At 37.2% G+C, this 72,089-nt stretch overlaps 2 protein-coding genes and 1 non-coding gene across 7 annotated transcripts; 2 read left to right on the top strand and 1 right to left on the bottom strand.

The window, feature by feature from the left end:
- Window positions 1–4,431: 4,431 nt before the first annotated feature.
- On the top strand, window positions 4,432–10,619 carry LOC132029535 (polyadenylate-binding protein-interacting protein 7). Of its 4 annotated transcripts, none has more exons than XM_059418787.1 (7): window positions 4,432–4,584; window positions 4,709–4,757; window positions 5,801–6,707; window positions 7,414–7,864; window positions 7,960–8,030; window positions 9,313–9,437; window positions 9,946–10,619. In XM_059418787.1, the coding sequence occupies exons 3-7, from the start codon at window positions 5,928–5,930 to the stop codon at window positions 10,244–10,246; spliced, it is 1,728 nt and encodes a 575-aa protein (XP_059274770.1). In that variant the 5' UTR covers window positions 4,432–4,584; window positions 4,709–4,757; window positions 5,801–5,927; the 3' UTR covers window positions 10,247–10,619. The 4 variants fall into 4 exon arrangements, with proteins under 4 accessions (XP_059274770.1, XP_059274772.1, XP_059274773.1 ...); XM_059418789.1 differs by having other exon boundaries at window positions 4,436–4,597; XM_059418790.1 differs by having other exon boundaries at window positions 4,438–4,594.
- Window positions 10,620–42,260: 31,641 nt separating this feature from the next.
- Window positions 42,261–42,376, bottom strand: LOC132032212 (U5 spliceosomal RNA). Its single transcript, XR_009408363.1, has one exon. It is a non-coding gene; the product is annotated as a U5 spliceosomal RNA (small nuclear RNA).
- An 8,047-nt stretch (window positions 42,377–50,423) lies between these two features.
- On the top strand, window positions 50,424–53,742 carry LOC132029533 (uncharacterized). Of its 2 annotated transcripts, none has more exons than XM_059418785.1 (2): window positions 50,424–52,014; window positions 53,051–53,742. In XM_059418785.1, exon 1 carries the CDS (start codon window positions 50,703–50,705, stop codon window positions 51,951–51,953), a length of 1,251 nt encoding a protein of 416 aa, XP_059274768.1. In that variant the 5' UTR covers window positions 50,424–50,702; the 3' UTR covers window positions 51,954–52,014; window positions 53,051–53,742. The 2 variants fall into 2 exon arrangements, with proteins under 2 accessions (XP_059274768.1, XP_059274769.1); XM_059418786.1 differs by lacking the exon at window positions 53,051–53,742 and adding an exon at window positions 52,268–52,756.
- The last annotated feature ends 18,347 nt before the right edge of the window (window positions 53,743–72,089 follow it).

Genomic DNA, 72,089 nt, shown 5'->3' with positions numbered 1-72,089 from the left:
AATTTTTTGTTTCACCTGTATTTTTAATTATCTTTTTAAATATGGGATATAGTCAAAATGTTTACACTGATGAAAATTATTTTATTTCGGATGTGGAATGTACAGAATGCAAAGCACGAGCATATTGATTGACATCTCATAATACAATGCTGAAAATTTGTCCTTCTAATGCCTCCTTGGTTCGGGACGAAGCCAACCTGATATATACAATAGGCAAATGAAAGATTGTCATTTTGTAGTGCATGGGAACGTATCACGATCCATTTTCTGAACGAATCATGATAACCACTCGGGTGTCTGTTCTACTCTAATTCTAGTTGTCATGCAACATTTTCATAAGAGAGATAAATTTTTACATCTAAAAACTTGAAATTCGATTAAAGTTTGAAAACTGAAATCATTGTTCAGTAATATCTGAAAATACTAAAATACATTGCAAGCAAAGCGGGTCCACACTCGACTCTAACTCTATCTGTGTATGAAGCCTGTGCGTAACTGAAAAAAGGACCAATTACATACGACAAAGACTTCCCGACTAATTCTGCAAATAACTAAATTAAAAATGTATGGTGTCCCAACTGAATGCAAAATTGGAGCTCACCAACTAGACTGTTGGTAATCATTTGTGAGACTTGGCTCTGCATTGACCGATAGCAACATAGGTTCTTACAAAGAGAACGTGAGTACGGCTTCCTTGTCACTCATGCGAAGTATCATTAATCCGTCAGCAGTTAAGGGTCAAACAAGATTTTAATAAAATCATGACTGCATCATAGTATTCTGAGACATCTTTAAATTACAAGCATTTAAACAAAGTTTTAAAACATATGCAAGAAGAGAAGACTGGTTGTAACGCGACGCCGCAAATGCGGACAGTCGATCGCAAATGCAAAAGGTGGCCCACATTCGCGATGTCACAAATGCTATGCCATGGTCACAAAAATGTTTTCGGCCTAGCCCAAAGAGTACTGCAATTGCGATGTTTAATTTTTTCCACAATTGTGACGACACCTGATATAAAATGAAGAGTAATGAAAATTAGAGTAGAAATATTTCTATTTTGGGAAAGAAGGAGCTCAGTTTTAGCCAATCAGTAGAGGAATTTCAACCTATACCATCAAGGTAATGATTCCATGACATGCTAGGATGATTATGCTTGAATTTGGTATGATTGAATCATTAAATCTTGAGTTTTGAATGCTTAATTGGGGGGTTTTTGACTTAAATTCCAAATTGGCTAATTTTGCGATTTGACTTAGTAATTGAAGTCAAAATCGGGTTTTGATTATAGTATTGGACTCCATAACCTATGAGTAACGTGTCCATGCAATCAATTTAAAATTTGGACTGTCGACCGAGGAGCATGTTTGAGTTGATCAAGACTTGACTTTGACCCCGAGGTGTCCTATAATTATGGAATTAGTTTTCCTAAACTATTTTGGACATGTTATTTATGTATTTGAATAGATTAATCCTATATTGATCCTATTGGAGGTCGTTTGAGGAGATTTCAGCATTTCAAGAGAGGTTTGCAAGACTTTAAATTCTTGAATATTTGCTTTGCAACGTCATGATTTAGAAATTGCATTATTTAACTTTCAAACACCTAGTGAGTTGTGGGGCGAACACGTTCATATATACTAATTTGTGACAATATGCCGGAATTTGAGCTATTTCTTCTATGAAATCATACTGATTGCTTGTAAAGCTTGACATGATAAACTTTGTGATATTCCAGCATGATTATATTTGATTTGCTAAATTGAGGATGAAATGCTAGATGCATTCATTAGGAGGCATGTTATGGCACATACTATCTTTTTACATGTTGAAATACATAACATATCTTTGTGTTTATTAATTAAGATTAACTATTACACTGTTTATTTGATGTGCTATGATCTATGAGTTGACATGGTACTAATGACTTATTGGTTGTGGGCAGTACCAAGTTCATCCATAGTTCGGGTAGCCAATACTGTGAACGGTCTGATATTATGCACAGTTGGTTGGGCTAGCAATGGTATGAGGTTGACTATGTATGGATTGGTGAAACACATAATTCAAAGCAGCAAAAGGTGCACCATATGGATGGTCTGATAGAACGCATAGGTGTCATCGTGTTCTTATTTTGAGTTGAATATGTATATTTGTTGTAATTCATTTATATATGCTATTGTACATATTATATGTATTGTATTTCAAGAATGACATACATATTATTTTGGAGAGTTGCTACATAGGGTAATAATGGTGGGGCAAGTCGCTGATCTTGTTGGGCTTTATACTTACTTTTAATGTTAGTTTTTGTTTTGTACATATTCTAATTTTAGTACAACAATGGGTCTTCTCTGACTTGGTTCGAGGCAATTGTTGATTTCAGTTGAAGTGAGCCAACCGCTTTTGATCGTGGTGAAGACTATTAACTTTTCCCTATTTGCGAGGGTGTACCCCACAATTGTACTGAACTATTCTTAGATGCTCTGTGATACTATTATGAGGTTTGACAATGTATTTTTCAGGCTAATGTTACTTCTTTTGAAGTTTGTTATCATTAGCTTTTAGGGATGGTAATTTAACTTAAAAACATGTGAGAAGCTCACCTTGAGTGATGGAAAATCCTTAGCGGAATTGGAGTTGAAAGAAAAAGTTTTTGCTCTTAGTAGGCGTTTGGCCATGAAAACCAAATATTTTTCACTTTATTTGGAATTTTGAAGTTGGAGTTGAAGATGGAGTTGTGTTTGGTTATAGTTTTTACAAAGAATATTTGGTTATTTGAATGTACTGAAAGTGAAAAAAGTGAAAACAATATTTTTGGTGTTTTTCAAATTCCAAATCTAACTTCAAGTTGTATTTGAAAAATCCTTAGCCAAATTGAAGTTGAGAGAAAAAGTCTTTGCTCTTAAAATTGGAACTAGTTTTTCTCTCCCTGACTCGTCTATTTGTACTATACCTAACCCTCACAACCATGGTTGGTGCAATGCAGTGACCATCATGCCTAGTCTTGTTCATTGCCTAGGTGGGCGGAATGTAGCCAAATGGTGCCTCAAATCAAGTCTCACTTCCCATAGCTTTGTTAGGCGCGTCGCCCTGGTAGTGCACGAAAAAATGCTTTCAATTCCAGGCATGCGCGCCTCCTATCGTGCAGGACCTTACAATTTTTCTTCTACGTTGTACTCTTTTGACGTTTCTACATGTTTTTTTTTTTGTCAAAGGAAAATTTTTCATTAACCAAAGTGGAGTTTTGTACACAACCTGCTCTTTTGGACTATAGAGACAAGATCTCAAGATAATCTGTTACACATTTCAGTATCACTAGCTAACAAGTTAACTCTAATATGCTAGCTAGCAAGGAAAACTGTTAACTTCTTCTGACATTTTGCTTCATTTGGGTTGCTTTTGGCCTGCAATATGAAGTTGCAGTACTATCTCTCTTGTTCTATCCTCTTTGCCTCTGTGAAGCTCTTTGAAATTTTCTAAGGTTTCTCTCCATCCAAATATGATACACTGCTGTTGTAAGGAGAAATCCTAGAATGTGCCATTTAGTATTCCTGCCGGTTACCCTTTTTGCCATCCATTGAATTTCATTCTCCCAAGGTTCTATTTGTCTAGTGATTTCCAGCCAGTTCACTAGTCTTTTTCAGATGAAGTCTGAATAGGAGCACTCAAGACGTTTCTCCATGTTAGCTATCCTTACCTTTTGTATTTAAAATTCTCGTTAAGCCTCACTTAATGTCTACAATTTACAGGATTTAAAGAAAACAAGTGATCCATTTTTTTTTTTTGTGATTATTTCTTTAATTCGGCTACTTTCATGTAACAAAAATAATTTTGTTCACCATAATTGATAAAATTGAGTAATTGTCCGTTAATTATAAGTGGAAGATTTTTATTATTCCCATATCAATTGGCTCACAGAATAGTGATAGTGAGAATAAAAAGAGTGGGCGGCGTGGAGGCAGGTACTCAAGGGGCGTGGGTGAGTTGATATTGAGTGGCGCAGGACTGAGGTTTCACTTGCCCTTTTATTATGTGGTCACAAAGAAGAGGATTTCCTAAAGGCCAAACACCAAACAAAAGGGAAAAAACAAAAGAAATTGTCAGGCAGGGAAAAGGAAAAAAAATTGGAAAAAAAAAAAGAAAAAGAAAAAGCAAAGCTAGAATCAGTAGAGCAGTAGTGTAGCAGATAGATCAACATTCTGATGGATCTCTAGATATACTTTTCTCCGATCCAATTTATACGACGCACTCTTTTCTTTTTAGTCTATATCAGAAAAAAAATCTTACTTTTTTATATTTTAAAATAAATTAACATTAAAATTTCTCAATAATTAAAACTTATTTTGATTCACAAATATCAAAATTATATTCACTTTCTTAAATTCGGTACCTAATCACTAAAATGAGACAAAGGGAGTATATAGATAGAAAAAACACGATAAGAAAAAAATAAAATCAAAACCCTCTTCATATCTCTCTCTCTCTCCTCTTTATCTCTCTATACTATCTGAGCTAAGACATCGAACAACAAAATTTCAAGGCAAAGAAGAAGAAGAACAAATTCTCATATATCTTTTTTCCTTTGTATTTTTCCGTGGTGTACTCTTTTTTCCTCTTATTTTTTTTTTGTTTTATTATATTTGCCTTATTTTTTTATTTTATCACTGTTATAGTTGAATCTGAAACATTATCATCAACATATCTGCAGCTAATGGATCTATTCGATTATATTTCGTCTATAATCGAGCTTCGTAAAGGTGTATACATATATCTCAGATCTTATAATTTGTTACGCTGTTATTGGTTGATTTGATGTTTTGTTTCTGCGTGTTGTGCTCAATTTCAGTTTTTTTGTAGAGATTTATTGAGATCTGTGGATATTATTGGTCTCGGAGCAGTATGATGATTGTTTTTAGTTTAATTTTGTTTATTCAGTATATATATGATTTTAAGGTAATATATTGCCCTGATTTGGTAAGCTGAGGTTTAGAAAATTCACTTTTGCTTTGTGATTAGGATTTAGTACTCTTAAGTGAGTTTTAATAAAAAATATGATTAGTTTATTGAAATAATCTGATGAAAAAATTAAGGTCTATTGAACTTTAGGAGTCCTTGTTATTTGGTTTAAGCATGGAGATATGTGAATTCAATTGACATGAAGCGCTTCTAATTCGACTTTTTTGTGGTTGACTTAACTACCTTATAGATGAATGAGAACACACGCAAAAAAAAGAAAAAAAATCCAAAATTTGAACTGAAAGTGTCTAATTGGAAAAAATTATTAGGAGTTTAGGTGTTCAATTGGAACAGGGCTTAGTTTGAGTGTTTTCAAGTTAAGGGGCTGGTTATGTATTAAGCCTCTACCAAATTTGCATCTTTTATGCTTGTAGATGCTGTGAGCAGAATTACTTAGTATTGGAATGAAATGGATATGACATAGAATTGGGTGGATAAGGGAATTCATACAACTGACTCGACGATCACGGGGTTGTTGATTGAAGTAACTTAATATATACTGAACTCAAAATTTAGATGAACCTACGCACGATCATGCAATGAGTTAGTACTATCAGATCACCTAAAGCTATTTGTTCATACTTGTGTTTGTTCCTAATATGAGTAATATCTGATTTTGTTTGAAGTGATAAGGTGACATTGACATAATCACTTTTCTCGGCTTTTGAACTATGAAAAGGGTCATAGGTCTTGTATGATTATTTTTTATCTTGACTTTTGGACTTAAATATGTTGATAGCAGAGTTGAGTTTTTAAGTAAGCTTTTCATTTTCTTCTTTGGCAGGGTTTGGGTGACATTGACAACGTAGTTGCATCCCCTTATAATTAGAAGTTTAATAACGCATTAGAGACCCTTTTTTCTTAACCAACTAGAAACAAGAAGAAAGAAAAAAATATAACGAAGAAAAAGAATGAGCTTATCAGGAAAGGGGACTCCTACCAGTGACAAAAAGCTAACCTTAGCAAAAGCAACTAGCTTGAATCCGAATGCTGCAGAATTTGTACCCTTTGCACTCAGATCACCCTCAGGTAGCACTAGCAGCCCAGATGCATCAAAGTTTGCTAACTCCACTACAACTCTGGGAAAATGTGTACTAGATAGATCGGAATCATCTGCTTCAAATAACTCAGATGATGAAGCCCACCAGTATTGGCGTCACCAGCTCCCAGATGATATTACACCGGACTTCAATGTCACGGGAGAAGATGATTCTCATGTAATCAGCGGTCTTCCGTTTTCTAGATTATCAATAACTGATGTCAATGAAGCTTCAGTATTCCCTGCCTCAACTGGCAGTGGCTTTATGTTGAAGGACCAGCAGGAGTTATTATCTCCTAATCGCATTAATAAGACTAGCTTTGTTGAAAAGTCAGGTTATCCTATTACATCTTTTGGCAACGATGCATCCCCAACTAGTTTTCATCTGCCTACTAAACCCTGGGACAAGCCATCTCTGAACAACGACCAGCCTTTTGCCAATATTAGGGAGGGGCCTCATTATAATGGGAATACCGGAAACAGCTTCTTTGCAGACATGATGAATGAACAACCATTTTTTGAAGCGGATGTATACCCTCTTGAATTTTTGGCCTCTCAATTTCCTGGTTTTGCTGCTGAAAGTCTTGCAGAGGTGTACTATGCCAACGGAGGTGACTTGAATCTGACAATTGAAATGCTTACGCAGCTTGAGGTGTGGTTCATTTTCTTAATCTTTATGGATACAGTAGCATAGAATTGTATTAAGTCAAAAAAGGCAATTGTTTCCTAATCTTCAAGACTTGATCTATTACCTTAAAGTTACTGCAGGTCTATTAATCAGTATGGGCTGAGATTAGGTTGTCTATTTGACTTACTTTTCGATCATTTTTTTAAATCTTTTGAGTGTATCCAATTTTTGGAAAATATTATATAGTGATTATAATATCTGAGCACTGTGTCTTGATTAAATTAAGGAATCCAGATTTTCTCCACATGTGGTATTTAAATTTTCATGGTTATTATTGTCTAGAAATTAAAAAATGTGGTAAGTTTAGTCAATCAGCTACTTATAAAAAAAAAAAAGTTTAATCAATTAGCTTCCGTCATTGAGCCTGAGTGTTCTATTAGTCTATGTCATTTATGTGTTTTTTAGATTGTCTTGAGTCCAAAGAAAATAATTGTTCTGAGGGTTATACAAAGTAGTTGGATGTTCAGTCAAATTAATTGCACTGAACAGAATATTGGTAATGGACACAATATAGGGAATGATAAAGCTTCTTGTCATCTCTCTGATAGTTTTGAAGATTGATTTTCCATTTCTTGAGATAGGTAACATTTTGAAGGTTGATTTTCCATTGAAGACTCTGTTCTTTTGGAACCTTCAATTACGTACTAATGGCTCAACATACTTTTTACAGCTTCAAGTTGATGGTGGGTTGAATCAAAATATGAATTCGAAAGCCTTGTCTGCTCCAAATCTTAGTGCTCTGGATTTCCCTGCTCTCTCTGTGGTAGATAATCAAAACAACAGCCTAAAGTACTCTGGCGGTGACGTTCAACAAAATATCAATCCCTATAGGTCTTCTGAAAAAGAGAGCACCCTTCTGTTTAGATCTGGCTCTGCCATCCCTTCTCGAGGTGCTACAGATTTTGCATCTGCTGTCAGGAAGATGGCATCTCAGGATTCGAGCATATGGAAGTATGATAGGACTGGAGTAGCTGATGCTAGTGTTGGATCAAGTAGAAATTCTCCTGTCTTGGCTAGCTCTTACAATGGTGGGCAGAGTAGGGGAGTTTATGGTGATAGGTTGCAGAGCCGAGGTTCCACACGTGCAGCTCCTGTCTGGCTTGAAACTGGAGAAGCAGTTGGTAATTTTTTCCTGAAGCAGCCAATATATTTGAATGTTCATTGAGGAAAATAATTTTTTGCCTGTCTATGTACTTTGACTTTGTTGAGATTGCAGCGAATATATATTCTGAAATGCGGGAAGAGGCTCGTGATCATGCACGCTTACGTAATGCATACTTTGAACAGGTATGTGGTATACATGATGATTGCAAAGGTGGATACAACATGCGTAAATGTGAACTCACTTCAATGTTCATGTGTACGATTATGTGAAGCCACAAGGGCATAGTACTTTAGACCTTTCCTCCTGCCAACCCGAAAGAGAGTGAAGAAAGAATGCCATGAAGGCGTGATAGATACATGTGTAATTTACTTGTAAAGGAAAGTTAACATGGAATTCTGACCAAGTCACCAAGAACTAGTGATATTCCTTGGAAAAGTTTATTGTAGGTGCTTGAGTGTTGATGTGAAGTCAGAAGTGATAACTTCTTCCTTTTTTTTAATGATATCAGAGAAGCATCCCCTGTGGGCTTCTGGCTCTAGGTTGTGCACAGCTTCAAAACTACAGAGTATGGGCCCACTCCTCTACCCTCCTTCCAGCTTAAATGCCTGGCTTCATGGCAGGATCAAACCCGAGATGAGTCACATCACATGTTGCGTCCTTACCACTGAACCAAAGCCCTGGGGCTTTTAATATACTAGTGATTGTGTGCATTGTGCCCTTTTGTTAATTCAATCTTGACCTGGGAAAAGGAATTGAAGAGTCCATAGCTTAGAATTCCTTTTAATTCTGATCTCACTGGACATTCAAATGTCGTATTGATCTTATGCCTTGCATATTCTTCCACCTATGATGTGTTGACTTCTATATGATTTATTTTAAGATTAAAATAGTGCATCTAGGTTGATTAACTTGCTTTTCTTTTGTAGAAAGAAAACCTATTTAGTATCATTAGATATAAGATTTTGTCAAGATTGTTTCTATCAATGTTTTGTGCCTGTATCCATTGGCACTCTACTTTTAGCTAATTTCTGTTGTGAGATAAAAAGCGCTTTGAATGCTGGATATAATTAAGTGTGAAATTTTGAGCTTAGATAAACAAATAGTATGGCCTTCCTTAGTACCACTATGAAGCAAAAAAGGTTGTACAGGAAGAGATACAGTAGTTTAAAATCTGTTTAAAAGAAATTATGAAAACCTTTTATTAAGCGCATTAGCAATAATGCTACTACGGCTGTACAAATCGCTAAGGCCATCTCATTATAGGGTTATCATAATGTGTTGGCTGTTGCAGTTGTGCAATGTTCGATTTTTGGCTTCACTACATCATGAATTCTTTTGTTCCTTTTTTCTTTTTGGGATTGAAAATCATTGTGGCAGGAATTTTCTCCAATATGATCATGTAAACTTGGTTCTCTTATGCTACACCACCAGATACTTAATCTATGTAAATGTGTCTGTGAGTAGGCTCGTCAGGCATACCTGATTGGTAACAAGGCTTTGGCCAAAGAACTGAGTGTCAAAGGACAGCTGCACAACATGCAGATGAAGGCAGCTCATGGGAAGGCTCAAGAATCTATATATCGCCTAAGGTCTGTTTCTATCTTCCACGTCAATGATCTAGCACCCTAAACTCTTTATATCAACGTTTTTATATGGTGGTGATATACTTTAACAAGATTTTCCAACTCCAGAATTCTTTATCATCACAATCTTACCACACATAGCAACTTTCCAATTCTTCTGCTCTATATTTAAATAATCTTCCTATTGATTTCCAGTATTATTCATGCATGTGCTGCTTAGGCAGCTTTTACAATAGTCAGGTGCTGTGATTTTCTGCTTCGTCATTGTGCAATGTTGCGAAATGGCATAGAGAGGATGCCAATGCTGACATTCATGCTAATTGAGTTTTTTGGTGACAAAACATAACCTCTTCAGCTGATGAAGTTTTGTGTATCAGTGACCTCCTCCTCGCCCCCCCCCCCCCCCCTCTTCTCTCCAGTCACCACCACAAAAAAATTAATATCTCCCTCAACAAAGAATTTTTAATATAGAGAATATTTAGGTGAGTCTTAATGTGCTTAAAATTCTTTGCAGGAATCCAGCCAGTCCAGAGATGCAGGGAAATGGGAGAGGACAAGAGAGAATCATTGACCTGCATGGGCTTCATGTTACTGAAGCTATTCATGTCCTTAAGCGTGAGCTGTCTGTGTTGAGGAATGCTGCGAGATCAGCAGACCAGCGAATACAGGTTTACATTTGTGTTGGAACAGGACACCATACAAAGGGTTCGCGCACTCCTGCTAGGCTTCCCATTTCTGTCCAGCGTTACCTGCTAGAGGAGGGCCTTGACTACTCTGAGCCACAACCGGGGCTTCTCCGAGTTGTGGTATACTGAGTTGTGAAGGTATAGGATTTTTTGACACAGCATTACCTAGAAAATCCATCAGATGAGGGGAAAAAAAAAGAAAAAGAAAATTGTTGTACCTGTAAATGGGAGGAACGGAAGATTAGCGCAAATTCTGGAGAGGGAAACTGAAAATGTGAACCAAAAAAAAAAAAGTGGAAGAAAATTGTATCATTAAGGTTTAGCTGTTTGATAGGGGATACCTTTTTGTAGCTTGTGGGGACTGGCATCGGCGCCCTTCCATTTTGTAATTTTTGTAACTTTGGTTCTTTCTCACATTCCTTTTTTTTTTTTTGGTTTTTTTCTTGATTAGCCGATGTAACTGATAGAATTCTTTCACATGAAAGCTCAAATTCACCAAGTGTTTTCGAGGCTGTTGTAGAACATTTTCCACAAATGCTTATTGTTGCAGGGACGTCGGCGCACAACGTCCTTTCTTTTTTTCGCTTTACATGTGTTTTTCGTGGAAATCTAGATAAAGCTATAGCCCATTGGCCAATTTTTTTTTTGTTTTTGTTTTTGTTTTTGTTTTTTTTTGTTTGTAATTTGCCCCCGTTATAACATCATAATTATAAGTCAAGTAAATTGTAACTGTATGGTTAGATTTAGATGGTGAAAACCACAAATTAGGATAGTTATAATAGAGGGATATCCATCTAATTCCGCTCGTATGCAGACGCTGTCAGATCACTCAACAAGATAAAGTCGATTCTAAGCGAAGTTCGCTTCAGCATTTCATTAGCCATGAATCCCAGAGTTAATAGCTTCCTTGGTAGTGCGTTTGATGCTTGTGATTGCTCTCATTTGGTTATAATTTAAGAAAAAATACACATGTATTTTTATTAGAAAAATGACCTAATAATACTACGTAAGACTATATTATAAAACATAAGGATACTTTTTCTTATTTATAAAATATACCAACAAAATTATAAAGTATAACAGATTTGGGCAGATTTGGGCTTAATGGGATACCCATGATTTTAGGATAATTACCAATCAACTTCTTTTCTTTTCAAAAAGATCTCTCTCTCTCTCCCTCTAAAACTGTTGATAGACACCATTTTCAGACCTAAAATTCATATTCTCTCCTAGTATGATATGATTTCAGATTTTATACAATTTATATGTATTTTATCATTATCAAAATATACATACAACTTTTATACATATTTCATACATAAAAATTATAACAAATTTATACAGTTATACATACTGCAGACAAAAATTTATATATATTTATTTCTACTGTATGAACTTTGTATGGAATCTAGTTTGTATCAATTACAGATTTATTATACATACTTTCTCATAATTTATACATACTTTGATAAGATTTTATATTTATATGTACTTTATCATAATCAAAATATACACACAACTTTCATACATAAAAATTATAACGAAATTATACAGGTATACATATTGCATACAAAATTTATACATATTCGTTTTCTGGTGTATGAACTTTGTATGGAATCTAATTTGTATCAATTACAAAAATTATAACGAACTTTGTATGAAATCTTATTCATACCGAGAAATTGATTGTGTATTAATTTTAAATGAGAGAATTACCGATTAGAATGGACTTTTCGAGCAAAAGTTGGAGAAAATTAGGGAATAATATCTCTTTACTTTGAATGGGGAAAGAAAAGTGGATAAAATAAGGGATCAAAAGTTGGAGAAAATTAGGGAACAATATCTCTTAATTTTGAATGGAGCGAGAAAAGTGAATAAAATAAGGGAAGCAGTTTCCTTACGTTATTTATTGTGTTTTATTTGCTTCTTTTTACTTTAACTGATTCATATAGATTTTGTAAGAAATCTATTGGTATATTTTATAAACTGAAAAGTATCGTCATGTTCTGTAAATACACCCTCTCACTATAAACATATACGTTTTTTGCCCTCTTTATTAAACTAATTAAAGCATGACTTTTATTTCACATAAACTTTTGTCATTCCTTTCCCGTTTGGTTAACTAGTAAGAGTAGAGTTGTACGAAGAAACTGAAAAACCGCACCAAATTCACAATTCGACTCAAATTGAGAAAAAAAACTCGACTAGTAGTTTGGTTTGATTTGATTTGAAAAAAAAAACCCGATCATAATTGGTTTGGTTTGGTTTGGTTTTAACTAAAAGAAAGCCAAACCGAACCAAGCCAATCCGACATTACATAATATAATTTTTTAAAATATTTTATACATAAAAATATTTATTTATAATGCGATTTATAAATATTTCTTAAACTAGTTCCTGAAAGCCCGGGGTCAAGGTAAAGAGTAATCATAAAAGTTTTAATTAGGAAAAAAATAATTTGTGTTGTGTTCTCTTCTGGCACAACTTCTTTTGCTTCTTAATTATATATTGTTAATTATTTAAGTTGGTCGCACAATTTGATAACTTATTGAAAGAATTGTTTATGAGGAAGCAAGCATGGCAAGAAATAAGTATTTAAGAGGCACAAATAACTTAATGTTTTGTAAACTAACAAAATTTGAAGCATGTAAGACAATTTCAAACTAACTATAATTGTAAACTGAAAAGACATTTTAGCATTTTATGAATTTGTTAACATATAATTTTTTTGTTTAAGATAAAAATAGATGTTTTGGTATATATTAATTAGTCGCTTGTAATCTCATCGGCTTATGCTAGTAAACTATGATGATTAAAGCCTAGATGTAAATACATCTATACACACTATATTTACTCTTTCATTGAGAGATTTAGCGAACTTTACTATAAATAAAGATAAACTTAAATAAAAATTGACTCTTAACTTATTTTAGTAGATGCTAATTCTAATTAAATCATAAAAAATATATTAAAATATCGAAATTAAATGTCTTTCATAATTTAAACTTTCTTTTACTTTCAAAAAAAGGCATGCGAGGAAATGGTATTACTTTTTTTTCGGTTTTTAGTGTTAGTGGAATATTATTGTGTAAAATTCACATCATAATAACCTTCAGCTATCAATCTCAATAAGTTAGGATCGATTAAATTTAAATAATTTAATCATGTCTCAATGCGACGACGTAATAATTTATAAAATTGTGTTAAAATATCATACATAAATTTATATTTTCAAAATACAAATTAAAGATCATTAATAAACAAGACCATGGGAAATTTAATAGTAATTTTAAAATTTACCAGGTGAAAATACCATCCAGTACTTTTTCAACAGTAAATGAGTTCCTGAAATTTTTTGTATGTTCTTATCTTTGTTACAATTGTTTTTGCTAGATATAACATCATCATTTTAGACAACTTCTGGAGCGTTTTAAAGGATCTCAATTTTATTATATTTATCCAGGTGAATGTGGAAATCTAAGTAATAAATAAATAAAGTAGAGGTAAAAATATGGGATAGAAATAGTACATATCCACCCGCAAAAGGTTAATTTGAAGGACCATGTATTACCAAAATAGGTTTGGAAATGTCTTGATTTATTGAAACGCACTTTGGCATATGATGTAATAAATATCATTTACAAGGGCAAAATTGAAAGTGCAAACCATTTGGTTAGCAAGCTTCCCAACAAGGAAGTTGAGAACTAACTAAGGACCACAAAACCCATTATATTGTTGTCACAGCCCAACTGGAGGACTATGACGGACACCCAGAAGCTGACCTCACTAGATGCCACTAAACGTACATGACATACCTGTTCATGCTCATGCTCGTGGGCCACCTGAGGGCGCTCACAACATGATTTGCTGACTGATAGATGTCATAAACTAGAGGGTCACCGCCCTCAAAAGATATATATATATATATATATATATATAAATATATTTATACATGCATCACTAAGGCGAATCGGGGTACAAGCCGACAAGGCTGCAGACAAAACTATGTAACCAAATATGTGCGAGCGGGCCTGTTGTCGACCGAATATAAGCGTTTATGAGCCTCTGCGACATGCGGACATCGTGGACGGGACGGGGCCCCTGCCCTACCCGTAAACATCAAACATATACCGGTCTAGACGGCGGACTCGGCGTGAGAGGAGTGCTCCATTGTCGAAATTTGAAGAAGTAGCCTAAGGATGCAATCTGTCTTCGTGGCTATCTGAACCTGCGGGCATGAAACGCGGCCCCCCGAACAATAGGGGAGTCAGTACGGATAATGTACTGAGTATGTAAGGCAGAAGAGTAACATACACATAGGAGTCATGAAGAAAATCGAGAATCATAAACTAAAGGCGAACGCGAGAATACATACGCGCGACTATACGAACATGTACGTATGAATGCATACGTATGTCTTACTATCGAACATATACGTATATCTCTGCTTACTAAAAATGCCTCGAGGGCGTATGATATGCAATGCATAGGTCATAGTGACGAACGTTCGCTCGATCCACTATCCCATATAGGCCCCTTCGGGCATCATAATCATCATATAGGCCCTTTCGGGCATCATAATCATCATCACTGTGCACCAGCTGATCAGGTGGTAATGCGTATATAACGCTTCGCCCTTTTTCCCATACCCCATACATATATATATATATATATATATATATATATATATATATATATATATATATATATATATATACGCGTATATAACGCGTATATAACGCAGTCACGGGTCAATATGCATGTATGCAAATGAATGTAATGCATAAACATAAACTAACCTTATCATGATACAATAAATAGGACCCGTGAACAGAAGGAATAATCATAATAGAGGGTACGGGATCATCAATAACTGAGATGCTCCTAATACTTCTAAGAGTAGAGTAATATGGAGACTCGATTACTCGTTGTTCGCTCGTATCATAGGATCATGCCAAAATGAAAGAAAGGGAAAGCCTTAACATACCTGTTCAACCCCCAATTATTTACTCTTATTCGTCCGAGCTCGCAAGTCTACATTTAAGAGGATTCACACAATCGTTAGACTCATCGTTATACGCTTGTCTTAGTCCTTCAAATAAATCCATTTATAATCTGCCAAAATTCGGGCAACACCTCTCCTGTTTATATGCCTAGCCCGAAATCACAACACCAACAAAACAACAACTACAACAGCACCAACATCAACAACATCATCATCAATACCAAAATATTCCATAAAACATCCCACGCGATGTTTGTCCAATTTCTCAACCAACAACTTTATTGTGCAACCATTTCATCACTCTATCTTCGTAACTAACCAAAAGTAATATTAATAAGGAGAGATTCATACCTTATTTTTGTTAAAACAGCGATATCTTCAATATCCACCTTGAATCCACTGCAGAACCATACTAGAATCACATCCATGCGTTTATCCGAGCTTCGATTAATACTCCGTCGCTTGAAAATTGCTTACTTTGTGATTCCCTCTCTCTCTCTCTTCAATTTCTGGAAATTTCTAGCAAAATATGATGAAAAAAAGGGGGTTATTACCCTTTATATAGGGTCAAATTCGGGTCGGGTTCACTGTAACATTTTACTGTAGCAGGTCGGTACTGTAGCACGCGTTTCTGCTCTGTCAGCTGAATTTGTAACGTTCATAATTCTCTACTACGATGTCCTATCGACGAGCAGTTTGTTGCGTTGGAAACTAGACTCGACGAACTTCATTTTAGGATTTTGTTTCACTTCAAAACACTTCATATGCTAAGAGATATTTGTCTCTCAAGTTGGACCAAAATTTTCACACGAAACTTTACCCATCCTTTCTCCAAAGTCGTACTACTCCATTTCTTCCAATCATTTCCTTATAAAACCTTCCGGTATACCTTGTATACACCTTTCACTCATTAAATGTAGTTGATAATGCTTGCTTATATTTCAAAGTGGTTTTAGAGCCCGTTTGGATTGGCTTATAAGTTGGCTTATAAGCTGTTTTCAGCTTTTTTGAGTGTTTGGTGTCAGAAATTTAAAATCATTTTGTGCTTAAAATAAGCTCAAAAATAATTGGACCCATTTAACTTAGTTTATCTAAAGCGCTTATAAGCTAAAAACGACTTATAAGCCAAAAAAAATAAGTTGGACTACCCCAACTTATTTTTTTCGGCTTATAAGTAAACGACTTTAAGCTATAAGCCAATCCAAACGGGCTCTTACTTAACCGTAACTCAACGTACTTATGTTTCAAATTTGATAAGTGCTTCTTCGAAGATACGGGGTGTAACAATTGTCACTTATTAGATATAGTAATATTTCATAGTTTTTGTCTTTTAACTTATTATTCTAAGCTTGGACTTATTATTTCGAATAGTCCAATAAGTTTTCATTGGCCCATATATGATAGATGTTAGTAACTCATGGAACAAAGTCCAAACCAAACTCAAATTAATACTAATGCTGACAAAAGAAATTCAATTCTAAGGAACGACAATAATGTTTGATATCTATTCCTTAGTTTCACACTGGTTTAGACTGTAAAAATACATAACTTAATTATATTTTTTTCTTTGTCACATAACTTATACTTATTGGCCGTACTTGTTTTAGCATGAATTTATATATCATGGTCATTTTCATAATGACTTATTAATTAGCAATACTTAATTTATGCTATTTCATTATCTTTTTCGTTGATAATTTATTGCAATGTCATTACTCATCTCACATTTTGTGTTATTTTCTTCAGAAACACTTTAATTATATCGTTGTATCTTACTATAACTAAAGAAATATTTGAAGTAGATTATATATTTTATATGAAGACTTTTCCAGAAAAAAACCTGAAAAATCCGAGAAAATTGAAAAATTCAAGAAAACCCGAGATTGAAAAGCTCGACTTTTGTTGGTTTTGTTTGGTTTATAAATTTTAAAACCGATACAATTGATTTAGTTTGGTATTTAAAAAATGTAAACCAATCCGATCCATATACACCACTAAGTAAGAGTATATATTTTCAGTTCAATTTATCGCTTAATCATCCATGATAAACTAAAACAACTTTGATACAAATATCACGTGCGAGCAATGCTTCAATCACTGACCTCAACAATCGAGTCGGTCAGCACCGGTCAAATCAAAAGCTTATTTGAGCATTTGAGAATTAGCTTCTGAAATCCGCTTCATTCGCACTTTACAATAGAGGTCCGGAATGAACCGTCCGGAAAGGTTCAGAGTGTCAGCATAGATGATAACTTAAAGAATGATCAGAATTCGAGACAACAAATTTCATTTAATCCTACTTAATGCACACGATCTCATTCATAATATCAAAGGACGAACTAGATTTGAATTAATTATGTTGTTTGTGACCTTATTCTAATTTGATCGGTGGACCTAATAAACAAATTTTAGGCTAAAAATTATTGTCCTGGTTAAGATCTTTTCTCTTTATTTTTTTGGTTTGGCTATTCTAGTATTATAATATTCACTTATTTCTAAAAAATTTAAAGGAAAATTTTGACACAGTTATCATATTATACTAAATGTGGGAAGACTCTAAGTCAAAAGTTAATTACGCAAATGCCCATAAAAAGTTGATGTCCATCCAAAAAAAAGCTTTACGTTAAATACTAATCTCAATTGTATTGAATTGAGTAAATGGAGAGATTATTTCATCTGCCAAATAGTTAATGCAGGCTTTATGTGTGCAATTTTACTGAATACATGGGGAGGATGTTTACTCTGCCAGTAGTTAATGCAAGTTCAATGTGTGCATGCACGTTTTGTTTTAAAGCTCAGCCCCTTTATACATCCGTTTTGGTCCTTTGAGATCACATTGCTAATGACATTTATGTATAGACTTTACATTTATGTATAGACTTTTCAACATTTTTACTGCAATTTATAGAAGCCCACAACTTTTGTAGCAAAATCTAAAACCAGCTCTCAATTGCTTATGTCATCGTTGGTGCATGAGACTTTTCAAAATTTGGGTGGATTCTTGAGGGAATACATAGAGAGGACCCAGTTGGTTTGGAATCTTGTGGATTGTGAAAGGAAACAAATTAAGGTAAAAGAAGGAGAATTTCAAAGTCTCGGAGAGGATTTGAATTGAAGCTTTTGATTATTGGATTTTACGGGTTTGTTTGATTTATAGGGCTCTCAGCCTTCCTAACTCATCACGTCCAATTTTTTTGGTCGCCTTTGATCCTCTGATTTATTCATTATCCTTTAATATTGAACAATTCCTACCTTATTATTACTTTTTTAGTTTCATTTTATTTTCTTTGGTTGGTTACGTTACACGTAAAGGTTTGTGTCCTTAAGATTTGTACTATGCAGCTAAAGTAAATAAAATACTATTTTATTTTAGTTTGATAAGGTGCTAAATTTTGAAAGAAAGAGTGAATTAACTTGGAAATAAATAGGAGTGCACAGATTTTTTTATGCTACTTTGTACAATTGTCAGCCGCACAATAACTTGTGCAAGGATGCCAACGTTTTGTATACTTTAGTTTCTCTATTAAAAAAACTCAGAATAAATATTGCTAAAATTCAGTTTAATAAGAGGCAGTATTAAGAGTCCGCAACTTAAATGACTCAAAGAGTGGTCGGAGGAACCAAAATACCCATTAAAAAAAAAGTTACATAACTAACAATAGGACCAAACTGTAAATTTACAATTAAGTCCTATTGCGCACTAAATTAGTGTGCAGTGGGTCTTTAATAAAACGGCTCACCATCTTCCCCACCCCGACGGTTCCCCCACCATTTAAAAAAAAAAAACGATCATCAACCAAAAACAGTGGTCCCCACCTTTTAAAAACATCGTTTTCGTGTTATTTTTTAACCCGAAAGTCAATATCTTGGTATATTCAAGGCAAGGAACAAGTTTCAAAGCTTGTATTTCGGAATAAAGCGGCGCAGAACATTATTTCAAAAAGTAAAAAACAACCTTCAATCTAGGTATTTTACTATGAATTTTCTATTACATTGTTAAATATATTATTATCCTAAGCATGATTAATGTGGGTTTCGAAAAAAAAAATGAATTAATTCAAAAAAAAAAAATAGCGCAATAGGGGCTGTCCAGTGCGCGATCAGCACCTTTTTAATTTTTTTTGTTAATTATTTATTAATTGTTTGATTATTATCCTAAGCATGATTAATGTGGGTTTAAAAAAAATGAATTACGCCAAAAAAAATTGCGCGATAGGGGTACATCAAGTGCGCGATCGGCGCCCCCCCCCCCCCCCCCCTTTTTTTTTTGGTTAATTGTTTGATCAGCTAATTGTTAATTATTTGTTAATGATACGTTAATATTTAATTATTTGTTAATGATTTTTTAATTGTTTGATTATAGGAAAAATATACTAATCTCCTAATAATTTATTTATTTGTAAAATTGTTTAATCCATGTTAATTATTAATGTGCTAATTAGTTATCCAATTTTATGTGTTAATCTAATTTTATTATGTGTTAATCTAATTTTATTTGCTAATTAGTTATCTAATTTTATGTGCTAATTAGTGGTCGAATTAATTATCAATTGTTAATTAGAAATAGTTAAACCTTAATATCCTTAATATTATATTTGTTAGTTATTTGTAGTTAATCCTTAGTTTAGGATTGAACCTCCTTAGTTTAAGATTAAAAATAGCATTAATATAATATTAGTTAGTTAATTGTAGTTAGTATAATAATTAATTAACAATTATTAATTCGCAAATTTAGATAGTTAATATAATTTCCCGTTAAAGGATTAATTAGTTAGTATAATTGAAAATCCTTAGTTTAGGATTGAACATCCTTAGTATGATTTTTCGATAAAATATTACATAATTAATATTGCATGTTAATGATTAATTAAAAATGCGCAAAACAGATACGACACCTCCATGGATCCCGACCCCCTTCATCCGGGGCCATTCGAGCCAGAGGTACTTCATCTACAGCAGCATCATAGGTCCCAGCTAGTATGGGATGCGGATGTAGCTGCCAGCCGCTTGTTTCGTCCCCGGTTGATGGAACAAGCATGGGATATTTTAGACGCTCGACCCCCACATCGTCGCGTCTTAGATATACTATATCAGGGCAGTATTTACCGTTGTGTCGCTGCTGGTCAGGTACAGCATGATAAGGCTCTTGTGACGGCCATGATTGAGCATGACGACCAGAGACCCATACATTTCATCTCTGCACTGGTGAGGCCACCATCATCCTTCAGGATGTGGAGGTCATTTACGGTCTACAGGTAGATGGACGCGCGTTGTATATTGAGGAGCCTCAACAGATGCCGTCGTATCGGGAGAAGTTGACTAGGCTCACTGGTTTCGTGCTTCAGGAGGGTGATAAATGGGGACAGACTCGGGTTTCGATGCATTCCCTCGGTACTCACTTGCGCCTCGTAGACCTCGAGCATCCGATTACAGAGGACACACCTTAGGCGGATATTGACCGACGTGCTCATTTGTACCTTCTCATCATATTTTGGGGCATCCTATTCCTGAACACATCGGGTTCCTATGTGAGCTTGAGGTATCTGCAGCATCTGGGCGAGTTGGGAAGTTACAGTTGGGGCGCTGCTGTTCTGGCTTACATGCATCGAGGATTCTGTCGAGCATCTATGGGCTCGAGGATTGATGTCGCAGCATTTTGGCTGATCCTCAAGGTAATATATTTAAGTATGTGTAATTTTATTCTAACTATAGCTTTTTAAAGCGACGACTAATAATTTTTTTTTTTAATGATTCTTTCAGATAAGGGTCTGGACTAGGATAAGACCTTTTCAGCCCATAACTGCTCACCCCTTGACTATATTGTTGAGGGGGTGCCTTACGCGCGGAGATGGACGAGAGGCATAATCCGAGATGTAGATACACACCACAGTATTCTCTCGTTCAGGGATTAGCTAGATCGTATGAGGGCGGACACGGTAAGTTTTTTTTTGATTTAACATTAGTATGTTATTTTATTTTTACTATTTTAGTCTTTTATTGTTAACTAATTCAATTCTTTTTACAGGCTTTTATATGGACGTCGTATGATTAGATTTTGGATCAGCTGCCGGCGTTTTGTAGGGCTGGTATTGTTACACCTCGAAAATTCCCCGTTAACGTACCATGAATAGACGCACGAGGGGCGAGACGTATACGAGGTTTGGACAAGTAAGAAATAGTATCTGATGGTCCTAATTAAGATTTCCAAAGACATTCGAGTAAAGGAAAAAAAGTTGTTAAGGAAAGCAAGTTATAAGTTGAGTGTATTGGATAAGAATTCCAAGTATTGAGTTAGCAACGTATAAATGATGCCCTAAGGAAGAGTTATAACATCCCTTAGATTGGTATTGAAGTGATAAACAAGTGTTAAGAAGGTTCCATAAGGATCGGAGATCAAACGAGTCGACGAAACAATTCTCGGAAAACTAGGTAAACCTACGGCCAGACATACTGGCCGTATAAAATGTATGGAACGTATGTCCAACCATAGATTCAGCCCAGTAGAGCATACTTCACTGGACCAGATCTACGGCCCGTAGAAAACATACGGACCGTATGTTGGTCCGTATAATCTGGTCGGGCCTGAACACAATTAATATAAGGGACCTCTCCTCATTTCATTTTCATTTCATCTTTCACCTCCACACTTCAAGAAACCTCTAGAACATTTCCATACACCTCAATCATAAGAAAACCATAGAAATCAAAGATCAACGACAAGAATTGAGGAGAATCAAGTGTATGAAACCCATTAAAAGTCATCCAAATCAAGAAATCCCAAGAGAGATGAAGTAGGGTTTTGGGTGAAAAGGTGTATTACCATTCAAGGCTTATTCCTTCATCATCTAAGGTGAGTTTCATGATCTTTACATGTTGTTTGAAGTATTTATAAGTTGAAATGCTCGGATTGTAGAAGAGTATAGGAAATGGGTCATAAATGTGTGAATAATGCCATTAGTGAGTAGTAGTTGGATTGAATCATGAAAATGGATGTGTTGATGTTATAAATGCGTTAAATATGATATTTAGAACATGAAATGAGTATTGTATGAGAAAGAACGTGATAATGGACTTTGGTCATGTTTATGGAGAATTGTAGTGAAATTATAAATTGTGGGCGATGTAATTAGATGGTGCCTATTGTTTACGATATTGTGAGTGTTGTTATGAATGTTGGGAGTTGATATGGAATATGGAGGAAAGTAGTATAGACAAAGGAAATGCTGCCCAATTTTCTATAGCCTTAATAAGTACGTTTTCATGATGGTTAACTAATGACGACACGAATTCCCTTGAAGGTGTAAACGAGTGTAGTAAAGGAGAACGAGCAAGCGATAGAATAGTTAAGCGACAAAGGTATGTGAGGCTAGTCCTTTCTTTCTAAGGCATGAGTCCTATGGCATGAATTTCCTCTTTCATTATGAATGTTCCATCTTCAAGAAGACTATGAGTCATTGTTCATGAATAGCCATACGAAATAAGAGATATGCTATGATCATGATAACGATAATGATAAGCACAAGTCTAGAGATGCTATAGCCTATGATATGATGTTCCAATTAAGCTAATGAAGCTATCCGTAGCCCATTGATGTTGATCATTATTTACACTCACCTTATGCTTGTTCCTTCAAGGTGAGGCAGAATACTTACGAATGTTCCATAATGAAGTCGGGGGTCCACGACCTTACGTCACCCCGATAGAGTATGATTGTCTATGAGTCTCTATGCATGTACTATGATGAGTTATGATAAGTATATTATGATAAGCATATTATGATGAGCACATGAGGAGATTACACCGCGCCTATTTGTCCGGGCAGTCACCGCCAAGGCGGGCAGCTATACACTATGGCCAGATGGCATGGGCAGACACCGCTAGTGGGCGACATGATATGATACCCCGAACGCGGGAGGCCTGGACGCAGGCTAAGGCTATTGCTGATGTTATTTATTATTACACCGCACCTATATGGTCGGGCAACTTATATATTTATGCATATATGATATGATGATGAGTATGAAAGTAAGTCAGCATATATTACTTCATTTAAGATTCAGTCAATCACAGATTGCTCCTCATTGATGCCTCCTTATTTCATTGATGTCTTATTATTGTTTATGCCTTACATACTCGGTATAATATTCGACCGACGTCCTTTTCTTCGGGACGCTGTGTTCATGCCCACAGGTAGACAGGGAGGTGATCCGGACTCATAGGAGCTAGCGGCTGATTTGAGAGCACTCCATTTTCCGGAGGTGCCGTTGATTATTCTTTTGGTACATATATATATATATATATATATATATATATATATATATATATATATATATATATATATCCATGATTGGGCACGACGGGGTCCTGTCCCGTCCATATGTCTAGTACTCCAGTAGAGGCTCGTAGATACGCAGTGTGGGTAGTATGGTCCCATAGTCTTTATGTATATGCATGTACATGTATTTATATTATCAATAGCCGAAGGGCTTATGTTTATGAAAGTAAATATGTTTCAAATGTTGATGAATTCTTATGATTATGAGCACATGTTATGAGTGCGAGCAGATAAGCAGTAGAATGAGTGGTGTTCGGTGGTTAGCCCCGGATACACGTCATGGCCCGTGGCTCGGGTCGTGACAGAAGTGGTATCAGAGCAGTTCAGTCCTAGGAAGTGTCTACGAGCCGTGTCTAGTAGAGTCTTGTTTATGGTGTGTTGCGCGCCACGCTAATAAACAAGAGGCTACAGGGCATTTAAGAAAAATGACCATCCTTCTTCTTATGAGATGGTGCGATAGAGCCGTGTATAAGCTTTTATCCTCCCTAATAGTATGTTGTGATTTCAGAAATGCCGCCAAAGGGAAAAGCTAAAGCCGCCCGGATGGCGGGGCAAGAGTACGACGAAAAGGCGGGCGCGAAAAGAGAGTCGCCTATGAATGTAGATGAGGATGAATCACATAATGAGTCTCCATTTAATGCCTCCACTACTCACTTTATTACGGAAGAGCAAGAAGGGCTTCGGCTCCGGCTCACTATGCCTCCAGTTCCTCCACCGGCTACTTCGGGTCAACAAGTGACCGAGGCCATTCATTTATTGACACAGTTAGTTGCCGCTCAGGCACAATGGAAAAATGTGGGCCCAAGTGATCGTTCATCTAGTACTAGAGCCCGTGACTTTATAGGTTTGAATCCTCCGGAATTCTTTGGGTCAAAGCCGGATGAAGACCCGCAAGGCTTTATTGATGAGATGCTAAGAACATTGCGGATTATTCATGCTTCCGAGACTGAATCAGTGGAGTTAGCATCATATAGACTCCGGGATGTGGCGATTTTGTGGTAAAATAATTGGATAGCATCAAGGCAAGAGAATGCGCCTCCTCCCGTGTGGCAAGAATTCGTAGATGCTTTCATTCGCCACTACTTACCACCCGAGGCCCGCCGAGCTAGAGCAGACAGATTTTTAAATTTGAAGCAAGGAAACATGAGCGCCCGAGAGTATAGCCTTCAATTTAATTCTTTGGCTAGATATGCTCCTACAATGGTGGCCGACATGGGTGATAGGGTGCATAGATTTGTGAGTGGCTTAGGGCCACATTTATTCAAAGATTGTTTGACAGCTTCATTGCAAGATGGGATGGATATTTCCCGCATTCAAGCCCATGCCCAAAATCTTGAAGGACAACAACCTCCGCAAAGGGGTGATCGTGATGTTGATAGAGGGCAAAGCAAAAGGGCTAGATCTATGGGCACAGGCAGTGATTATAGAGGGGGATCAAGGCAGTCATATTCAAGGCACTCAGGCCAGTCAGTGACGAGTTCACCTCCCCGATTTACAGGCAGAAGATTTGATCGCTCTTTCCATTCAGGACAGGGCCAGAGTTCGAGGGCCCCAGGTTCACAGTTTGGGGGAGATTATAGTCAGAGGAGACCTTCAGTGCCGCGGTGCAGTCAGTGTGGTAGATTGCATTCTGGACAGTGCCGCCAGGGTTTAGACGCTTGTTACGCTTGTGGTCAGGTAGGGCATATGATGAGAGATTGCCCGTCGATGAGCGGCAGAGTTGGGGTCCAGCCTACAGGATCAGCAGCTGGTTCTTCTTCGCACGCCCGACAGGTGCGTACTCCCCCAGATTCCAGCAGGTCGAGGTAGAGGCCGAGGGGGATCATCTACTTCAGGTGCCACTCAGCCCCGCTTGTTTGCTTTAGCCGGACGACAGGATCTCGAGTCCTCCCCAGATGTGGTTACAGGTACATTGATTGTGTTTTCTCATGACATGTATGCATTGATAGATCCGGGTTCCCCGTTATCATATATTACTCCATATGTTTCAAATCGTATTGGGGTGAAACCCGAGCCAATTAGACCTTTTGAGGTGTCTACTCCGGTTGGTGATCCCGTGATAGCTAAACAAGTGTATAAAGATTGTATAATTGTGATATGTGATTTCCAAACCAAAGCTGATTTAGTTGAGCTGGAAATGCTAGACTTTGATGTTATTATGGGTATGGATTGGTTGGCCTCATGTTATGCTAATGTTGATTGCCGATTGAAATTAGTTCGATTCCAATTCCCGGGAGAGCCCGTGCTTGAATGGAAAGGTAATACGGCAACTCCAAGGGGTAGGTTTATTTCCTACCTTAAGGCAAGAAAGATGATAGCCACGGGCTATATTTATCATCTAGTCCGAGTTCATGATACGGAAGCAAAGTCACTAACATTCCAATCTGTTTCGGTAATGAATGAGTTGCCGGATGTATTTCCAAATGAACTTCCAGGCCTTCCTCCAGAAAGGGAGATTGACTTCGCCATTGATGTGTTGCAGGATACCGAGCCTATTTCTATTCCTCTCTACCGAATGGCTCCGGCAGAATTGAAAGAGCTAAAGGCCCAGTTGAAAGATTTGCTTGAAAAGGGGTTCATTAGACCCAGCTCATTACCGTGGGGAGCGCCAGTTTTATTTGTGAAAAAGAAAGATGGCTCCCTACAAATGTGTATTGATTATAGACAGCTGAATAAGGTGACGATAAAGAATAGATATCCTCTTCCAAGAATTGATGATTTATTTGATCAACTACAAGGTGCTAAGTGGTTTTCCAAGATAGATTTGAGATCGGGTTGTTATACCCTATTTTAACTGGGTTAAATTAAGGTACAACGTATTGGAGATTCCTATTTGTTTTATTTCAAGGAGTCGCCACCTAATTGATTTTAAGGTAAAACTAACCTCCGTTAATAGTCTGCTTAACCAGTGATTCTAGATAAGGGCTCTAATTATCCTAGAGGGAAGGGGTTAGGCATCCTCTAGGATCCGTAACTACGGTTATCCGGCAAAACTTAGGTTAATTAATTAAGGCTAAATATAGCGTTTAAATTTTAAGAAAATAACTTACAAATATCACTAAAGTTCGAAGGAAAAATAATATTAGCTAAAATAAAACTTAAAGAAAATAATAATTCATGGAAAGAACTTTCAAGGCTAACTAGACTTATAAAATTTATTAAGATTTTAAAGAATGTAATGATCTTGTAATATTTCATAAGTAATGCTAAGGTTTTTAAAAAAATGCTACTTGAAGTAAAGCTTATACCCAAATATAATAATCTTGCATAAAAGAAAATTTCAAATGCCATTTAAAATAAAACTTATAAATATTGCTAAAGTTTTGAATCATAATGTCATTTAGACCGAAGTTCACAAAACACGGTGGCTTACATATAAATAGAAACCTTTTTAGAGGAAAGCTTAACGAGTTTAAAGATTTGGAATAAAAATTATATTATGAATATAGTAATATAGAAAATCTAGGCTTATTAAATAAGATGCAAAAAGGTAATGAGTTTTCTTCCTCTAACTCTATTAACCGTATTCGGCTAAAATACATATAGTTTGATAAGTCTTGAAGAAATTATTTATAAAAAGTTCTTGAACTTATATTTGTGTATTAGTGATGTTTTGAAATAAAGATAATAAGAATATGATTCCTTTAAATCGAAAATATGAATTTATGCTATTGATTGTTCTAGAAGTAAATATTATGAATACTATAAATAACTTAAATATAAAAGAAGAAAATGAATCTTATGGGATTAATGGTGAGTTTCTTTCTTAAATTTGCTACCCATTATAATAAAGCTAAACCCACTAATTTACTAAAATTCATTTTAAGCTAAGGAAAACAAACAAACAAAGAGTTAGTTGCACAAAATAAATGAAGAGTAAAAAATATAAATGGGCTTTTTAAAGAAAGGCTGCTGCAATTTGTTGGCTACTGGGCTTCGGCCCAGAACTGCTCTTTTTTTTTTTTTTTTTTTTTAATATAGGCTGCGGATGGCTGCTGCTATTGGGCTTAGCCCAGAAATCCTTTTCTTTCGCCACGGATGGGTTGACACGGGAATGACTCGATAATATTACGTTGGGCTTTTAGCCCAACCTCGAATGCGAAAGAGGAACGAGTCCCTCGGACTCGTACGCGAGGTTCATGCAAAGAAATGAAGAAAGAGATTAGTATACGGTCAACGAATTATATTAAACATGTAAATTATAAACTCAAACAAGCCTCTCAGAAACATTTGAGTAGGATACTCATTCAACATCAACGAGTAAAAAAAACGATGTGCTTCACGATAGCAATCAAGTTTAACGTCTAACAGATTCACCAATATTAAGTAAGTTGCAAAAATAGTTGAAGTTGGTCAATTTATAAAGCTGCAATGGAGCAGCAGCTCCTATTAGAAACACCCCAAAGGAGGAATAAATACTGAGGGTCCTGAAACATGTTTACTTGCCTAAAATGAAAGACTAGAAAATTTTGAGAATAGGAATGTGCAACCTTTACAGATCAGAAGCAACGTGCAGTCTTGGTGTTTTTAGGTTATTATAAAATCGATCAATTTCCAGTAGTCACAAAAAAATGGCACTTATCAAGGGGAAATAAATTTAAAATAACCTGAACAAACTGGCCTCAAGTTGAATATATCCTTGAGAGCATTTTAAGATGCAACAAACCAGAAAAATGCCGCAACATTAAGTAATAACAGGTAGTAACAGATTCTGATTTTACTATTATTCTGAAAAAACTCACAAATATGAAGTGAATTAGCCTGATTAACACCTTGGAAAACAAATAAACTAAAACATGAGCTTTACTAATTCTTTGAATACAGACAGGTAGGAGTTATATAAATCTAGTTTCATGGCTAACAAATGAAGAATGTTCCGATGCTAGTTATCACAACAAGATCATTTAGTTTCTTTGAGGATTTGTTAAATTTACACAACACTAATGGACTGCCGAAGATTACGAAATAAGATGACTATCTTTCTAAGTAGCTAACTGGTTTGAGATCATTTAAGAGTGAGCAACAGACCTTACATCAAAGGTAACATGCAAGGTGAATGATATTCAGACAGTAGGAAACTTAACACAAAGCTAACAAGGGGCAAACTTAATTCATATACTTTGAACTAAATAAGTACATGGCAACCCCCTAACATGATGCTAGTATAGATCCATAATAAAACAAATTCTTACCATCTCCCTTTATAATACATCAGATCCAAACAAAGGACGTGCAACCTTATGTTAACCTTTAGTAAGCTTATTATCCATTTAAACGAACCTTTATCCCAAGTTAACTATGTGTAAAGCAACTAACGCAATAATACATATGACTATCACATATCTGGATCACATGAATCCTAAAGCTTGAATCTCACCAAACCAACGATACTATCTAAACAACGATGAAATCAGAACCAAGACATGCTAGGGATTGCCCTAAAATTATTAGATGCTAAACTACCAGCTAAACTATGCAAAGGAACTTGGACAGAACTTAAAACCTACCAAGTAATATATGTGAGCATGCTTGAAAACTACTAAGCACAACTGAATAAAGATAGCAGTTACCACATAATATAAGCTGAACCAGCGATTTACATGGCTATCTTCTAACACGTAGGACAAACTAATGCATGAACGAATCTAACAGGTGTGATTCTTGAACTCACTGTATGATTAATTGATTCGACACTACACGAACTAAGGTTAGATTCGACTAAATGAACACCAACACAGATCTTGGCTAACAGACAAATACAAAGTAGACTAAGCACGTAAAATACTGAAAATAAATAAAATGTGGAGAGTTCACTGACCTTCTTCGGGTGCAGCGAAGCGGGATTCGAGCCTCCGATATACCCTCGAACACTACCAACTCCGAGTTTTAGATTCGAACCAATATCCAGGGATAAAAGGAACGGAAATGATTCAGTATTTTGAGTCGATATCAAAAGACGATTATGACTGCTAAAAGAACTAATATTTTCTAAGGGGGGGATTTCTGGTCAGCTAATTCCCCCTTCCAATGACCCAAGAAGAGACTATTTATAGGAATCAACTAGGGTTTTGCTGGGTTTTAAAATTTGGGCGGGATTCAAGTTGACCACAAAACGTTGGGTTCTGTTTTGTTCAGAATACCCAGAAGAAGAAAACAACGCCCATTAAACCCCCTTCGTACCCGAAAGTAAAAAAGCTGATCAACAAACAATTTGGTTCATGAACCGACAAAAACCCATTAAAGATTTCAGATGCGAACAGAATCGGAAGAAGAAGCAAACAAACTTTGACCCCTTTTTCATGGTTGAATCCAGACAGGGGGTGTACAGGGCATTAATTACCTTTTCTTGTAATAACCATACACGGCCTGATAAAGGTGAAAGACTACTGCGACTTTGCTATCTTGGTCGAGGAACGTGGAGGAGCGTGAGGGAAGAGAGAAAAGGGGAAAGAGAGAGAAAGAGGAAAGGGAGAGAGAGAGGTGGAGGGAGGCGAATGAAGAAGGGATGAAACCCTACTGGTTTCATTTTTGTTATGGGACGGGTCGGGTCGCAGATGAACAGTGGGCCGGGTCGTTTGGGTAAGTTTAGGGGTAATGGGCTGAAAGGTAACGGATTAAAGTGTGGGCTGGTGAATTAAAATGTGGGCTGGTCGGGTAGGGTGTTGGGTTGATGAATTAAAATATGGGCTAATATAGAGAAATAGCTTGGCTCCTAAATTTAAATAAAAGACCCATTTTAACTAATTATATGCTAACATGTGTTGAAATATTATCTGATATAAAAATAAAATTATATGACGTCGTAATAGCCGTGCACTATTTTGAAAGTCAACAGTAAATAAAATGCTGCTATTTAGTTGTGCGGAAGTAAATGCAGTGCGTGTGCATAAGATGGTAAAAAATCTTTGAAATGATAAAAATGCAGATTATCATAATACTGGTGGTAATAATAATAATAGTAATAATAATAATAGTGATAATAGTAACGGTAATAAGATAGTAGATAATAACAGTAATGACTACAACCAGACAATAAAATGCCAGTATTAGTAAAAGTCAATAATTATAGTAAAAGTATAAATAATAATTTCTTAAATTTCCAAAATTACTATAAATGTAAATAAATATTTAGGGAAGGCGGGACAAAATCGGGTGTCAACACGGGTTATCATCAAGTGAGAGTTAGGGAAGAAGATATTCCTAAGACAGCCTTCAGAATGAGATATGGCCATTATGAATTTCGAGTAATGTCGTTTGGGCTAACTAATGCTCCAGCAATGTTTATGAATTTAATGAATAATATATTCAGGCCCCTCTTGGATCTATTTGTAATAGTATTCATTGATGATATTCGGTGTACTCTCGCGAATCGAACATGCGGATCATTCACGTATTGTTCTTGGAATTCTTCGAACTCGGGAGTTGTATGCAAAATTTTCAAAGTGCGAGTTTTGGCTAAATTCGCGACATTCTTGGGCCATGTTATTTCGGATGATGGCATTCGAGTTGACACTCGAAAATTGAAGCTGTGAAGACTTGACCAAGGCCTACGACGCCTATAGAAGTTCGTAGTTTTCTGGGATTGGCAGGTTATTACAGAAGATTCGTAGAGGGATTTTTATCTATTTCAGCCCCATTGATGAAGCTAACCTAGAAGTCAGTAAAATTTCAGTGGAATGATGCTTGTGAGCGTAGCCTCCAAGAGTTGAAGGACAGATTAACCTCAGCTCCAGTTTTAACACTTCCAGAAGGGCCGGATGGCTATGTTGTGTATTGCGATGCTTCCGGTGTTGACCTAGGATGTGTATTGATGCAGCACGGTAAAATCATTGCTTATGCTTCGAGACAGCTGCAGAAACATGAAAAGAATTACCCAACTCATGATCTTGAATTAGCCGCAGTTATTCATGCATTAAAGATGTGGAGACATTACTTGTATGGCGTACATGTTGATATCTATACAGATCACAAGAGTCTTCAGTACATTTTTGTTATATCCCGTATTTTGTACATTGAGATATTCCGAGCTAACCGCGATAAGTTAAGGACAAGACTATTTCGGGATACGAGGTAGAGACTTTTAATCTCCGATTTTGTTTTAAGGCACAAGTTGCTTATAATTTTATTGGTATGGAATATTAAGGAAGATTAGGGGTTAAAAGTTAATTAAGGAAAGTTAAATATTTCATGAAAAAGGCCACAAGTGGCCGTGTGTTATGGTGTGGGGTACCACCCATGGCTTGGCTAATTTTGATTGCCTTAAGCCATGAGTGGGGGAAAGTGTCCACCTTGTAGAGGCTATGTATTTATATATATAGATGAGTCATGACAAGGCAAGACATATTCATCATTTTCACACTTAAGAAACTTGGAGAAACTTGGAGAAAAAGATGGAGATATTCGGCCATGGCTAGCCGAATATGGTGCCTTGAATATTGATAAAAAAATAATTTTCTTCTAGCATTTCAACCAATTGGAAGGTCCTTATTAACGTGGAGTAGTTGTTGGAGCAACCAAACCATTCGTTTTTGCAAGTTACAACCCTAGCCAAGTTGAGGAGTTAAGTGAAAAAGGTAAGGTTTAATCTTCTTTTACATGTGTTATGGATGGTTTGAACGTGTTGTAGTGTGTAGAAATGAATGAAATTCATGGAACCATGTATGTTGATGTTAAGCCGTGTATGAAATTTTGTTTTGTGTAGAAGGAATAAACTAAATTTATTTAGTATTTTTGGTTGTTGTTGTTGTGGATTCTATGATGAAAATGAAGGTTTAATGGTTTAAGTTGAAGTTGTAATCATTGTGGGCTGTTGTAGAAGCTAATGTGATTTTAATATAGATTCTTGTATTTATGAGAATGAAGTTGTTAACGTGTGGATTGTTGGTATAGTTCATGAATTTGGAAGAGAGGAATGTGTTATTATTATTCTTATTGAGTTTGGAGGTTTCGGGTGGTGTTATATGTTGGTTGGGCCGTTTTGAATATTGTGCGGATTGTTCGAAGTGTTCTTGAGACTTGTTTGAATGATCTCGGGATAGTACTTGAACGTGTGAGCATTGATGTTGGCTTGATTGTATGTGGTTGAATTGAATGTAAATGAAACGCTGCCAAATTATGTAGAAAAGAGTTACTAACGTTAGAATACATTTTGAATTAATTGTTGATGTTGTTAATATGGTTGTTGGTATTGTTGTTGATGATTTGACCGAGTTGAATTCTCGGGGTTTGTTGAATTTATAAAGGAAATGCTGCCCGAATTTCTGTAAATAAAGTGCTAGCTTGGGATTGAATTCCTAAGTACCTATAACTAATGTTTAGTATCTAATGACGTTGTTGTAGATCTTGGGGAGTCCGAGACTTAAGTTCGGATTAGCTTAGGAAGCGGACGAGGTATGTAAAGCCTATCCTTTCTTTCTTTTGGCATGGCTTAGGTGTAAGTAAGGTATGATACGAGCCTTGGGGTAACTCTATTCATAAGATCCGAGCATGTCTACGATTCTTATTCACTTCTTGATGTTAGCACTCCTAATATAGTCGAGCTATGGCCCTTGTGTTTTTTGTATGATTGGATGGTAAATGTTGCGTAAAGAGTTTTTGTTCCTAAAGGATTCTATATTGAATAAGGTCCCTAACTTTCATAGACGGGCTCGGATCGCTTCGATACATTCGTAGAGGGTCCTAAAGCGAATAATGTCCGTAACTTTCATAAGCGGGCTCGGATTGGTTTGATACATGTCCATGGTCCCCGAGACTTTCCTTTGTATAGTTCTAACGACATTTTGAAAGAACTTAACATGACTATCATCTTAACCCTCGAGTGTTGATTACTTACTTATCTATTGAGTCTCAAAGGATGATTTATATACATATGACTATTTACCATTCTGTGTGTGCATTCTGTTTTGCATCTTTCTCCGAGTCCCTCACTAGAGGGCCGGGTTCTGTATATCTATATATGGCGTTATGATGTGTTCTGGCGTTATGATGTGTTCTGGCGTTATGATGTGTTCTGGAGTATGATGTGTTCTGGAGTATGATGTGTTACGGAGTTATGATGTGTTCTGGAGTATGATGTGTTATGGCGCCAATGACGGGGTGGCGACCATGTTCACCGAGTCCTATAATGGGCCGGATATATATATGTATGTATATATGTGATATTAATATGCATGTTTGTATTTCAATGGTAAGCATTTTGATATTCTGGATATTGTACGCATTTTCGGTGTTTCTTACTTTGGTCATAACCCCGTTTTTTGTATCTCATGCTTTATATACTCAGTACATATTCCGTACTGACCCCCTTTCTTCGGGGGCTGCGTTTCATGCCCACAGGTACAGACGCTCGATTTGGTGATCCGCTAGCTTAGGATATCCGTTGCTATCTTGGAGCGCTCCTTGTTCCGGAGCCCATATTTTGGTACAGACTCTTTCGTTGTATATATGTACGTCGATTCAGGGGTACGGCGGGGCCCTGTCCCGTCATATGATACCATTGTTACTCTTAGAGGTCTGTAGACATATGTGTGGGTTGTGAACAGTTACTGTTTAGTTATGTCTGTGTGATTTACGTTTTGGGCGGTCCCATTCGCCGTGGCAGCCTTATCGGCTTGCGTATGTATATATATTTTGGGATGTTGTGTTTTATGACAGCCTTGCCGGCTTCTGTGCGGTATATATGTTTATATGCGACAGTTTGAGACGACGTCTGACCTTTGTATATGTATAAGTTATTTGTATGCTGATTCTGGTTAATGGGTGTGTACGAGTGTCCAGCTCGGGCACTAGTCACGGCCTACGGGGTTGGGTCGTGACAATTTTCAAACAGAAGGAGTTAAATCTGCGGCAACGGCGGTGGTTAGAACTATTAAAGGATTATGATGTGAATATCTTATACCACCCCGGAAAGGCAAATGTAGTAGCGGATGCGCTTAGTGCCGATCAATGGGTAGCTTATGTGAAGTACCCGGAAAAGAAGGAAATGATTCATGAACTCCATCAATTAGCAAATCTTGGAGTACGTATAATTGATTCGAGACGATGCCAGAGTTAGTGTTAACGATCCACAATTTCATCCTTGGACACAGAAATAAAAGAGCGCCAATACGAGGATCCCAAATTGAAGTATTATAAAGGTGTGCAGTTCCCAAAAGAAAAGTCGCCATTTGAAGTCTTAGTAGATGGGGTTCTCAGATACCGAGGCAGACTATGTGTTCCAAACGTTGCAGAATTGCATCGTCGAATTCTAAAAGAAGCTCATTATTCTCGGTATTCTATACATCCAGGAGCGACGAAAATGTATCATGATCTTAAATTGATGTATTGGTGGGATGGCATGAAAAGAGATATAGCAGAATTTGTAGCCCAATGTCCAAATTGCCAGCAAGTAAAGGTAGAACATCAAAAGCCAGGAGGATTGTTTCAAACAATGGAAATTCCTACGTGGAAATGGGAAGTGATTAACATGGATTTTATTGTGGGAACCGCCCGTTCCGAGGCAAGTATGATTCCATATGGGTGATTGTGGATAGATTGACGAAAGCAGCTCATTTTCTTCCAGTCAGAACCACATACTCAACAGAAGATTATGCGAGGTTGTATATTAAGGAAATTGTGAGACTTCATGGTGTTCCAAAATCTATCATTACGGACGGAGGAGCACGGTTTGCGACTAAGTTCGGAAATCCTTTCAAGAAGGTCTAGGTACTCAAGTAAGGCTCGGACGGCATTTCATCCGCGGACGGACAAGCCGGCGTCTTATACAGACCTTGGAGGATATACTACGAGCATGTGTACTAGATTTTAGTGGTAGTTGGGATGACCACTTACCCCTAATCGAATTTACCTATAATAATAGCTACCACTCCAGTATTCAAATGGCTCCGTATGAAGCTTTGTATGGAAGAAAGTGCAGATCTCCAATTGGATGGTTTGATGTCGGAGAAGTGCAATTAATAGGCCCCGAGTTAATTCAACAAGCCGTAGAAAAAGTCAAGATGATCCGAGGCCGATTATTGACAGCCCAAAGTCACCAAAAATCTTATGCGGACAACCGCCGGCGAGATTTAGAATTTCAAGTCGATGATTGGGTGTTTTTAAAAGTATCACCAATGAAAGGGGTAATGAGATTTGGTAAGAAAGGGAAGTTGAGTCCTCGATATATTGGACCTTACAAAATCATCCGCAAAGTGGGTCAAGTAGCTTATGAATTAGACTTGCCTTCAGAGCTTGAATTAGTTCATCCAAAGATTCCATGTCTCAATGCTCCGCAAATGTGTTGGGGATCCCACAAAGATTGTGCCAGTAGATGATGCTCAGATCACAGAAAAGCTAGCCTATGAAGAAGTGCCTATTGCCATATTAGACCGGCAAGTACGAAGGCTACGGAATAAGGAAATAGCTTCAGTTAAAGTCTTATGGCGAAATAACAATCGGGAAGAGATGACTTGGGAAGCCGAAGAGAAGATAAGATCCACATATCCACATTTGTTTCAGCCCCCAGAAGAGATCTATGATGAGACGTCGAAATGATAAGGTATGTATACTTTTCTTTTGTGCATATGGGTCGTGTGTGGCCAGTTTATATTGCTATTGTGTTGTGGCCCTGTGAGGCAATGATATTATGGGTTGTTGTGACAGGATGGTAGTGCCATATTATAGGGGAAACTCTGGCGAAATTTTTCTAGAATCCCCGACGACTTAACATTCGAGGATGAATGTTCCAAAAGGAAGGAAGAATGTTACACCTCGAAAATTCCCCGTTAGCGTACCATAAATAGACGCACAAGGGGCGAGACGTATACGAGGTTTGGACAAGTAAGAAATAGTATCTGATGGTCCTAATTAAGATTTCCAAAGACATTCGAGTAAAGGAAAGAAAGTTGTTAAGGAAAGCAAGTTATAAGTTGAGTGTATCGGATAAGAATTCCGAGTATTGAGTTAGCAACGTATAAATGATTCCCTAAGGAAGAGTTATAACATCCCTTATATTGGTATTGAAGTGATAAACAAGTGTTAAGAAGATTCCATAAGGATCGGAGATCAAACGAGTCGACGAAACAATTTCTCGGAGCCCAGGAAACCTACGGCCGGACATGCGGTCGTATAAAATGTATGGACCGTATGTCCAACCGTAGATTCAGCCCAGTAGAGCATACTTCCTTTGGACCAGATCTACGGCCCGTAGAAAACATACGGACCGTATGTTGGTCCGTATAATCTGGTCGGGCCTGAACACAATTAATATAAGGGACCTCTCCTCATTTCATTTTCATTTCATCTTTCACCTCCACACTTCAAGAAACCTCTAGAACATTTCCATACACCTCAATCATAAGAAAACCATAGAAATCAAAGATCAACGACAAGAATTGAGGAGAATCAAGTGTATGAAACCCATTAAAAGTCATCCAAATCAAGAAATCCCAAGAGAGATGAAGTAAGGTTTTGGGTGAAAAGGTGTATTACCATTCAAGGCTTATTCCTTCATCATCTAAGGTGAGTTTTATGATCTTTTACATGTTGTTTGAAGTATTTATAAGTTGAAATGCTCGGATTGTAGAAGAGTATAGGAAATGGGTCATAAATGTGTGAATAATGCCATTAGTGAGTAGTAGTTGGATTGAATCATGAAAATGGATGTGTTGATGTTATAAATGCGTTATAAATAATATTTAGAACATGAAATGAGTATTGTATGAGAAAGAACGTGATAATGGACTTTGGTCATGTTTATGGAGAATTGTAGTGAAATTATAAATTGTGGGCGATGTAATTAGATGGTGCCTATTGTTTACGATATTGTGAGTGTTGTTATGAATGTTGGGAGTTGATATGGAATATGGAGGAAAGTAGTATAGACAAAGGAAATGCTGCCCAATTTTCTATAGCCTTAATAAGTACGTTTTCATGATGGTTAACTAATGACGACACGAATTCTTGGAAGGTGTAAACGAGTGTAGTAAAGGAGAACGAGCAAGCGATAGAATAGTTAAGCGACAAAGGTATGTGAGGCTAGTCCTTTCTTTCTAAGGCATGATTCCTATGGCATGAATTTCCTCTTTCATTATTAATGTTCCATCTTCAAGAAGACTATGAGTCATTGTTCATGAATAGCCATACGAAATAAGAGATATGCTATGATCATGATAACGACAATGATAACAACAAGTCTAGAGATGCCATAGCCTATGATATGATGTTCCAATTAAGCTAATGAAGCTATCCGTAGCCCATTGATGTTGATCATTATTTACACTCACCTTATGCTTGTTCCTTCAAGGTGAGGCAGAATACTTACGAATGTTACATAATGAAGTCGGGGGTCCACGACCTTACGTCATCCCGATAGAGTATGATTGTCTATGAGTCTCTATGCATGTACTATGATGAGTTATGATAAGTATATTATGATAAGCATATTATGATGAGCACATGAGGAGATTACACCACGCCTATTTGGCCGGCCGGTCACCGCCAAGCGGAGCGACTATACACCATGGCCGGATGGCAGGGCGGGACACCACTAGTGGGCGGCATGAGATGATACCCGGACGCGGGAGGCACGGACGCAAAGCTAATGCTATTGCTAATGTTATTGATTATCACACCGCACCTATATGGTCGGGCAGCTTATATATTTATGCATATATGATATGATGATGAGTATGAAAGTAAGTCAGCATGTATTACTTCATTTATGATTCAGTCAATCACAGATTGCTCCTCATTGATGCCTCCTTATTTCATTGATGTCTTATTATTGTTTATGCCTTACATACTCAGTACAATATTCGTACTGACGTCCTTGTCTTCGGACGCTGTGTTCATGCCCACAGGTAGACAGGAAGGTGATCCAGACTCATAGGAGCTAGCGGCTGATTTGAGAGCATTCCATTTTTCGGAGGTGCCGTTGATTATTCTTTTGGTACATATATATATATATATATATATCCATGATTGGGCACGACGGGGTCCTATCCCGTCCATATGTCTAGTACTCCAGTAGAGGCTCGTAGATACGCAGTGTGGGTAGTATGGTCCCATAGTCTTTATTTATATGCATGTACATGTATTTATATTATCAATAGCCGAAGGGCTTATGTTTATAAAAGTAAATATGTTTCAAATGTTGATGAATTCTTATGATTATGAGCACATGTTATGAGTGCGAGCAGATAAGCAGTAGAATGAGCGGTGTTCGGTGGTTAGCCCCGGATACCCGTCATGGTCCGTGGCTCGGGTCGTGATAGGTATGCACACGTGGAAGTCGCAATGTCCGTTAATACATATGGATATCGTTGAGGATCACGCGTCCGACCGGGTCTTATGACAGTTCGGCCATGTACAGAATATACCTGAGGCGGTTACTTGGGAGCACAACCATTATTCATGGGACGAGCGTGTGACAGTCACTGATGCATGGCAGGCCTTTATGCAGCTCCAGGTACAACGTTGGGATCAGAGGATGGGGACACTAGCATTGGTCGGACATGCGACTCCAGTCCAGGGGTACATGGAGTGGTACATGCGGATCACTCGCAGCTTGATTGGCAACCCTACAAGGCCTCGTACAGATGGCCGAGGATATGCAATACTCGCAAGACAATATGAGGCGTTGGTAAGTTTTATTAGTCTTAAACTTAATTAATCGTCTTATGTATTACGTTACAAATTCATTCAATCACTAATATTTGCAAACAAATGCAGCTACAGACCGTACAGTGGATGCGTTGGGAGAGCTTGGACCATATGGAGGCCCCCGAGACAGTGAGATATGCAGCGCAGATGGTTCAGCTAGCGAGGGTGGTATGCTACAGGCACAGGAGCTCGGACGTCTCGACGAGCGTGTTCCAGAGGTCCCGCATCAGGCAGTGGGTGGTCGTAGTCGTGGTCATGCCGGAGGTGGTGGTGGTAGAGAGAGTGGTGGCTGAGAGAGTAGGGGCAGACAGGCTGGTGGCCGAGGTGGTAGGGACAGAGGGGCTGGTCACAGTGGGGGTGGGGCCAAAGGGGCTGGTGGTCTAGTAGACGAGCCTGACGAGCATGCTCAAGTTCCAGATCCATCCAGCAACCTCCGTCGACTTCAGAGATCCCGTCTACTTCTTACCGACTGTTGACTTCAGAGCATTCGTCGACTTCAGGGAGACCGTCGACACCTCTATATACGCCAGATTTACTTTCAGATCACATGTTCTGGCCATCGTTTGCACGCACCGCCAGTTCGTCATCCACAAGGTGAGCGGCCAGTTCGTGATCTACGTAGGTGGCACAGAGCTGGACTTCGACTCCTTATTCGAGGAATTCTACATGTTTGAACAAATTAAAACACTTCTACTAATTATTATATAATTTTTCATTTCTTAGGTTCTAGCTCCAGCTCCGGCACCATCCACATCTCCGGCTCCGGGGCCCGCTCAGGAGACCGCTGAAGAGCCAGCTCAGGAGCCCTCTCACCAGCAATCTCAGGAGCCCGTCGACACACATGGTTGATTTTTTATAATAAAATAATGTATTAATTAATTGTTTATATATTATTCCATGTTTAATTTAGAATAAATCTAAACTAAATTGTTTATATGTTGTTTCAGGTTCATTCTTCTACGCCCGTGGACCCGTCTCCTGCTGAGATTGAGTCATCTCCTGAAGCTCACATTTCGGCCGCCATCGTCTCCCATAGGAAGCATATTTTGAACAAGCCCCCAAGGAAGGGAACGCAGGATGATCATGCCATAGAACATGTACAGATTAAGAGGAAGAAGGGGGATGTAGATGATGGAAAGGGTGGTGGGGTTCGCCTTAGGCCTAGGGTTATTCTAAAGGCTCCCACATGTGGGACCTAGGGGGATGGAGATTGTGTATTTGTAAATAAAATATACATTTAATGTTAATATTATATATATTTTTTGGTATTATTTTCTTAATGATAATTAGTTATCTTAGTTTTTATTGTCGTTTAATAATAACTCATGCGTCGTCCTAAATTAATCAAAAGCCTATAAAATAAAACACTTGAACCTAAAGATAAAAAGTTTTCAAACAAAGAAAACTTACTTCGGGGGAACTTTACAACCCCTCAAAACGACGATCCAAATGTATAGGTATACTTGATGTGTTGAGCCTACATTATTGTTAAGATATCAAGTTCTATATAAAATATTGATATTTCGGCGTTTTGAAACATGCCTAATCTTTGGTCAAAGTACGAAAAAAACGTGAATTTCAAAACTTTTGGCCAATGAATAAAGGGTTGGGGCCGTTTTATTAAAGACCTATTGCGCACTAATTTAGTGCGCAATAGGACTTAACTGTAAATTTACAGTTTGGTCCTATTGCACACTAAATTAGTGCGCAAATGTTAGTTATGTAACTTTTTTTTTAATGGGTTATTTTGTTACCTCCGGCCACTTTTTGGGTCATTTAAGTTGCGGGCTCGTAGTATTAACAATATGTAATAATGTTTACTTTTGTATAGTTTTATGTCTAATTTATATCTCAATAAATGATTTTATATTATATGCATAAATTTATAACTATAAAATAATAACTACCGGTTTGGTTCGATTTTTCGATTTATGACTAGCAGCCATGAGACTTATCAGTAAAACATTAAGACGTTGAAAAAGACATGTCTTTTTTTTTTGTTCAAATGATAACTTTTATTTATAATTTAAGGTGGAACATACATCATAGAAACATTTTCACTATTAGTGATAGTGTAGTACTCAAGTTACCCAAAGTTGTTGCTAAACTATTACATATAGAGCTAAAAACTAACTTAGTGGTGGTGGCTGCACCATTTTTGTCATCTTAATACACATACCTGGAAATGAAGTAGAGCATAAGAGCTTTTAGTTGTTGTTACAAACATACATATTAATTAAACATAAAGACTACCTAAAATTAAAATGAAAATATATGAAATAAAAAAAACTTTGTGTAATGATGGCAGTACTTCAATTTTGCCCTCAATTCTCCCATTTTATTAAAAAAACTTTGTGTAAAGATCCCAAACTTCAGATGTTTTTCTATCATTATTCCCAATGCTAGGGTCTCGACTACAAGGAGTTGTTCTTTTTTGCTTTTTAGAGGGATTATCCACGAAAGAAGTATTAAAGCATTACCATGTGTTTGAGTTACCGCAAATGCTGATGTTATAAAAGTATCTTCTATAGGAACCTCCAAATCTACAACCTCTGTCCTTTTCATATGAAAAATATTTGAAGTTTAGAACCCTTTCAAACAAGAAGAAAGAAAGGTATAAATTCAAAAAAGAAGAAGAAACAACTTAAAATCAAATGGCTGACAAAGAAAGGCTAAAAATTTAAATTAAAGACATTAGACTCTAACGTGAACTTCTGTTAGTAGGTTTACACTTAACCCTTAAAGAGTTAAAAGGCTTAAAGATATGAGCTCGGATATATTTTTAAAAATATGGGCCTTAAATAATCATGTGAAATAAGTAGACCAAAAATTAAATTAATGATTAAAAGATATAAAATATTTATTATTATTTATGAAAAACTAATATTATATATATAAATAATTATAAAATTTATGTATATAATTTATCGGTTCGGTTATTTTTAATAGAACCATAACCAAACAAATATTATCGATTTTTAAAATTTAAACCAAATCAAATATCAATTTTTTTTATTCAGTTTGGTTGAACAGCCTTACGGCCCTAACCCCAAGTCGCCTTTGCCGAGAAAAGAGATTATAAAATGTTGAAACTTGGTAAGTTCTACGTACCAGGATCTACAGATATTATGAAATGTTAGACACTAGAATTGTAGGGGGAACTCAAAGAAAAGAGATTCCCCTCCAAAAGCAGGCGTATGCCACTAAATGCAGCACGCACGCACACAGTATTCTTTAGTAAAAAGCTAAAGAATAGTTCGCTTGTGCTCGCTGCGTGAAGTGTAACTCTCACAAGTGCGGCCTTTTTATGTTGTAAACAGAGTTTGGTCCGCGACTTAAGTAGCACAAAAAATAAAAAGTTGTACCAAACTAGTGCAAAAAAAAAAAAAAAATTCCATTAGTAGTATTCACGCACGAAATTCGTGCGTGAAAAGGAAGTGCAAAAATGCACTTTGAGCCTTTCACGCACGAAATTGTGCGTTTTTTTTTTTTTTTTTTTGCGTTACCTTTCAAACACGTTTTTTTCTATACTTTGGGCAAAGATTAGTCATATTTCAAAATTCTAAAATATCAATATTTTATATAAAACTTAATATCTTTTTTTGCGTACAATAATGTCGGCTCATTACATCAAGTCCACCTAAACGTTTGGATCGTCGTTTTAGGGGTTCTAAAGTGCCCCGAAGCAAGTTTTGAAACTTGTAATATTTATAGGGTTTTGATTTAAGTGTTTTAATAATAATTCATCCAATACGAGAGGTTTATACTAATTAAAAAATAATTCATTCCATTTAATTACAATACTAATTCAAAGCAATTCAATAATAAATTACAATTACAATAACAATACAATCTTCAAGTTCTAGAGGCTCTATTACTTCGAGACGTGCTTGTACTACCACGGCCTTGTTGCCCACACGAACGCTTGTCATGGCCATATTGCTTACATATAGAGCACTTGCGAGTAAGTTCTTTCACTAACATCCATTTGATTGGGTCTACGACTCCGTGAGTTAATGCCCAATTTTCTAATGTAATCCTTGTTAGCAACCATCGAAAACGGCTCGTTTGGCCAATAAGCTTCATTACCAAGTGGGTGGAATTGGCCGGAATATGCTCTAAGGTAACTTTGGACCTTGTATTCCCCCGCCACATAATTTGTTACCGTTTTCTCATTCTCTCGAAGCACTTGACAATCATGAGAACACGGCGTGGTACGTTTGCCACTTACCACAAGTGCATATTCTTGTTGCCTCATAAACGGTATGCACGTTTCCACCCTTACCGTTATAATAACCCGTCCTAACTTCATACACATGTTGAATTGGGTCATACTCGGTCATTTGGTGACGCTCACATTTTTGTCTATAATGCTCCATAGTTTTGAAGGGCTTTGGCATCCGTGTCCCGCCGTCGGCTAATATCGCTCGGCTCGCGCCTTGTCCTAACAACAAATCGCTCCACCACTTGCTTGAAAGTCATTCTCACCATTGCGGTGACGTGTAGTCCTCGAGCGATTTCGGCAATCCATTGAAAGACTACGAAATTTGTTTGTTGTGAGCATGCCCCATCTTTTTCCTCCATCGGCATGAAGCATCCATTTTTCAACATCGAGCTTCATCAACCAAACGTATGCGGGTTCGCTCTGACTCCGATCGGATCCATTTTTGCAGCCCATTTTCGTTGTTGATGCTCCATCGAACCCCACATCAATTTGTTTAGAGTGCCATTGTGAAACGTTGATTGCAAATTCGCCTTGAAGTGCCTTAAACAATATCGATGGTAAACAAAGGAGGCTGCCACCCCGGTAAATTATCCATATTGTGCAATATGCCTTTATGACGATCAGACAAAGACGCATATGCCGGTACGATCCTTAATAACATGAGTTTTCAAATGGGTCAAAAAGATCCCCCATGTGTCGTTGCTCTCGTTAGCGGCAATTGCGAAAGCAAGAGGAAATATTGACCCATTGGCATCCATTCCTATTGCAATTAGAGCTTGATGTCGTAGGCACCATATACATGCGTACCATCTATGGATATCCGGTCGGCGGTGAGCAAAACCATCAATGCATGGTTTGAATGTCCAAAATACGAAGTGGAAGATTTTACCCTCTATAAGTCGCCACTCTACAACGATGCCGAGATTAAAATGTTGTAGAGCTGCCATATGCCTTGGCAGCGATTGAAAGAAGTATGCCAATTTCCAAAGACCATCTCAAAAGCTCGTCTACGCCCGAGAAATCCCTTTCTGTTGCTTATAGTTTTACTATATACGGTTTGAACGTTTCGAATACAATCTTTAATGGGAACCGCACAAATTTAAACAAACAACTTTTAGTAATAATCTTTCAATTGATATAAGACATATAATGTACTAGGTAGGATAAGTTACCTTGGCGTTTCGGCAATGTCTTTAAGTAACACTTGAGCAATCATGTTTGTATCTAAATTATAATGATCTGCTCGATTTTCTTCCATATCAAGTGTGTCTTTCGCGAAATTTTGTGATACCCCACATACCATCGGGCTTAACAATTCCCCGAAGCAACCACTCACTGACCTTGATACCGTCGTCTACAAATTAGCCTCCATATCTTTGAGGTTGGTGATCAACCTTAAACTCTCTCATGTCCTTAAAACAATAAATTTTGACGCCCGTTGCAAAGCTTTTTTGGATGCGAACAACATTCCCTTTGCAAGGTAGCATCGATCTTTGTTGAGATCCTTAGGTTCAATCCGGGTTTTTAAGCGACTATCATAATCTTCTCTTGTGAAGACAAATGCATCATCACGACCACGTTGTGCTATCAAGATAAGGGATATTGTTAGAATGCCTTTGAATTGGGCTTTCGAAGTTGGGTTTTCGGCCATCGGTGGTGGTACGTCTTGGTGCATTGGTTGTTGTTGGTTTTGGCTTTGAGGAATATTGTTGGTCATACCAACTTGAACATCATCATCGTCTTCATCATCGGTTACCCTCGCATTATTAGGTATTTCATCGTCATCACTTGATGATGACTCATAATAATTAGGAAAATCTTCATTATTAAGTGCATTCATCCTCCTACATGAAAAGTAACATATTTTAAATACCAACATCATACATATATATAGATAATTTAATATCAAGGTGATGAACTTCTCGTTGTTCATAAGCAACCTTGTCATGGTGTGGAGAATGATCAACTCCACCAAACCGAGAGGATTGACCAACATCCATATTTGGTACCCTTTGGTGAGTTTTGAGAATAGTTCCTATAAAGATTTGAAAACTGGTTATTTACCAATTCATACAACAAACACATGCTACTACATATAATAATAATATAACAAAACCATATTTACCAATTTTCATTGTGAGCTTGATTAAATTGCTGGCTTAGATTTTCCAGCGGCACTTGACCACTCAAAATGTCTCCATAAGAACTAAAGTCCCCATAAGTGTTACCATGAATAGGCTGGACTTGAGGGACTTGTTCCCGAGGTATCTTTTCAACATACATCTCAAGAACATTAATGAATACTAAATCACGATATTCTTTCGGCGATCCCAAATAATCACTCAAAGATTCATCATCGTTGATATTGTGCATGCCATAACGCACTACACCGTTTGATATTGTTTGTGGATATACGCCATTATTGAGATTCCAAACTCGGTGGGTGTAGTTTTCATTCTTTCGTGCAAGTAACCGACTAGTGTTTCATAACTTAAAGTTGTTGGAAATTTAACATGGGCTTTTGGTTTGACACTATAACGAATGGAGTAATTGTCCTCGACGATATCTCCATCCCAAAATAGTGAAACCTTAACACGCGAAGCATTTTGAGACATTTTTGAATGAAGTTTGATTTTTTTTTTTTTATGACTTGTAAGACTTAGGCCTATGCAATTGATGAGTTTTTCACTCGTCAAGCCTTCAAGTTAAATAAATTTCTGAAATTGTCATGGGTTGTCAACTCAATGCTTATAGTGCGCATTAAAATGGTGCGCAATACAAAACGCGCAAATAATGCAGCAACGTATTGTCAAATCAAGCCTTTATGTGTCATAGATTCTGAAATTGTCATGCGTGGTGTGTTGTCAAATCAATACTTATAGTGCGCATTAAATTGGTGCGCAATACAAAACGGTCAAAAAATACGACAACGTATTGTCAAATCAATCCTTTATGTGTCATAGATTCCGAAATTGTCATGCGTGGTGTGTTGTCAAATCAATACTTATAGTGCGCATTAAATTGGTGCGCAATACAAAACGCGCAAATAATAGTTGTAGATGTTGCACTTCCACGCACGCATTTTGTGCGTGAAAGTGCAAAAATCGTATTATACACTTTCACGCACAAAATCTGTGCGTGAAAGTGGAACATCTTCACCTAAACCCTAAAATCTGTGCGTGAAAGTGGGAAAAAAATTTTTTACACTTTCACGCACGGAATTTGTGCGTGAAAGGGTAAAACAGTTTTGCCACTTTCACGCACAAATTCTGTGCGTGAAAGGTTAAATATGTTTTTCCACTTTCACGCACAAATTCTGTGCGTGAAAGTTCAAAAACTTACGCCCAAACCCTGAAATCTGTGCGTGAAAGTGGAACAAACATATTTAACCCACGCACAGAATTTGTTCGTGAAAGTGAAAAAATATGCAAAAAATTTATGATAAATTTAAAGACTAAATATGCAAAAAATATATATTATTTACGAGAAATTTTACAACACTAATGTATATACACTATCGAGGATGGGTCCCACATGTAGTATGCCTGAGACTATCCCTAGGCCTAAGGCTCATACCATCCCCACCAGGCTCGTCATCGTCTCCATCGCCCTTTTTCCTCCTAATAACCGGGCGCTCCAACTCATGATCATCATCTCTTCGCCTGACCCGTGATCCCTTAACTAGAACGTGCTTCTTCTTGGGATCTGATCCCACTGGCACACTCAGAACCTCGGTGAGTTAGGTCCGGTGTCTCGACCTCTACCTCGTCGGGAGTCGCCACCTCGTGCGCCGAAGTATGAACCGAAAAGTATATAATAATTAGTACCATTCATTATTTATATTGAATACATTAACGTTATTTATTTAATAGAACACCGTGTGTCAACGGGCGCGAGTAGGCTCTCGAGATGGGTACGTAGGCTCCGAGATGGGTGGGGTGGTGAATATGAGGTAGTCTCTGGATGGGTCGCTCCGTGGACCCACGGGCGTAGAACAATGAACCGAAATAATATATAAATAATTTAGATTTGATTTATTGTAAAATGAACCTGAAATAAACAAATAATTAATAAATTACTTTACATTGTTGTAAAAGTCAAACCTGTGTGTCGACGGCCTCCTGAGATCCCTGGTGAGAGGGCTCCTGAGCGGCCCCTGCGGCAGGTGATGCAGATGGTGCCATATCAAACACGAAGTCCTCGAACATGGTGTCGTCGACCGCAAATGTAGGCCACCCCGTAGATCACGGCGGCCGCTCACCCCGTGGATCACGAGCGGTGGATGTGAAAGTGAAGGCCGGGGCACATAACGAAAAAAGGTCCGGCGTATATAGAGGTGTCTGTGAAGTCGACGGCCGGGAATGAGAAGTCGATGGGATATCTGTAGTCGATGGAGCCTCATCACCTCTGCCAGCCCTACCACCTCTGCGACGGCCACCAGTTCCTCGGCGACCACGGCCACCTGCTGCCCCAGGTGGGGCACCGGGAACACGCTCATGGAGACGCTCAAAGTCATGTGCCAAGTCTCTAATAAAAACTTACCGCCCTCGGCAAGCTCAATCATCCGTGCTGCATACTCCGCCGTCTCGGGGGACTCCGTACGGGCAGTGCTCTCATAGCGCATCGTCTCAACCTAGTCCACACCCATATCTGATATAGTCAATTAAAAAAAAATTTATCAGTCGTAGTTTTAAAAAAATATATTTTGTGTATAATTACACGCACTTAAATATATAACCTGAAGGAGCGAGCAAAATGCAGGGACCTCTACCCTCGTGCCCATAGAACATCGGCAGAATCCTCGATATATGTACGCTTAATATATAACACAGCAAAATGCGGCGCCCAACTATAACATCCTATCTCGGCGAGATCGTCGATATACCGAAGATACCTCGAAGCTCGTATGCGAACCGAAGTGTTCGGGAATAGGATGCCCCGAATATGATGAGTAGGTATAGACGCGCGCGTCGATCAACATCGCCCCGAGGCGTGTCCTCTCGATCGGATGCTGCATGTCTGTGAGGCGCAAGTGAGCGTAAAGGGCCGACAACAAAAGCCGACTCTGGCCGGAAATATGACCATCCAGAGCAGCGAAACCGGTGAGCCTAATCAACTCATCCCGGTAAGGCGGTAGCACAGGAGGCTCCTCAATATACAATGGGCGTCCATCAACCTGTAGCCCATAAATGACCTCCACATCCTGAAGGGTAATGGTAGCCTCACCGGTGCGGAGATGAAATGTGTGCGTCTCCGGTCGCCACCTCTCAATCAATGCTGTCACTAGCGACCTATCATCTTTGTACCCGACCAACCTTGACGCACCAGTAGATACCTCCCCGACGTAGTATATCCAATACGCGAGGATATGAGGGGTGAGCAGCTAAGATCTCCCATGCTGAGTCCCCCAACCGGGTACGGACACCGAGACTCGGCTGCGAGTCGGATGTCCATATATGTTGCGACCTATGCTCGGGCTGAAGATACAGTAACTCTGGGTCGAAGGGCCCCGGATCAAGAGGGTGGTGATCCATCTATTTTACGCATTTTAAATAAATCATTAACAAGTAGTATTAGTATTAGTATTAGTTATGTAATCTTTTATCGAAAATTTTATTAAAGATTGTGGTGACCCCCCGTTTTACGTATTTTAAATAAATCATTAACAAGTAATATTAGTTACGTAATCTTTTATAGAAAATTATATTAAGGGTTTTCAATCCTAAGCTACGGGTTATGAATCCTAAACTAAGGGTTTTCATTCCTAAAATATAAAGATGAGTTAAATAATTAACAATTAGTTAGGATACAATTAGTATAAATAATTAATAAATAAACAAATAACTAACAAATCAAATAATTAACAAGTTATTATCAATATATTTAATAAATAAACAATTAAGTAACTAATCAAAAAATTAATAAATTATTATCGTATATTTAACAAATAAACAATTAATTAACTAATGAAACAATTAAGAAATTATTAACAAATAAACAATTGGCTTAACAAAAACAAAATAAATAATTAGCCGATCTAACAATTGAAATAGCTAGTCTAACAATTAATAAATACTTAAGTCGCTAATCCAATAATTAACAAATACTAAATAAACAAGCAATAAATAATTAACTAATTAACAATAGATAAACAAATAATAAAAAAAAAAAACGAAAAAATGGGCAGTCCCAACGACGGTGCACGGACGCCCAAAAAACGCAAAAAAAAAAAAAAAGGAGCAAAATGAGTAATCCACCACAGTTATACAATGACCATGCTTAGGGTAATAATATATTTAACAATGTAATAGAAAATTCGTAGTGAAATACCTAGATTGAAGCTTTTTTGAGTTTTTGAAATGTGTTATACGCCGCTACATTCGAAATCCAACCTTAAAAACTTCCTGACAATATACCAAGAATATTGAGTTTTAGAATGAAAAATAACACGAAATTAGTGTTTTAAGGGGGTTGGGGACCACAAAATCGCGTTTAATGGCGGTGGGGAGGAACGGATCTGTGGTGGGGAAGATGGGGGGACCGTTTATGGTGCTCCATTCACGCACGAAATTCGTGCGTGAAAGGCCCCGATCTGCGCAAATTTGCGGTTTCCTTTCACGCGACCCTCGTGCGTGAAAGGCCTAACGTGCGTCGCATTTTTGCGTTTTTGCGGTTTGGTCAATTTCGTGCGTGAATACTACTAATGGAATTTTTTTTTTTTTTATTTAGTTTAGTCTGTTTTTTTTTATTTTTGTCTTTACTTAAGTCGCGAATTCGTTTTACTTTATGTTATCGATGTGGTACGCGCCTCACTCTTTTTTCCTATACTAAACTTTTAAAGCCTAGTTTTACATGTTTACTTTCTCTCCTTGTTTTCTTCTTGTTCTTCACCAGTCCTGAAATTTTACATGTTTTGAAATAGAAACTACTTCTACTATTCTCTTTCCATTCTAATTTAATTACTCAAGAGTTGAATTGATTTCAGCCTTCGCAAGCTGATGTGGTGATTGTGAAGAAATAGATGCTCACAAGCTGATTGATGAAATGTCGCAAAGGATGTTTCTTGAATTTTCGATGCAGGTTCGGTTTTTAGGTGTGTAATGGAAGACCCATTTGTTAGAAGCAATTAACAAAGCAGTTGCTAGTTGTTTAAATTGCGTCTTTTATGGTAAATTTAAGTTGCCCTTACCATTAGAGAGGCGTATCCGGGATTTAAACTTTATGAGTTTATATTTTAAGGTTTATATCTCAAAAGTTATGGTTCATATCTACTATTTATTGCAATTTTAGTAAATTTTTACACATTAATTTATACACCACATTGAAAGTACTGGGTTCAGATGAACCCCATACTTTGAAGCTACATTCGCCCCGGCTTACAATGAGAGTGAGTAGCGTGAGGAACCTTATACCTCGAGCTAAGATTTTTACAGCCAAGAGAAATGCACCAATGCGGTTTTATCACTACTCAGACGAAGAAGTCGAGGACGAGTCTTTTCCTTCTGAATGGTACGAGAAAGCTTTCTCAAAATTAACAAACTTGAGCCACTTGCTAAAGAATGTGGACTTAGTTGATGGAAAGCTAGTAAATGTTAGTGATCACTCGAGAGTTTATGATGGGAGCTTGGAACAAAAGGTGTCTTCTTTTAAATCACTTGCTAGGACCTTTATTGGGTGTCCATCAATGCAAGAAATGATGAAAAAGAATGTGGTACAAGCATTAGCTGATGTACAATGTGAACAGCCCGTATTTTTCAGTAAAGCTAGCGAGAGGGAACCGATTACAGTTGATTCCCTCACGAAAGTGTCAAACTTCTTGAATGTTTCTGCACAGCAAAGGAAGCTTGTCAGGCAATCGATATGTGTACAGGTCACTAAGTACCCCATATGGACAGGGGCAATCGAGGAGATATTGAATGGACTGAAATCTGAGATTGATTTTCTAAATTGTAGGTGTCCGAATAAAGAAATTAAGATGGCGCAACAAATAGTTACAACTTGTCAAAAGTTTTTAGAAAGTGCCACTTCTTATGACCCTGAATCCACTTCATGGATGCGCCTAAAAGGCGTGGATTCACCCGCTTCTCACAAGTGGGAAGATGTTCTTGAAATGTTCAGCGACTTTATTAATTGCTTGTGTGAAGAGACAAAATTAACTTCGGAGGTAAAGAAGCTTGAGGTCATGAAAGAGGGGCTTTATCAGATTAGGGATGCTTTCATAGACAAGAACATTGGGTATAAGGAAACTCGCCACCAGGAGAGTTTAGTGCATAAAAAATTGAGTAAGACATTGGGTCACTCATCACGATGCGTGTTCACACTTCTTCTTTATTATCTTTATGGCAGCGTTTGGGATATTGAAGTTGAGCTTTGTGGAGGAGTTTATGCAATTGGTCGCGGGGATAAGTTCCGTCTGTGCATGGGAAAGATCCTAACGTCCAATGAGCAGAATATGGTGCACAGCGGGGTAAAGCAGCTAAGCAGAGCTCTGGGGCTTTTCAAGTTTGTATGGGAAACGGCTGGAATGAAAGGCGACCTAGAAGTACAAGGCCATCTGTGGTGCATTGGTGCCAAGAATAAGTCATTCATCTATAGAAATAATATGTTCTTCCTGCATTCTGTTAGTTGCTGATGTGAGAGACAGCGAGAACTCGAAAGGTGGAAGATGCATTCATGAGTGATGTCTATAGTAGGTTAGTATGTGAGACTCTTGCTGCCATCTCTACTGTCATATCATTTTCAATATGTTACTTACGATGGGGAAACTTTACGTGCGATTAACAAGAAAATCATCATGACATACAAATGGTCTAGTCAGACACTTTATCTCATAAATTGGTTTTACTATTCAAGTTGTACATCTATTGTCATGGACTTGCTTTTGTTTATGGTGTTACAGGACATTTAAATGTTGGATATTCTTCCTTTTGTCTTCAACTGGCACAGGGTGGCATCAATCTTTCCTTGAAAAAGGTCATTATGAAAAAAAAAAAAAAAATTAAGAGAGAGGACTTGTCGACATGTTCCACCCAAGTATTGGTTATTTTGTGATGCTGGTCAATTCTGAACTTCTTCAACTTAGCTGGTAATGAGGACTCTGTTATCTACCCCATTTATATATTTGAGGGTTGGGGAAATATTATGAATCTCAATTCTCAGGCTGTTCAAGAGATTAAAAGATGATGTGATAGGGTACATCAATGATACAGCATAACTTGTTGCCCATTTAATTGCCCGTACCATGTAGAAAGAGTCCTGGGCACCAACAACTACAATGGTAGGGCGTGATGATGGATGTTATAGTGTCCTTTAATTTGCTGTTTGTTGTTGCACTTTCACTTAATAATTATTGTTGAACAATATATACTTAGTGCACTGAAATCTCAGACAAAGATGGAAACAAAGGAAATGTATAGGAATGTAAACTAAGGGTAATTTTAATTTCCTTGCAATTTCTCGTTTGCTTAGTTTCCTACTTGCTTAAATAATCAGAATATTGTCTAAAAGGAAGTTTGAGAAAAAGCATGAGTTCTTTATTGATACTCTCCGCATGCCTACAGCTGCTAATAGATGTTTGATGCCATTGCCACAACTAGTTTAACACTATTTTATTATCTTTAGCGGCTCCATCAAGCCTCTGACTTAAACGTTTGTCAAACTCTAGCATTTCGTTTACTCTTTGTTATTGAGTTCATATGCCATTCATAGTTATTGATTATGTGGATTCAGATCTGTTTGCAGTCTGGCTGCTGACAGCTCCGGGTATTGAACAAAAGTTAGTAATTCCTCATTATGCTGGAATGAAGTTGTTATTATAGCAGAGAACATGTCGCAAGTGTTCTCTTTTACTACTTTTGGTATGAAAATCAGATGTGCTTTTCACCACATTGTTGTACCGTAGCCATAACTGGCTTTCTTCTTCTTCGGGAACTGTGTTGTGGACAACTCCATTGGTTATCTACACTCTTGGTCACCATAAGAATACCTTCATGCAGCAACAAATTTGATTGTAGCCCTCAACTTGCAATGGGTGCCACGACATAAGTAGGCAATCCTGTTAAAGAAGGCCAGAGACGGACCATTAGGATTGAGGAATAGGAATAACATTAATCCGACATAATAGTGAATTGTACTACCAACAACGATGAAATATCATCTATAGTACAATCTTTGTGCTTCATGCTCTCCATTGCCTCTACACTAACCAGTTCGGTGTAGTAAAGGTGTGATCAACCTACCGATTGTGTTTTAAAGTCAAATCTTGATCGTATAAGTGAAAAGCATAGATTCTGTAACATTACGAAATTTGTTTTTACGTATTTAGCTTTTTCATATTCTAACTAAGAAAATGCAGCAAAAGAACTTTCCCAAATTCCAGTTGGAGTCTTGTCTTTTATGATTATTACACTCTTTTTTTGTTTGGTAGAAGCTGGTGAAAAGTTTTGAGCTCTTTTTCTATCTTTGGGGGCATTATTACTAATTAATTGATGGGAAAAGGGTCAAAAATACCCCTCTACTTTGGAAAAATGGCTAAAAATATCCTCCGAACTTATTTTGGGTCAAAAATACCCCTCTCATCCTTAAAGTTTTCAAATATACCCCTGTCTTGACGGAAATTATCCCCCAAAATAACCCGAAATCATTATTTAAACCCGACCCAACTAAATAATAACCCATAAGATCCCTTTATTCCCCCAATTCCCTCAAACTTCAAACCTACGTATTGGGGGAATAAGGGGATTTTATGGGTTATTATTTAGTTGGGTCCGGTTTAAATGATGGAGCGGGTTTAAAAAATGATTTCGGGTTATTTTTGGGGATAATTTCCGTCAAGACAGGGATATATTTGAAAACTTTAAGGATGGGAGGGGTATTTTTGACCCAAAATAAGTTTGGAGGATATTTTTAGCCTTTTTTTCAAAGTAGAGGGGTATTTTTGACCCTTTTCCCTTAATTGATTCACATGTCAAACTATATTATGGGGTTCACTTTATGCTACTTCCATGCTGGTATTTGCAAAAAACTAATCTTTCTCATATCGGGCTTATGATCCTGCATTTCTTTGAACTTATGGTATTACAGTATTTGGCGGAATTCCCTCAGCTCAATGCAAAGTTCCTACATATTCTAGGGGTTTTTACGAGTCATTATTCGAGAAGGACTAGTCTTGGAGTGAATGAATAGAAAGAAATAATGCCTATTTTGAGACGTTCTAAAATCCTTGAGCAAATTCTTTGATCTTTAAGTGTTGTTCTAGCTCTTGCCTCTAGCTGATGCTAGAAGCACCACCCCAGAATTTATCCTTATTTTGGTTTTTTCGTGGAGGATGGAATGGGTCCTTGAATGTGAGATGCCTTTTAAGCTGAGGATGCTTAATTTGCTAGAGTTCTTCAATTGCGATAAAACAAAATATGCAGAAATTTCATCAACTTTTTATTTGAGGGAATAGAATTATATATCCCACAACATTTTTGCACTTAAATATGTGCAAGCAGTAGTACAAAGTTTACAGAGCAGTAACAAAATTTATATTTCTCGTCCATTAATGAGCAAAATTAAAGGTCATTACTTTACATATCAGTTTATTGTTTTTTTTTTTTTTTTTTTTTTTTTTTAAACTTGTGGGGTGCAACATAGTAAGAAAAGTAATTCTTCCTTTCACATATTAATTTTTTTTTTTTTTTCGGGGTGGGGGTGGGGGTGTGCTAGAAAAGTACTTGTGAAAAGGCTTGAAAAAGTTAAAATTCCATTACCGGAATTGAACCGCGGTCTCCTGGGTGAAAGCCAAATATCCTGACCGCTGGATGATAACGGAGTTGGTGCTTACTATTTGTAGAGTAATTAGATGATTTATTGTTTACTCCAGTTGAATCATCTGATTATTTATATGAAATTAACTCAGAAGAAACTTTAGGATGTATTTGGTATGAAAGGAAAATGTTTCCAATTTTTTCATATGTAGTTGGTCAAAATATTTTTGAGAATATTTTCTTTAGGAAAATAAGTTCTTTAGAAAATAACAGAATGACTTCCTCGATGGAAGTAGGAAAAAGAAATTGCAGTGATATCAGTGTTGTCAAAGGCGCGCTTTAAGCGCACTTAAGCCCTGAAGCGAGGCTCAAAACATGTTGAGCGCTTCGCCTCGCTTTATGTGCGCTTGTTGTCATCATCGGGCGCTCTAAGAGCATCTTTTTGCCATAGTAGGCCGGAGCTCATTGAAGACGTGACACTAGATACTTGCTATTTCACTTTGTTGTAATGTTTTTACAATTTCTTTGTCCATATATTTGTTATTTATGCTTATTATTATTAGTTTTGGACTATACATATATATATTTGCATTTTTGCACCATTGCGCTTTTTTTCATTAAAGTTCACGCTTTTATTTATTTGCGCTTTTTAAAGCTGCCTAACCTTAGAGCTTTTTTGCGCTTTTCGCTTTTGATAACACTGAGTGATATACTCAAGGCATATGGAAAGACAGCTACTTATACTATTGTTCTGTGAAACTGCAAAATGTGATCAACAGAGTTTATTATTGTTATCCGAAAGCTTTTAGCTTCTCATCTCAAATGTAGTTACATTTCCATCTTTTGATAATTAATCAAAGCTGTCCTTTTCTAATGGTGAGTTCTAATATATATCAGTACTTAAGCTTTATTCTTCAACAGCCAACTAAACCATTTATTTGACGTGATCTTCCCTTTTGATATCAAGATTGTTAAATTCTACACTCTAGGTCACCATTGACAAGTTGGGTCGAGCTCGGAAGGAAGAAGAAAGGGGGAAGACCGGAGAGAGCAGTTTTAGAGAGAAGATTTTCTGATTCTCTGTATTCATTCAACTGAGAGAATTGGTACACAAAATATCTATATGTAGATCACTAACCACTAACTACACTTAACTTTTACACGTGTAATTAACCGGTTGGCTAGTTAAATAACTAATTTCTAACTAATTGTACAGCCAGCAAGTGTTAGCTACTAACATCATTGCCCTTTAATTGTTTACTTGCTGCGTATCTACACTCCCCTCAAGTTGAGAATGGAAAATGTTTTTCATTCCCAACTTCGCAATCAATGTTGCATGTTGTTAATGTCCCAAAGCTTTAGTGAAAATGTTGCAGGTTGTTCCTTGCTAGCAATGTAGCCAGTCTTGATCAAACCTTTCTGTAGCTTTTCTATGAGAAAGCGGCAATTAATCTCTAAATGTTTTGCTCTCTCATGGTACATGGAATTAGCTGCTATTTGTAAGGCAACCTTTTTGTCACAATATAGGCCTCTCAACTAGGTCAATTCTGCCACTGTCTAAGCCATACATCTATATTATGCTTCTGCATAACTCCTTGACATGGTATAGTCACACCCCAAACCCGACCCTGATGCAACAGGCATTTGATGCTATGAACGACATCGGAAGCACCTTATAAAAATCAATAAAAGTTTATTCTCTTTCAATGTCTTTCAACATTCATTTAAAACAAGTCATAACAGACTAAATGTAACATAATCATATTTATTAAGAATCTGGGGAAGTCTGATATAAATACTCAGTTATAAAACGTGGCAAACGCCTCAATAAGTCATACGAGATTTTCAACATCTACCCACAATCTGATAACTATCTATGGAGCTTCTAAGATAAACAAACGAGTGTAACTTCGGGATGCAACCCGAAAACTGAAATAAATAAATAAAGATAGAGCGGTGTCCTACGAACAAGCATGTGGACTCACCAAATAGTCCAGAAAGCAGCAAGTTCTCCTATTTCGTATGCGTATCTTGAACCTGCTCTTCGACGTTACCTGACACACCATAAAAAACAATAATGGTATGCTTGAGTATTGGGTATTTAGTGAGTGTTTAAGGGGCAATAGTTAATAAATCCAAAATAAGATAGTTATAGTAAAACTTATGAGTCAATAGTCGTAAAACAATTCGAAAGTAAGAGATAGAGCAACCGTCATCAACCATAGTATAGCTTTCCGTGGACAACCAAATAGACAAGAAATATACCAATGACAAGAAATATACCAATTTCAATCCATCAAACCTTTTATCACATTAATTTTTTTCAATCAGGAACTCAAGATCATCATAAGCCACTCACAGGCAACCAAAGTATGACTCATGCCAACTCACAGATAAACGAATATAGGATACACACAATGATCATTAGGGTTTGCGTATAAATGCGGCTTACGCACCGAGTACAACTCACGGTAGTTACTCACCCTCCCGAATAACTAGGCTTACGCGAGAATGCGGCTTATGCACCGGAGCGCGACTCACAGCAGTTATTCATCCTCCTAATAACTAGCCATTGACACAAGTGCGGCTTACACTGGAGTCCAACTCACAGGTTACTCATCCTCCCGAATAACTAGGGTTGCGTGTAAATGAGGCTTACACACCGGAGAGCGACTCACAACGGTTATTCATCCTCCCGAATAACTAGGCCAAACACAACAAATCAGAAATCATGGAAAATTTGTATGCCCCAAGCTGCTGTGGGGCTAAATGTACTGAACCTCTATCACTGGAACAAAGCAGCTGTGGCTAAACATCTATGGGCTGTAACTATGAAGAAAGATTGTCTTTAGCTTAAGTGGGTTCATGAAGAAAGATTGTCTTTAGCTTAAGTGGGTTCACTCTTACTATATAAAGAACTAGGCTGTGGATTCTATGCCAATACCTAAGAATGTAGCCTGGGTTGTGAGGAAGATACTTGGACTTAGAAGTCTCATTACAGAACTTCAGCATATGCAAGGTGACTTGACCTCTATATTGACTCAAATACAGACACCTGGTGGAAGATTTAGCATTAAAAAGCTGTACCAATTACTTAGTCCCCAGTTCCAGAGGGTCCCTTGGAAGAGTTTGATTATGCAGCCACATATGCACCCTAGATTCAAGTTCAATTTATGGCTTGCTACTCATGGTAGATTGCCTACTGTGGATAGGTTGCAGAAAATTAGAATTCAAGTACCTCAAACATGTTTATTCTGTGGATTATCTGATGAACTGTTTGAGCATTTGTTTTTTGATTGTCCTTATACTAAAGGTATTTGATCTAGACTCCTGTCATGGCTTGCACATCACAGGCAAATCACTACTTGGCAGGCTGAGGTACAATGCGTGAATATATGTGCCAGAAGGAAAACTGGACATTGGGCAATTGTTTCATGTGTCTTTGGTATGATGGTATACTTGATTTGGGGAGACAGGAACAAGCTCAGGTTTCAGAGTGGAAGCAGTTCACCAGATAGACTTTGTGGAGAGATTGCAGTCTATATACACACCAGAGGTAGCTTATTTCCCAACTGGTAGAGTCGTCTTGCATCATTGAACTCTTTTCCATAGTTTGTTGTTAGGTTCTGATGTATTTGTCCATGCTTAATACTAGCTAGTTGTGATGTGTATAGGTTATTGTCATAATTAGAATAGGAGTTGGTCAGCAACTTCTTGGTTTGTAAAGAACACTTTTGGTTGAAATAGAAGAACTGGTTACCCAATAAAAAAAAGAAATCATGGAAAATTAGCCGAATCATCAATCACATCATCTTCTCATAATAGAGGTATTCCAAACCAATCGATTTACAACATATACCATTCAAATGTTTAACGTCAAGTTCAAGAAAACCCATTTAACGAGCAAAAACACGTGTAAAGTTTTAATCTTTTGAAAACAAGCTCAATCCTCTATAATATACAATACACGTTTTAACAGTTGTATAATTGTTTAAGGTTCGATGCGGGCTTGACCCTATACGCGTATGACCTTGTTCAAATATCATCTTTAGTTCGAAAATGAACCCAATAAAGAACGACCACCAAACTAGGGTTCAACTTGTATAAACAATCAAAGAAAGTTGTCATAACAAATCATGCTTTCAAAACATTCCTAAAAGTAGACATGTTTCAAACGATGTTTTAAATGATTTTTCGAAATCTAGACATACCTCAATTCCCGCGAAAATCTAGCAAACGTATTCCTCCAAGTTCAACAATGGTTATTAATTGTAAAGTTCAGAACTTTAACCTATTCTGAGAGTGCCCACCCTTAATTGAAAAACTAGGGCATTTTCATGCCCAAAAACGTGTTCTTGATCCCCCGATGAACCACCCATGGATTCTCATTGCTTCTAATACCCTAAACTAGTCTAAATCCTTTAAATAACATCAGTAAAGGTCAAATATCATACCTTTAAGAGATTTCTAAAAGTCTCCTTCAATTTCTCTTTCTTTGGTTTTCAAGAATCTAACAGTGAAGGATGAACAAGTGCATATTAGATTGATGTAGTAATGATAGAAATTGATCAAGAACTTACCTTAGAGGTTTTGGGGAAGTCTTAGGGTTTTTTTCTCTCTCTAGAAAGCCGGTTTAGAACGAAGTGGGAAAGGTTTTACGAAGTTAAGCTTTTATAAAAATCGGGAAAAATTGCACCAGGCATAACATTTTACTTATGCCTACTTGTGCACACCCAAAGTTGAAGGGCATATTTTTCAGCTGAGGCAAAGTTTGAGGGCCAGTTTATATATTATGCCTTATACATATATCAGCAAGTTTTCTTTGACTGGGACTCGCTCCTTTTCCTTTATCAGATTTTATTGAACTTTGAGGCATCAAAGCGTACTTGTCCTACTTCATCTTCAGTCTCTTTTCAGCTTCTCAAACAAGCACATGAAAGATGCAACCTTAGCACATACACTTGCAAATTATGCTATCACTTTTCAAGGACCAAAAATGTTCTTTCAGGAGCATGAATTGCCTAGAGAAGCTATTGGTCCCGTCTTACAGGAAAGATGGACTAACTAGTATTATCCTTTCCACTTTTGCATGGTCTCTGGCTAACTTTTTATAACAACCTGTTTGGTCGTTTTGAGCATTATACTATTTTTCCTCAGAATACCCTTTTCGTAGTCTTTTTTCTGTATTTATGATTTGCAGGGATGGGTGGCGTGGTTCCCGAGGCTATCGGGCGAGTTTTGAGGATTCTAGAGTTTTCTAAGTTGAATAAGTGAAAAAGAGTTGACCAATAGTTGACTTTTGGGAAGTTGCGTCCAGAATTGAATTCTGATAGTTCTGTTAGGTCCGGAACGTGATTTTTGACTTAGTTAGTCCTTTCGTTTGAGTCCTGACGCGTCAGGTTGCATTTTGGGTCATTGGTTGGAAAATTTGATTTTGTTTTGGTTGAGTTGACTTGGGTCAACACCGGGTCAAGGCGACCTCTTTTGGGAAATCTAAGTGCGCGAGCGAGTTTGCAGTGTGATTTCTAATGAGATAGCATGTTTGGTTTGTGTTCATGGGGTTCTAATGAGTTCCGGGTGTTGGACCGGACATAGTGAAAACTAGATTTTTCTGGTGCTGGTGTAATCGCACCTGACCCGTCTCTGCGGGGTTTGGTCCGCAGGTGAGAGAAACCATGGGTTGGGGAGCTGCATCTGTGAATTTTTCCCGCCCCTGCGCGCATGAGATTTTAAAGTGAAGACCGCTCTTGCGGTCTTTTCTCTGCAGGTGCGAGCCCGCACCTGCGAGGAAAGGTCCGGAGAAGCGGAAATAGTTGAGATCAGAAAATCCTTTTATTTTAAAAAAGGAACCTAGATTTCATAAGTTCATATTTTGGGTTGAAACCTCTTTTGGAGGCGAATTCAGGTGCTTAGGCTTCAATTCTTCTTGGGGAGTAAGATTCTAAGCTTTAAATTTGTATTTTCCACTTGTCTAATCCCTTATTTAACCTTGTATTTTTGTTGGGTTTGTGAAATTAGGGGTTTTAGCCCTAAATTATAAGAGAAGGTTTTTCTTGAAATTCAAGATCAAGTTGATGGCTTTTTAAATGGGTCTTTTGGATTTAGACTAGTGAGGCTTTGGGTGAACTATTTTTCAAATAAAATTCCAGTTTTGCCCTTGTGGGCCCGGGGTCACTTTTCGAGGTCGTTGTTGAGTTCAAAATTAGAAGTATAACAATATGGGCATCCTTAGAATCGTATACTAACGTAGAATACTTATTCGATAGACTTCAATCGTTTAGAGGCTCTCCACAAAGGAAAGGCGTTGGCTTGATTGCTCGTGACTCCATTTCGGCCTTCGAGGTAGTTTATGGATTACCTTTGTTAGAATCCGATTAGAGAATCGTATTTAGATGGAAGATATTGACGGGAAAAGAATGATAGGCCCTCAAGCATGGTGTTGATGATAAATCTACTGGCTTGGTATGTATGTTGTTATGTGGGCTTGCCGCCATGTTTGCTAATATGTTGTGATTATTGATTGATTTGCTTTGTCCCATGATATCTTACTTATCTCATAAAAAATAAAGGATAACATTAATGACTTGAGTTGTGGTCAGCATTTATGACATGCATATATTGGTTCTATGATTTACGATGTTGTTGTATTCGATTCTATGCATTGACATGCCGTACATTTATATGCATGATTGGTTACGATAGTGAGAAAGCGAATGATAGCCTGTGTGGAAATTGGTAAGAATGATAGCCTATATGGCAATTGGTAAGAATGATAGCCTGTGTGGCAATTAGTAAGAATGATATCCTGTGCGGCAACTGGAAGAATGATAGCCTGTGTGGCAATTGGTAAGAACGATGGCCTGTGTGACAATTGGTACATGGACTTCGCAGGTCCTCCATGGATCATGAAATTAAGGCATAACCCGTAGCATGTGCGTATGAGAGTGGAGAGTTGGCTTGTGTGGCACTGCATTTCATTGTATTACATTCATTCATTTACTCATGAATGCTTAATTGGCATTTGATATTCTCATTTTGAACTTATACTTGAAGTATGCTTAAGTGACTGTACTTGATTGTGTTATCTGCTTACTTGTTGATTTTTTCATCTTTTATGCGTTATCTAATCGTCGCGGGCCTATGATGCCTACGAGTACTAGTGTTGTACTCATACTACTCTTGCTGCACTTTTTGTTGAGTGCAGAGTTTGATTCAGGATCCAGTTCGTGACCTCTAGAGTGATTCCGAGGCTGTTCATTAGGAGATCTTAGGGTGAGCCACTAGCCAAATCTGCAGCCCTGGATCCCTTTTTGTGATATTCTATCTATTTCTGATTCCACAGACAGTTTCTATTTTTGTATTTTGAGACTTGTATCCCAATGTTTCATATGTTGTATTAGTGTTAGAAGCTCTTGTACGAGTTCAAACCAGATTTTGGGGTTGTAGTTGTTTTCGCACTTCCGCACTTATTTATTTATACATATATCTGTTATGAGTTTTAGTATAATTTCTGCCTTACGTCTGCATGCCTTTCCTTTAAGTGAATGCGCTAAAGGGGATGGTTTGCCCACCCAAGGGGTTAGTGTAGGTGCCATCATGACTCGCGAATTGGGCCGTGACACTTTTGTCCGCACACGTCGCCCCCTCCCCCCCACCACCCTCCCTATATCACTTTGTAAGTTGGGGGAGTGTGGGCACAGACCCATGTCTAGTTTTTATTAAGAATCTAGACCCCAAGTTTTAATTATTAGGTGTCAGGATCCCATTTAGGATAAAGGCTAATTAAGTGGCGACAAGCTATTGGGGCGTCAAAATAAGCCCCCAAGTTTTAAAAAAATACACTTTCGTCCAACGATTTAAAAATAAAAAATAATAAAATAAAAACTATTAGAAATCATTTTCCCCCCATTTGTCTCTTCGATATCCCGCTTTTTTCTTCAAATCAAGCTCCCAAATCAGCTTTCTCCTCTCTTTCGATCTTAACCTCTAGTATAGCAGCTTTCTTTCTCCCTTTCTCCTCCCGTTCCTTCTTTCTCAGCTATCATTGTTGACGTTGCCATTGTTAAACCCATTGAAGTTTTTGAAAATAAATTCTGATTTGGGTGGTTATTTATGGGTTTTACGACTTGGGCATTACTCTTTTTGGTTGTAGTTTGGTCTAGTAAGCTTTAATTCGTGTTCTTCAAAATTTATAATTTCTTGTAATCTGGGTCTTGTGTAGACCATTTGTGGAGGGTAAAAAGATAGCAGCTGGTAATTTCGATGGTAACTGGGTTTTTATTAAATCGCTTGGAAATGGAATTCTCCACAAATTATCCAACTTGTTGAATTGGATAATTTTTACACCTATGATGATTTGTTGAGGAGTGTGATTCTGTCTGGTAATATAGACCTCGTGTCGACAGAAGTTACCATTAGCTACGTAATAGATGCTCCTAAAAGGGGCTGCCTCTTACCTACATCACAAATGACCATCAAGTTCGTCTATACCTTATGAATGTTGATAACGATGGTTCCAGGCCTAGTTTATATGTAAGTTGAAGGAGAGGATTGTTGAAACTCCAAATTCATCATCTGCAGCGAATTCATCAGGGGCAGCCTCAGCAATTATCGATAAAGATCCTCGCGAACCTCTAATGGACAATGACATTGCAAACCTTCGATGGACAATGACTGTCCTGATGATGTTCATGGAGATGATCTGGAGAATTCTTCTTCCAGCAACCATAGCTATGTTTATTGACCATGTTTTAAGAGTGGCGACACTTTCAAGGACAAGCGTACGCTAGTGGAAGCACTTGGGATAGCCACATGAAGGCACGCTTCAATTTCTATGCCTGGAAGAACAAATCAGAAAAAATATGTTGCTAGATGTAATGATGATTCTTACAAGTGGAGACTGCGGCCCAATTAATACCCAGCAAGTTCTAGGTTTATTATAACTGTGTACTGTAACGTGCACACATGCGGCATACAACACGTTTCTACTAAACATTCAAAGGCAGCATGCTACACCTTGTACTTTTATACGTCGAGTTTTATCGTGAGTTAATCAATGTAGACTTGGAGAGCGGGATTATCTTTAAGGTTATAAGGGATTTGTCATGTTAATCTTAAGTATACAAGAGTTTAAGATCATGATTAATAAGTGTTGGAAGGATTAGAGGTTAAACAAATTGAAGAGAATAAGTTTCGTCGAAGTTCGGTGTCTTTGAGGGAGGGTTCTGCGATGTAGAACCCAGTATGCCTTGCAACTGAGGTCGCATTTGAGGCCAAGAAATTTTTGGATTTCTGCCAGGAAATGCGTTGGGATCTGCGTTCGTAGATGGCCAACTGCGTCGCAGACCCGGACATATATCTAGGTCAGTTTAAGTTGTCTTGTGTGTATTTAAATTATGGATCTTCATTGTGAACTCATTTTTCACTCAACACAGCTCCTAAACACTCTCTAACCCTCTCCCCAAGTTCTTATATCAAACTATCCAAAGATAGTTAAGGTGATTCAAGTGCTAACAAGCTAGTAATGATTGTGGAAGGTGTGGTTGTTCTTCTTGTGTTGAAGATTGAAGCTTTTTTTTGTGGTGAAGTAATCTGAAGTTGGAGTTATTCTGACTTGTTTGAGGTAATATTTCATCCCTTCTATATGTACTTGAGCTTGTGTAACCTTCAGCCAACTTGTTTGATAGGAAAACACGAAAGAGCTACCGTATATCGCGTTCTTGTTATTACTGGAGTGTGGTCTGTTATTGGCGGTTGTTCTAATGTTGTTAAAGAGGCTGGATTAACATGAGGAATAGGTGTCTTTTGTTTGTTGTTGTTGTTGTCGTTATACTATATGGATGTAGGGAGAAAGAATGAATAGCAATGGTGTATATAAGTGTATATTGGACCATTTGATGTATAACCTTGTGTTGTTGTGATTTGAATCTAAAGGGAAGTGAAAAAAGGTTGTGGTTGATGTAGTTGATCTTGTTGGTTGAATGGTTAACGCTTATAAAATAAGAGACATGTTGTCCGATTCTTTTTAGAAACGAGTTATCATTGGATATACAACATATATTAGTAGTCATCGAGTTGGCTAATGTATTACCATTGTTATAGGTTGAAGTGCTATTCGAAACGAGTATCGTTATTGAGTTCGCATATAGACGACAAGAGGTATGTAATGGCTATCCTTTCTTTTATTGGCACGATCCCATAATTAGCAAGCGTTAGATGAATTGTATGAAGAAACACATATCATAGATGTCTTGGCTTTAGTAGTGTTACAACTTCCAAGTGTTTACATTGTACCTTCTGAGGGATTCTAATCCGCTCCTTATTTCCCTTGACACTATAAGAGATAGAGAGACATTACAGTGCCTTCGTTCATTCTGCACATATGCATGATATCCAACATCATATACATATATTTTTTGTAGCCTGGCGACTTGGTCAATGAGATATTATTATCGCCTGGCCTCATGGTTAGTGAGAGATGTTATTGTCTGCTCACTTGGTCAGTGAGACGATACTATTGCCTGGCCTTACGGTCAGTGAGATTTTATATTTGCCTGGCCTTACGGTCTGTGAGATTTTACAGTTGCCTGACCACTTAGTCTGCGAGCGATACACCGAGCCCTATATGTGGCTGACTAGCTATGATATTATTATATTGCATTGTGATGAGTTGGATCACGTGAGTATATCTCCGGGCATTCTTTGGCTTCTAGATTACTATGCTTTTCAGTTTAGATTCAATTTTCAGTTTATCTATTGCCTTACATACTCGGTACATTATTTCGTACTGACGTCCTTTTTGCCGGGGACGCTGTGTTGACACCTAATTTTTTACCTCTCATAATTTATTTTAATTACTCGAAATCCTTGGATATCTAACAGAGTGAAATATGTATTTTTAGAAGTCAAAATGATTTTATAAAATTGTTCAGATAATATGTTACCATTCTTATTTGGTAAAAATAATTTCTATAATATTATAAATCATTTAGAAATTAATTTACACATTTTTACAACTAATATGGCATTTGCTAAAATTAACTAAAAGAAAAACAATTTATAACAATTATCTACTTAATTGTCTAAATTGTTAGAATGTCAACTAGCACGTATTTTACTTTGTTTAATTCAAGGAGTCTGATTAATTAAATGAATTAATCATTTTTACCTCTCAATTCTTATTTCTTCAATTTATTAGAATTTTATCATAATTAATTGAGTATTTAATTGTGATTAATTCTATAAATTGCCCATTAAATGCCTATAATCAATTAATAGTCCAATCATGGCCCAATTAAAAATCAATTTCCATAATTGAGGTCATCATTGCAAAATTAGCCTTAAATTGTTATTTAGTCTAATTGTGACCTCATGTGAGAAGGCCAAATTCATTGGTTTGGTTAATTAAGGTCATTTTTGCAAATGTTACCATGGGACGGCTAATTGGACCAAAAAGGCCATAATTGAAATAGCATGGTCTTAAGATCAAGTCAATTGAAGGTCATATTTGCAAAACCTAAGCTTTATTTATTTAATTAGTCTTGCTTAGTTATAATTAGAGGATTTAAATTAAGTGATCTTTTCTTAATTACAGTCATTTATTTAAATACGTGTTAAATCCTCACATATATACACGTATATACACTGATATACGTGTGTATACAAGTATATCATGTATATATACATGTATATGAGGCCCAACTCTTTTATTTCAGCTCTAGACCGAGCCCAGCCCAACAAAGGGTATGACCCGGCCCAATTGTGTGTTAAAGGGGTAACACCCCTATACTCCTCAATATTTTCACGCCAAACACACCTCAACAACCCTTACCCCTTTCCCTCCTCGCGAAACCCTAGCCACCAGGGCTTTGCCCTTCTCTATCCTCGTCACGTTGCCAGAAATGGCAAGATCAAAGGGCCCACGTTATGTATGTTGCTTTTGTGTGTTTGAAAATGGCAAGAGCATTAAATGCTCTGCCATTCCTTAACTAAATCTACCGAAGTCCAACCCAAACAAGGTATTAGCCCTCCCATTTTTCTTGTTTTTCTGCTTCAACGGTCTAAAAACTCTGAAAATCCTTAATGGTTTTTGTTTGCATATGTTTGACTATCGATTTTTCATTGGTTCATAAGGAATCTCTCGGATTAACTTCGATTGGGTCAAATCTGATCGTTAATTTATTTTTGTGTTTGTTTCCTGGCCATTGGATGCGGTTTTGAGAGAAGCAAATCTCAGATTGCTATACTCCCACATCGGCTGTGAGCTAAGGTTTGAGAATTTGGGGGTTCTATATATAGAACCCCATTCTCCTCATTTTCAACAGCTTTGAGCATATTGAATACTCACTATACTAAAAAAAAAAATCGAATACCTAGGGTTTTACAGCATATTTTGCCTGTGACCTTTAATTTTCGGTTAAGCTCAAATTTTAAATGTTTTATTTTGTTTTTTCTGTGGTTTATCTATGGTATTGAGCATTTGGGATTGAAGCTTGAAGTCTCCAAGTCCTAATCTCTTCACGGCTGTTCTAGAGAAAGGTAATTCCAAAGGTAATTCCCCCTTTCCCTTTTATTTTCTGCATTTCTTTTTGGTTCTTTGAGTTATTATGTTTATTTTGTAATTTAAAGCATGTTGATTAGTTAAAGTAGCTTAGTTTAAGTAGAAATCCTGTTTGTATGTTAGAATTGATTAGATTTGATTAGTTTTGTATGATTAGTTGAGTATGCCTCTCCTATGCTAGTTCAATAGTCAAGTATGTTTGTATATGCTGGTTTAAGTTATTATGTAAGCATGACTTAATTGTTATCAGTTTTAAACCTTGTTAAGTACATGTTTTGCCTAATCTCTGTCTACTACCTCCTTAAGTATATGATAAAATCTTGTTTGTGATCCTGTTAGTCCATTATAATAAAATTTGTATCCTGATTAAGTGAGATAATGAGACTGTAAAGCGCTAAGTGTTAAGGTTAAGTTTCAAATCTATTTGGTACTATGATTAGTATACTCAACTATTTTTCTAGTTTTAACTAGCATGTGAATTGATTTTGACTGCCTGAGACATGTCTGTACCTATTCATGTTAAATTTAGATTCATTTGTGACCATCTGCTTGATATACTAGAATAGTTCTCTCCGTGGTGTATTGCCTGAGTCAAGTCTTTGTTCTCAAACTATGTTATTAGTGGTGAAATGTAATCCTCATGTCTACTGAACTTAAACGGTATCCCAGGAAGTTGGAAATGACATTTATTTGATTGAATAAAGGAACCAGACCATTTGTATGCTCCTTTAATGAACTATGTTTTTTTAAAAATGAGGCCCATACCATTTGATTTGTTGTTGGTAGTGTCATAGGTCTCAGAGTGTGCTTTAAGGGGGTATTAAAAGGACTTTGAATTTAACCTCAGCATTTGTGAACCTGTACTAATGCTCTATTGAGTCTTGCAATATTGTCTTGAAGTCTGTTGTTGATAGAAACCTGCAGCTGTGTCTTTGTGAGGTTCTGTATAGACTCTATGTACATGTTCCATCATCTGAGACCTTAAAATGTTTGCTTGCTTCTATATATATATATATATATATTGTTTAAACATTGAGGAGTTTAGAAATTGAGAGGTGTCACTTATAATGTGGATAAATATGAATGTGACTTACCCAGGACTAAAGGGGAAAGGAAGGAGAACTTTGAGTTTCTAGCTAACTCAGTTCAAATTCCCTCACTCTAAGTTGTTGGGGTTCCTTTGTATAAATCCATGTTTTATGGGACCTTCCCAAGTAAATAAATGAGCCAGTGAAAGGGATATATACTTAAATTCTGAACCTTCTCTTTGTTTAAGATTACTGTCTCATGTAACCCTACACCTTTTTACTTAGAAAACCTGCATATCATACATATTAAACCTGTATTTGTTTTGCTATTATTTGAATCTTATTTGCTGAATGCTTATATGGAGTCTCTTTAGTGTTAAAACTTCGTTGTAGTCCGTCGGAGTCTCTTTAGTGTTAAAACTTCATTGTAGTCCATTTTCTTTTTCTATTATGTACTTGTATGATGGGTTCTGTATGATATAACTAAGGAATACACTCCATATACAGAATATCTTCGATCTGATATATACTTCAGTGTATATGAGTTCATATATCTGATGTATATATAGTGTATCATTCTTTATTCTGGACTGTTGTTAAGTTTGTTCTTGTTAAAGTTTTGGGTTTTCCCTTCTTTTCCTGTATTGGGCCTCTGTTTGTGCACTAGACCTGATTTGCATCTTGTCCAATTTGCCTATTTTACTTGATAAATTACTTGGACTTTGAACCTGCTTGTCTTGTTTGATCCAAGGCTTAACTTTCCCGTTTGTTTTATATGCTGGCCTGGTTTGCTTATATGAACTTGTTTAATTATACGTTGTTTATGTTATTAAGCACTTAGATTAGTTACTAATCCTTACCTTTTTGTGCTTATGTGATTCTAAATCGGGCCACTTGGGCCATACCTTCGCATAAACCTGTTGGGCCTGAAGCCCAGCTAATTTGTTTCACCGAGTCCGTGAAAAATGAAATAAGGGAAGCAAATATATTGAAGGCCCAACCACGGGTGAAAATGTTGAAGGCCCAGCTATGGGTGAAAATAGCCAACTGGTGGGCTTAGGTAGGCCCACCAGCCTAAACTTTCCTTTTATATTCATTATTTGTGCAAAAAATGTATTTGTATAACTCTTATGAATTATTGGAACCCTCATGGATGTAGAACCCAGGAAAACGCCTAGCTATTTTAGGAAAGTCGACCCAAAAATAATTTTCTTAAGTGCGGCTAACTCTTTTCAAATCTGGTATAAAAAAATGAGAATTTTCATTTGGTTTTAATGCTAAAATCGATATTAATATTGTCAGTTTATAAGATGTTAAAAATGGAGTTTGTTCAAAGTTTAAAATTTTGAGTTTAAACGTTTAGAATAGTGGTACTTCAAAACTATTTATGCTAAAGCTAGGTTGAAATGCCACCAAAAAGTAATAAGTCATTTTAAAGCGATTTGGAACAAGGCTTGCAGCTTTTGCTCAAAAACTAAAGGATTTCTTTGAGTTTGGAACTGATTCGGACCAAAACCAGAAATGAAAACTGATTATGGACTAGTGAAAATCTTGGAATTAAAACCGTTTTGGGCCTAAGGCCTAGTGCCTGTTTGGACTGAAAGACGAGGGATTACCTTATTTGGACCAAAGTTATGAGACTAAGTTGGATACTGGGCTTGGAAACAGACTGATCTATATGAGCTTCAATGAGGCAAGAATTGGCTTAAAAAATAAACACTTGTATTTCCTATTTGCATATGTATAAATACGGAGATATACTCCATACTTTTATATCTATGTATAATAAAACCCGTAAGAACTAAACTCATTTTATTAGGACTAGAATAGTAGTGACTCTACTTGGGAGAAATCTCGGGTATGTCCTAGTCCGGCAATAAAGTGGGTTGAACACTTACGCTAATTTTTAAACCAAAACCTCCTTTATAAGGGGAATTTTTGCCAAAATTTTCTTAAAGTTATGATATGAAAAGAATGACATTTTTGCAGAAGTTTAAACAAGTCTTAAGAAAATAAATACATTAATCACACATTGAAGCTCGTAGGTCAACCGTATTATACGGATCTTTAATACTAGGGTGCGTAAAACCTTCCCTAGGGGATCACCAGAACCCTTACCTCGAACTTTGGTACCAAAAGATTTCTCTCTTGATTGAAAAATCTTTTATCCGATTTTCCTGGTTTTCTTTTAATAAATTAGGTGGCGACTCTAAAAATATTAAAATCCAATTAGAGCACCAATAACCTCGTAGTAGCTTTTATGCCTTAACCCGCGTAAAAGTGAACCGTAACAAATGACGAGTCCATGGGGATTCTTAGGCTCTAACCATAAAGGTTTCAATATAATGTGATTTTAACTGCATTTATTTGTTTATATGTTTAATTTCTGCAATTATAACTGTCATTCATTTCATATGATAAACTCCGTCACTCCTAGCAAAAAGCATGGTTTGAAAAGGTACACGCAGGATTGCGGACTAGCCTTCACTAAAAAACCCGAAAGACCCTTTCGTTGGAACATGTTGAACGTTAAGTTGGTTGCGGTCACCCAACGGCCGGCAACGGTTCACCCCGAGTGGTTTGCTCGGGTGTCCAAGGTCAATTCGAAAAAATCCACTCTTGCATCTGCCTAGGTTAGAGCTAAACCAAATCCAAATATGAAATAGATTGGGTGGTTTGGATATTTTAGACGTATCCAAACCCGATAGGAAGACTACCCCGTGTCAAGTACGGTCATTTCGGTCACCCATGTCATCTTTTACGGCATAACCCAACAAGAAGAAACTAAATACTTTGACCTAACCCTAATCATCCTAGCCGATTTGTACCGAGCCTTGAGCCTCTGCCGAAACCATTATAAATACTTTCACGGTTGTAATTTACTCCTAAAATGGTGGATCCTTAAGCACATGATCAAAGTTAGGGGTGAACAACACTTAAGTAAGCCAGCCGAAAGGGATGGTCTTCTGGATTTTTGCCCAAACTTCGGGGAACAAAACAGCCAAAGTTGGACATTCACCTTTTCTAGGTTGAAGGAAGAGAGCGTTCAACGGATGTTCCACGACTTCGTGTCCGATAAAGTTATGGTTAAGGGTAGAAAGTGTCAATTCTTACCGCTTATGGGAATCAGAGGGATTCTCCCTTATGCACCTGCTAGGGTCTTGAGACAATTTGGGAGGATCCAAGTCGTACCCCAGGTCGAAGGCAAGGAAGATTTTATCGTTGACTATGACATCGATAGACCGCCGAGGGATTTGGATTGTGTACAAGAATGGAAGGGTCACATGATTTGTGGTCCTGATACTTAGCCAAAGATAGGTTCTATCCGGGTTGTGTTGTGAAGTATAAAGATTAGTTAAGGGCCGACTTACAAGGTGCACTTCCTCCCAAACCTATCCTCTACAGTTGTGTGCAAGATAAGGATTTATAAG

This window comes from Lycium ferocissimum, chromosome 9, assembly GCF_029784015.1.
Source record: "Lycium ferocissimum isolate CSIRO_LF1 chromosome 9, AGI_CSIRO_Lferr_CH_V1, whole genome shotgun sequence".
In the NCBI taxonomy this organism is placed as follows: Eukaryota; Viridiplantae; Streptophyta; class Magnoliopsida; order Solanales; family Solanaceae; genus Lycium; species Lycium ferocissimum.
The sequence above is the reverse complement of the archived record's forward strand: the minus strand, read 5'-3'. Positions and strand labels throughout refer to the sequence as shown.

What these genes read in the sequence shown, in the direction of transcription:
- LOC132029535 (XM_059418787.1), top strand. Translation starts at nt 5,928, where the DNA reads ATGAGCTTATCAGGAAAGGGGACTCCTACCAGTGACAAAAAGCTAACC. An exon ending in AAATGCTTACGCAGCTTGAG is followed by an intron (nt 6,708 to 7,413) that starts GTGTGGTTCATT and finishes TACTTTTTACAG; the next exon opens with CTTCAAGTTGATGGTGGGTT. An exon ending in TGAAACTGGAGAAGCAGTTG is followed by an intron (nt 7,865 to 7,959) that starts GTAATTTTTTCC and finishes TTGAGATTGCAG; the next exon opens with CGAATATATATTCTGAAATG.
- LOC132029533 (XM_059418785.1), top strand. Translation starts at nt 50,703, where the DNA reads ATGAGAGTGAGTAGCGTGAGGAACCTTATACCTCGAGCTAAGATTTTT.